Source organism: Vigna unguiculata, chromosome 7 (genome assembly GCF_004118075.2).
Source record: "Vigna unguiculata cultivar IT97K-499-35 chromosome 7, ASM411807v1, whole genome shotgun sequence".
Classification (NCBI taxonomy): domain Eukaryota; kingdom Viridiplantae; phylum Streptophyta; class Magnoliopsida; order Fabales; family Fabaceae; genus Vigna; species Vigna unguiculata.
In genome coordinates, this window is record NC_040285.1 from 8,451,705 (window position 1) to 8,523,793 (window position 72,089).

A 72,089-nucleotide genomic window follows, 5' to 3' on the forward strand; every position below is an offset into this window, starting at 1 on the left:
TTCAATGGTGTAATTTAAAATATATTTTTAAATTAAAAATTTTGAAAATGCATTTGTTATTATGAAGTACGGAAATATTCTTCATTACATAATTTAAAAATATATTTCAAATTATGTAATCCAAAAATGTAGTATAGAATACATAATTTAAAAATAAATTTGAAATTATACAATATAAAAGTACGGAAACACACTTCAAATAATTATATAATCTAAAATATATTTTTAATTAAGCAATTTAGTAATACGAAATACATTTCCAAACCTCAGAATATGGTTTTGAATTTTATAGTCCAAAAATATAATGCAGGAAGATTTTAAACCTTTCCAACGTCCCATGAAAGTGCAAGAAATCATGAGATGCAAAATGTAATTTCGAAAACCATGCTTTCCATTGGCCCAATTATATCAAGTGTTCCAAAATCTATTCCTTCAGTGGGCTTGCTTCAATTATAATCCAAATATTAACTAACCACCAACTTCAACAAACGCATTCGATAGGGGCAATTACTTCCTCAAATTTCTTCTGCACCACACAATATAAGAAAAAAAAAATACTCAAATTAACTGAATAATATAAGGAAATATTATTCTAGAAATTCTGAAATTTTTTTTTTGAAAATTCTGTTCAAAAATTAATAATTCGAAAATTATTTTCCAAGACTGAAATGGTCATTTTTTTTTAAATGCGGAGGTGCAGGAAGCAATTGCCTTCAAGAGGTTGTGATCTATTGTTGTTAACAAGAGAAGTAGGGATGGTAACGGGGCGGGGCGGGGACGGGTTTCACTATCCCATACCCATCCCCGTAAAAAAAATTCATCCCCATCCCCATACCCAAACCCAACGGGTATCAAACTTTTGTCTCATCCTCATCCCCACCGGGTAACGGGTATAATCTTGTACCCATACCCGTACCCGTTTACTCACTACTTTAATATTAATTTTAACTAATTTTTATAAAATAATAAAAATTACGGTAAAGGAAACATAAGATTATCAAATATTCAATATTAGGAGTATGGTTGTTTCTTTGATATCAAATACTTTGAAATAAATTATAATTGTTTACATTCTAGATTAGAATACCAAATAAAATTTAATGAGAACACAAACATTTATTAAATTTGCAAACATTAATGAAACCTAGTTGATAAACTTTAAAAATATTTTTTAAAAAAACTATAAAAGGAACAAATATTTTTAAAAAAATATAAAAGGAAAAAAATATTTAAATTAAAATATATTTTAAATGTTTGTTTACTTCAATTTTTTAAATTATAATGAATCTATATTTTATACGCTAATAAAAGTTATAATACATTAGTTGATCAAAATGATGCAAAGAACAAATAAGAAACATAATAATTAAATTTTAACATTATCTTTTGAACCACAATATATGTTGGATGGTGGTAAAAAAATATTCATGGCAATTACATTAAATTTTTATATTATAGTAAATAAAAATTATTTATACAATTATATTGAAAAAATTAAAGTATGATTGTAATGAGTTAAAAAATAAAAAATAATTAGATAAAATTTATCAAAATAGTATTCTACATGATGAAAATAAACAAAAAATAAAAATATTAAGAAATTATCAAATGTGTGTCTTATAAACAATTTGGAGACTATTGGAAGTAATCACACAAAAAGAAACAAATATATAATTAAGGGTATGATAAGATGAAAAATATTTTAGAGATCTAAGAAAACTTTTCAAATATCAACATATATACTCAATGGTTGATAAAGAAATGACGCAAAGAACAAATAATAAACATAATAAAATTTTATCATAGATCTTGTATATTTTAAACTCTAATATATGTTGGATGGTAATAAAAAATATTCATGACAATTACATTAATTTTTTATATTGTAGTAAATAAAAATTATTTATACAATTATAGTGAAAAACTTAAAGTATGATTGTAATGAGTTAGAAAATAAAAAATAATTAGATAAAATTTATCGAAATAGTATTCTACATGATGAAAATAAACAAAAAAAAATATTAAAAAATTAACAAATGTGTGTCTTATAAACAATTTGGATACTATTGGAAGGAATCACACAAAAGAAAACAAATATATAATTAAGGGTATGATAAGATGAAAAATATCTTAAAGATCAAGAAAACTTTTCAAATATCAACATATATACTCAATGGTTGATAAAAAAAATGACGCAAAGAACAAATAATAAACATAATAAAATTTTATCATAGATATTGTATATTTTAAACTCCAATATATGTTGGATGATGATAAAAAAATATTCATGACAATTACATTAAATTTTTATATTGTAGTAAACAAAAATTATTTATACAATTATAGTGAAAAAATTAAAGTATGATTGTAATGAGTTAGAAAATAAAAAATAATTAGATAAAAATTATCGAAATAGTATTCTACATGATGAAAATAAACAAAAATAAAAATATTAAAAAATTAACAAATGTGTGTCTTATAAACAATTTGGAGACTATTGGAAAGAATTGCACAAAGAAAAAACAAATGTATAATTTAGGGTATGATAAGACGAAAAATATCTTAGAGATCTAAGAAAACTTTTCAAATATCAACATATATACTCAATGGTTGAAAAATAACAAAAATTGTTTTAGCGAAATAAAAGAGTTATTGAAATGAAATAAAAATTAATAATAATAAGAAAAGATTTTTTTATATTACCAAGTAAATGAAATGTTTATGCTATTAAACACTTAAATTAAGAGTATTAAACATTCTCATGTGAAAGGAAAATATACAATAAATAAAAATATTAAAAAATAATAGAAATATTCAAATGTCAGACATAATTTTTTTTTAATTGACATACATCATTTTAACATAATTACATAAAAATTATGATAAGATAAAAAATATATTGGAGATAAGAATGAGTTTCATGACAAACCAAATATTTAGAAGAAATAAAAAATAAAAAGAATATATAGGGTTACTTAATTAATTGTGAATATTTTAATAATTTAAATGATTATAGAAATATGGCGGGGACGGGTATTATGGCGGGGATATATTCATCCCCATCCCCATACCCATACCCAATTGAAAAAATCGGGGATTCCCCATACCCATACCCAGTCAATGCGGGGATTCCCCGTCAAAACGGGGACGGGTTCGGACAATACCCACGGGGACGGGTTTATTTGCCATCTCTAAAGAGAAGGAGTATTCTCTACTGTTCCGATCTTGGGTTTGTAATTTCAGGATTGTTATTTTCTTAGCTTTGACTTACCTTGTGTGATATAATATTGTTGAATCCTTTTTATCCACAAATATTAGGTATTCATATGTTAATTTTTGTTCATAGAAAACTCAGCCACAACTTTCATGTATATGGAGCCCCTAGATTCAATTCACCATCCATTTCACTCTTCAGTGTTCTCAAATACGATTGCTTACATGCTGATGCCTCTATTTATTTGAAATATGGCATGAGTCAAATTACACTACTTTTAATTTAAAATTTCAAAACATTCAATTTAAGGATTTTTTTTATATGTATTTAAGTTTATCATCTCTATCTAACTTAAGACTTATACTCACACTCGAATTATTACAAATTCAGATATATCTCGTTTCTTCCATAAAAGCATTTGATAGAAGGAATAGAAGTGGCACTTCCACAAAACATGCCCACTCTCTCGTGATGTGCCACCCAATTAAAAGTTCATTTTTCAACCATTTCACGTATTGCCTTTCAATTCATATTAAAAGAATGTAGCACCACTTCCTTTCACCCACGTTCATGAAAAGGACTCCATTTCCCTTACAATCTACACATTTTAAATTTCACAATTATGTTAATCTTGTTTGGCAAATAAACATGCTAGTTCCTGAAAATACTCTGTAATTTAGTTTTTATTTAGTTCTCAAATATGTAAATATGTTTTACTTTACAACTTAACCACACATTTGTCTCTAAACTTCATAGTTTAATCATGTTAAACTGATTCAAATACAAATTTGTGTCAGATTGGTTCTTAGTATTATATCAGTAATAACATGGTCTCATATAATAACAAGATATTATCAGGAATTTTATAAAGATTTTGTTCTTTCAAAGACTACGGTATCATTGGTTTCTCACTTTTAAGAACCAAAATGATAATTTGCGTACATTTGGTTTGTCTTTTTGCTGTTGTCTGTCAAATCTACAACAACATTGCAGCAAAAAGAATGGCTACGAATTCAGTAAAAGATGAGAGTATTTTTGTCACTTTCTGGGGATTCTATGGAAGTCTAAATCATATACTGTATAAATTGGAATGTGAAACTTCAACCATTATTGTAGCACAAAATCAACCATTCTTCAACTTTGCATCAAGCAATTATTGTACAAGTATTGCTGTGTTTTTATGAGAGATGGAACAATGGATGCCAATCATGCCATACATGATACATGTCTATTCCTGTATGTATCATGGCATCAGAAAACAAAAACAAGAGTCCAGCGTGTCCAAACTTGTCTATACAATATGCACATTATATACAACCAGATACTTTCAGCGAATAGCTTAAACATATTTTTGGTCCTGAAAATACAACCTCTGTTGTTCCAAAAGTAAACACTGTTTCATTGATTTTTTTTTGTTTAAAAAATGTGCTTTTAATACTTGATGGAGCTTGTAAGGGAGTAGAAACGTATTACTCGTATTAAATATAGTGACCAAAAATAATTAAAATTTAAATGGAGATTAAAATAGAAAAAAGGTCATATTTTAGAGACCAAAATATGTTTAAGCCAATATTCTGTCTCAACTCCTCTGTTGAGGAGACTCTCCCAGATTGCTCTCAGTTTGTTCAGAAGCAGTCTGAACTTGATGAGCAACTGTAGAAGATTGATCTGGTGGCACTGCATCTTGGGAACCTTGCTGTTGATTTGACTGAGCAAGGGATCTCCTCCTCCACTTTAAAATCTCCATAAGAATAGAAGCTCCACACATTACAACTCCAAAGCCAGTGAGTGTAGCTAGTAGGATAGCAAGAACAGCTTGCATATGAATCTGCCATCTCAAATGTATGAAAATACATCACATTAGAAATATTTTTAATATGCAAATTTTAATTAGTGTTCTATCATTAAAACTGAAGGCTAACATGTTGAAATTATAAACATTTGGCTCACTGATCATGGCTCTAACAAATTTTGGTCACTACAATTCTTTTTTATAACATGATTTTTATTTGAATGCATATGTAAAAAATAGCATAACACAAAAATGTCCTGTAACTATGGTTTCAAAAGGAATTTCTTACCAATGAAAAGAAAAGATGCCCAGCAAGAACCACCAGACAAAACTGAACAGTTGCATAAATCCAAACATGATTTCTCCTCACTAAGAAAATTTTGGAGGAATTAGTTCTATACTATATAATAACAAAGGAGGAGTTCAAGTACACAGAGTTGTCTAAAAGTAGAAAAAGCTCTACCCATTGTTGTTGCTGTCATGCTTGCAAGAAGACCCAATATACAAGAAAATGGGAGAGACATGGCAATAGAACCGGATCCCATATTAGACACCTGTCCATTGATAACATCAGGAATTTACATTGGCTAAAGGGAATATATTATCTAACAGTAGTTGAACTTACAAGAAGCTGCTCCAGAAAACAAAAGTAAGCCAGCATGTTGATAACAACAAGAACGGGAGCATCCTGCCAAACCCTATAAAAAATTTGCGTTATGTTGGAAAACATACTGAAAGAAAGCCAGAGAAAGGGCTAAAAGAAGTTAAGCTTCCTCTAAATCACGAGAAAGTTATGATACCACTAAAATTGATGTCAAGTTATGATGATACCTATAATGAGAAGCGTCTGACCCCAGTATGTTATGGGCCTGACCGTTTTGAACTCGTAAAAGAGTGACAGGTAGATTCTGAACCTCTTCCTTGCACACATCACATGTTCTATTACCTTTAATGGTAAACCATTTGACTGCACACTCTTTGTGTGCCAATGAAAGCTCACCTTTGCAGCTACACTCCAATTTAAAAGTATCAGCACCTTCTCCAAGTTCAACCATACAAATTCTACAAACAGCTTCTTCTTCCGGAATATCTTCACCACCATCCTCATTGTGAACTGAAACAAAATACTCTAGTAAATAAAATTGCCATCGAAGGAACTTAATCTAGAGGTTCAAGCCAAGAACGGATTTCTTTGGATTTGGAAATTAGCAACATTGTCAAAGCCACCACTTAGCCCTGGAAAATAAGTTTGTGCAGCCAAAGAGAACATATAGCAACTCAGAATTCAGAAAGAACACAATATATGTGTATGCGTATGCATATGAATATGTGTATGCATGTATGTATATGATAATACATAGGTATATATAATATATATACACACACATACATACATACACACACATGTAACTGGAAAGGTTAAGACAGCTGAAGCAGGAGATTGAGTAGGATGACAATGGAAACATGTAACAGTTCCTAACAGTTGAGTCAGCAAAATAACTTCAGTTTATAAATCTATTTTGTAGAATAACCAAACCCAAAATATTAAGTGTCATATACACAAAGCAGATTGTATTTTGCATTTAAATCAGTGATTCAAAGATACTAAATAATAAAACAGAAATGCTAGCAATACAGTCTATCACTGGGGGAATTTTGTGAGTCCCACCGAACACATAGGCCTGCTCTCTTTCTGGTGGGATCCACATGAAATTTAACAAATAATATAGTAGTTTTGTAAATAAAATGTTGTTAGCCCTTCTCATCTTTGAAATACTTGGAACTGAGACAGCCATTTGCAGTTGTCAGTTGATAGTTATAATGAGTATAACAAACAAACATCTCTCCATCTCCGTCTGGCATATAGTTTAGTTTAATCGAGATTCGTAACACATTGTTGAGGATTCTAAGGTTAACATATCTTTCATAAAGCAATTTTGAAAAGAAATGTTACCAGTATCATGAATTGGAGATGTCATAGGTGTTGCGGCGATTTTATCATCCACTCGTAATGTGGTCGGAACTATACGAAACATACCAGGTACGGGTGAGCTACCTTCTTTGTTAAGCATAGGTACTGAACGAGAACGATGAATTGGTAATTTCATTTCAATCTCCTGTAAAATGAAGTAAAAAACAGACATAATCATGTAAGTGAGGACCAAATTATCAGAGATAAAAAATGTCCTATGATGATTTGGAACATAATGTAGAATTTTTATTTTATAGCTTTAACATATCAAACTGTAGTGTTGCAGACTTCAGAGTAACATGAAGGAGATATGTAGCACTGATGAACACGTAGTCAATTGAAGGGGATGTAGCACTGATAAACACTTTAAAAGATACATCTTTTGAAGAAAGCTACATAGTCAATTGGATTGTATGATTTATGTTAATTTGATCCAAGTGACACCGATACTAATAATGAAGATTTTTAGGCGTTGCTTCGTCAATCATGATTTCTTCACTAAACGACTATAGGAAGCAAAACAAATCAGCTCAGTCAACTGTAGCACAAGAAAAATGAAACGAAACCATCATTCAAAATGTTAATTAAAAGAGTAGCACGTGTTACTGCTTATTGCTGTGCGTGAAAAATCTGTGAGGTGTACAAATAGGTTTAATGGATACTAAATATTTTTTTATGATGATGCCAAGATATAAGTGACAGATTCAAATATAAGGGTTAGTTGAATAAATCTGAAATACCATGTTAAACAAAATTGAAAGGATAACTTAAAGCAAAACCATCCGGAAAGAACAATCTTTAATGATGCACGCTAACATCTGTTTGGCATTTTCAAGTTTAGTCCATTGAACAACAAAGAAGAAAACTGACAGTTTAGAGTAAACACACATACAATCATGTCAGAAAACCTGGTTTCATGAAAACAAAGCATCACTACAAATATCCAAGGAAGAACGGGTTCTTTTCACAATTATTTTGACCATTTATTTTTTCAATATGCTAATTACCTATATAAAATAATTACAATGTAACATGTTGCGTTAATTGTCAAGCTACTCACAACTGTTTCTGCATAAGCCATGTTCCCGCCATGTACAGACCCAGGATTTGAATGAGCAATTGGGGTTACGGGTAAAGATGACGTTTTCTTCCCTCTAGGAGTGACAAGAGATAATGTCCTTGAAAGAAAAGGCCTTTTTGGTGCCACTGTTGCTGATCCTCCAAGTGCTAGGAAAGCAGCCTTTTCAATCTCCGAACTTGTGTTACGAAATTTAAAACTGAGTTTAGGAAGAAAGGCTTTAATATTTGATCTACTTTTTGATGAAGAGGGACCTGGGGATTCTTTGCTTCTTGGGTAAACAGGACTTGGGCAAGGGGAAAAAATCACTCTTCTTGGAGGTGGAGTTAGAGGCATGTTTATCCTCACATAATCTTCTTTCTGTTCCTCCTGAGATACTGCAGGTATATCCACGATCAGGTTTTGCCTTGTCCCATGTTGATCTCTTGGAAATTCCTCTGTTATTTCAGATGATGCTGGACCCTGTGTACAAACAAGCAGAAGAAAACTTTAGTAAGAGTAGAAAAGGAAAAGATTTCCTCATTGAGCTGCAATGTAATAAACCGTAGTGATACACAAATATATCAGAAATTTAGCCGGAGGATAGTTTAGTTAAAAGCCGGGTTTCAATTTAACTAATTTTCAAACAATATCATGGTGTTGAAAATTTTTCCCTTCTTAGAAGGAAGTGCTTAAGCATATGGTGCATTAGTTAGCATAGGGGAGATACAGAGAAGAATGAAATCAAAGTAAACTGAATTCTTATAATCTTAATACTTGATTAACTTTACAAGAGGGCTTTGTAAGACCAACGACCATACAATTCATCAAACAATTGGCATTCATGAAAAAGTGTAGCAGCTTTCACAAATCTGAAAAGATGAACAAATCATAGTAGTCACAAGAACTATACTACTTGAAATTCCACATTGCATAAATCCGGAGACAAAGATCCAGAAAGAAAATTCGAGGATCATACAATTTTCAGTGTCAAAGATCTGCCCCCAATTTGTAAGAAATAATTCATTTTTGAGCAGGAAAATACAAGTTACTCAATTGAATAGCTTGAAACATATGAGCATGTTAACAAAAATTATGAAGGGCAACATAGCTTGTAGTATCTTGTCTGCTGTATTCAAAATTCAAATTCAAAGCTTATTTTAAAGCTCTAAAGACTAAATTTTCAAAACCAAATTTTCAACCTTTACCTGAACCCAAATGCCCCTCTCTTCAATAAATTCATATTTCAGCTTTACGTGTACAACACACAAGTATGTTGGCTTACCAACAACAACTAAAGATAAAAAGACTGCAAAACCAATTGGCCATGCATGAACAGCCTCAACCTATGACCAATGATAGATAAACAAAAGGCAAGAACGTATATTAAGGCAGAAACAGAACACCCACAACCACAACCTTCAATTGAAGTCAAGAAAACAAACAGAAAAGGTTAGTACAAAGCAAGAAAAGAATAGAAACATGAGAACAAGTGAAGGAAGGACCTTTTGAATTGGGGTATCAGTTCTACTTCCAGTGGTGCCATGGCCTTGGTTATTTTTGTGGTTGGAAGAGTCTGTAGCTTCAGTTGCCATGTTCAGTGGGGAACCCACCAAACCAAAGAGACAAAAAAACAACACAGGTTTGTGCAGAACAGTTGAAATTGAAACAAATGTTGGTTTTGCAGGAAAGATAGGTGAAACCTTCCCTGGATCATGGAAGAAGAAAATTGGCAGAAGAAAAGCTCAGAGAGAATATAGTAAAGAGTGGAGAAGAGAAGCACCATGGAGCCAGGTTGTGGTGTAAGCTTGAAGCAGACATGTTTCATATTTTCCCAATTTAATACATAATACATGTCATACATATTATAATACAAAAAACAATCATTTTATCATGTTTTATTTATTCATTTATTTATTACTTACTTGATCATGTTATTTCACATTAAAAATTATTTTCTATTTTTGATTATTTTTATCTTTCATCTTAAGGTGATCAGATATCATTTTCATAATATATGGACGGCTAAAACATTATTTTTATTATTTTTTTTGTTTGAAGTTCGAAGTCAAATAAGAAACACTTTTTTGTTGTTGGAACAAATAGAAAATAGATTAATAGAGTTCTTCGCTTATTAACATTAATTATACATATTAAGATTTTAACAAAACAAACCAACCCCAACATTTTTTAAGTGTATTGGTCACTGTCTTCTATTTTATTTTATTTTAATATTATACCCAGCTACATTCCAACAAGAAATGTAACCTCCCAACATTGTTTTTAGAGGAGGAAGAATATAATTTTGTATATATTTGAGAAGTTAATTTTTTCGATTCTCAGTTCTGAGATATTTTTTTATTACCGAGAGTGAGTAATATGTAAATTGTAAAACGATTTTTTCCGTATTTTGTATAATTTACCTAATAATTTAATATTGGTATTCATAAAAATTGATACTATTATTGAGTACGTTCTATTCTATAGGTGTATTTTTGTTTTGATTAACCGTTAGAGGAAGCCAAATTCTAATAATAATAAAAATAATAATATTAATAATAATAAAATATGAATGGTAGTTTTAAAGTGGAAAACTAAAAAGTCAATGTGGTGATGGTGCTGTTTTATTATCTGTGGTCGAAGAGAAGCATACCACATATATTCACTCAAGTGGAGACATTTTAATTAGTGCAAGTAGACTTACCGCAATAACAACATCATAACAATACTTTTTAGAAATCTTATGCTACTCCTATTTAATATTATATCCTTAAAACATTAAATATATTTATTTTTAACTAATATTTACTTTATAAAATTCTTAAAATTTGATGAAATGTGGTTCAACATTCTAAAATATTCTAAAACTTAATAAAAAATAATTTTACTAAACATATTCGGTAAATTTTGTACTTGAAGGTTTTTTCGTTTTAAACTTTGCAATTATTTGAAGTATATATATATATATATATATATATATATATATATATATATATATATATATATATATATATATATATATATATATATATATATATGAATTTGCTAATTATAAACTTGATTTATTTGCAAAGAAATAATTTTTTTTAAAATATACTTCCTGTAAGGCCCATTAATTTCTGGTCCCTTTTTTCTGCCCTACAGCAGTTGGGTCTAGAGGCTGACCCATTGGATAAATACCAAATTCGTGTTGTCCTAATCCACATTTGTCTAATTTTCATAAACAGACATAAAACTGTGCCGTCACACTCCACTGCCGTAAGGAGCTCTGCTAGGGTTACGTTTTCCCGATCGAACAGCGCTCAACTCCGTTTCCATATCCTACGTAAGTCTCCTTCCAACCTCGCTCATAGTTCTGTTACAGTTTCACTGGATAACCCATTTTTCCCCCTGTCTCTCGTCTTTTTTCCAGCACTTAGAGTCGCTCTTGGTATTGCCGTTCACCGCTGTTTAAGATTGAGGTCTCGTGCTAGTCTTTTCCCAGGTAAGGGAAGCTAGGACCTTCTGTTATTTTTGTTTTCCGCTGTTTTGGACGTCTTTTCGGGTTTGTATGGGTTGATGGGTGCTGTGTCCGTTTTGGGTCGATTTAAAACATGTTTTGGATTGTGGTCTTGACTGCTGTATGGGAAAACAGTGGTGAGTACTGGTTTTCTAGCCCAAGCGAGCTAGTCTCGCCTAGGCAAGATTATCAAGGGCTCGCCCAGTCTTTTATTGCGCGATATGTCGCCTAGGCGACGCGCGTTCTTTTTGATCGAGGAATGCTCTCGCCTAGGCGAGAAGGGACTCGCCTGAGCGAGACCTCGCAGGATTCTCTGTTCCCCTCGTCGCACCCTCGCCTAGGCGAGATGGGACTCGCCTGAGCGGGAGGGTCCTCTCGCCTGAGCGAACCTTGTTGGTTTGAGCAAGGCAGCGAGCGAGTTTGATGTTGTTGTTGAATGGCTCACTGATGTGTGGCTTACTTGCATGATCTAAAATGCTTTACTAAAGGGGTTACTTGATGATGGCATGATTAATATATGAGTTTGAGATGGAGATGATATGTTATTTTATTATGTATGAATTGAAAGGCATGAGTTGCATGATTTGTTGCTTATGCATGATATTAATGTTATGAAAGTTCTTGATTGGTGGGTGAGGCATGTATAAAGTATGAGTAGGGCATAATTCCAAGACTCTCGTAGTGAGAGATCTTGGTGGCGCCTCATCTGCTGGACGTAATTCCACGGACCCTCTTAAGGGGAGTCCCTGGTGGTGCCTCGACAAAAGGACGTAATTCCACGGGGGTCGTGGTGGTGCCTCAGGGCCAGGGCGTAATTCCACGAAGGCCACGTGGTGGTGCCTCCTGTAAGGGTATAATTCCACGAAGGCCTCGCGGTGACGCCTCATTTCTAGGACATAATTCCACTGTCACGTGGTGGTGCCTCATTAAGCGTATCCGGATAGTCAAGTCTTGGAGTCTCATATATTTTGATAGCTTTGGTATGATGCTTGTTATTTATGCTTGGCGTGGAAATTTCTTGTGAACTGTTATAAAATGAGATTCCTTTACACTAGCTTACCCTTTGTTTGCTTGTATGTTGTGCGTGGTTTTCTCTATTGCGATGATCATCAACCTTGTTGATGTGAGCAGATGTGAGAACCCCTAACAGTGGTAATGTTGATAGGGATGCTGCAACTTGATGGTTTGGACAGGGTCGAACCCATTGTGGGGCCCACTACTGAAAGATTTTATATTATTTATACTCTTATTGTTGAACAAGGCCTCGCGCTTTTATTTGTTTTCTTTCCGTACTTTTCTAGTTGGGCCATATGGGGCCCCTTTTGTTGTAATCTGGGTATGGCCAATGTATCGTATACTTTCATACCTAATGAAGTTTCATTTATCGAGGTTATTCAGTTTTTGGGACGTTACCCTTCCGCTATAATTACATTTTTTTAAACATACTTAAGATATAACTATTAACTTGTTTCTTGTGACTAACAAGTGGTTATAAATAACTTATGTATTTGAGATTTGTTATGTACGTATAAATTAATAAAGGTTTAATTAAATTTTAAGTATTTCATAAATTTAGATATTTTAATTGAAGTTTTTTTTAATGGTTGGAATTGTCTCTTTCTTTTTTTAGTTTTTAATTTATTGATCCACTTGTTTATTTTTTTTTAATCCTTTTCAATTTGTTGATTAAGTCATTCTTAAAAGAAAAAAATGAGTAGATCAGTAACTTAGAAAGGATAAGAAAAAAAAAATTATTTGAGTTGGAGACAAAGACAACAAAATTCAAACACAAATATACATAAATAAATAAAATTAATAAAACCGAGACTTTTAAGAGAAAATCAATTGAAAATAACCTAAATTATAAAACCTTTAAAACTTAAGTAAATCATTAATAAAAGTGTTTGAGGTTGCTAACTTGTATTAGTCCATGGTTCTAAAGAAGTAACTAACTAAGATATAATTATCATTTTTTTTGTTTGTCTTTTTAAATATAATATATATTTATTGCTTACTTACTCTTCCTGAAAAGAAAACTATTAGATATAAAGTTAATTAATCTTATATATATATATATATACATATATATATATATATATATATATAGTTTTTTCTAAATTTAATTAATGTCTTTTAATTGATTTTTTTTCCAAAATTAATCATTAGATTTAAAGTCATTTTCACATAAAGTATACACACAAAAGTTTATATTAATCTAAAATTATTGATCCTTCATTTATATCGATCAATTAACATGATATATTTTTATAAAAATATACTAAAATATAAATCATTTAATCACCATAATATTATTGTTTGATATTACATTAAAGTTTGATGTTAGTTTACTTTGAGCTTTTGTTTGTTAGGTTAGTCAATTAATTTTTCATAGTGTTAGGTCATTACAAGAAAATTTCGTTTTGGTAGTATTTTTTTTGTATAAATTAAGTATGTTTTTAATCTTGAACTTTGATTTTAAATTGAATTTCGTTTCTATATAAAATTTTGATATATTTTGGTTTTATAATTTTAAAAATGAATGGATATAGTCTTTTTAACCAATTAAGTTAATTTTTTTTATGAGTCAAATGTATTTCCTAGCGGATATTAATGCATTGGAAATCCTCCTTATCTCAAACGTTTTTGGTCCCCTAAAAATGAATGATACAAATTCCATACTCAATAATGTTTGTAAGCATTATTAATCTTTCTTGTATCAAGTGTTATCGGTCACGGATCTTCAGTCAATATTTTTGGGTGTCAAAATTTTGGTTGAATTACTCTTTTGATTCATTTTTTTGTCCAAAAATGGCAAATTGCTCCTCTAGTTTTTTTAAGCTTCAATTTGGTCCCGATTTTTTAAGAATTTACGTACTTTGATCTTTTTCGTTAAATTCTATAACAAATTGTAGAAAAAATGCCACGAAATATTAAAAATTCTAGCAGTGAAAAAACATGATTTGAAGGAGTGACACTCTCAAACATATGAGGTTATTCTACATAGGCTTCTTCTTCAATTAAACCACTCAAAAATGTGTCTTTTACATTTATTTGATATATCTTCATTTTATTAAAGTTAGCAAATTGAAAGTAAAATTCGTATTGAATTTATTTTAGACTATAGCATAAGTTTCAACATAGTTTATACCTTAACCTTTGGCCATAAGTATAACTTTGTTCATCCAAATCTTACCTTTTTCATTGAGCTTGTTCTTAAAGACCCGTTTAACTCCTACCAATGACTTGTCTTTTGGTGTACAAAGAAGCTTTCATATATCATTTATTTAGAATTAGTCCAATTATTCTTGTATAGCACCATCTCTCGTCATCTAATGCTTTGTTAACATTTTTCAATTTTATGTTGGAGATGGAATGATGATCTTCTTCTTGTACCTTATGTGGGATCACTTATGATTACTTATGTTGGATGATACTTTATCATGTGTGAGTTTCATTTAATTAGTTCTCTTTGGTGCTCATAGACATTTTTGGTTGATCTTTTCGCACTTTCTTATCTCATGTGTTATTCAATGAATTCATATAGCAAAAGATTCATCAAATTCAAATAATTACACATCAGGCTTATAATTATTAAACTTTTCATGTTTTGTTTGGTGTTCAAGATAAAAAATTTGTAATAAAAAAGGATGGAAATAATATATGTTAACATAATTCATAAGGAGTCATTCCAATTGATGGTCTAAAATAAATTACATTTTGCAAATAACATACAATATTTACTACTTCAACTCAAAAGTGATAAGAAGTAGTGTGGATGAAGATTCATTTTTTCCCTCCATAACACCATTTTATTGACGTGTTTTTAGAATTGAAAAATTATGGTTGATACCATGGTTTTCAAAAGAAAAAATTGAAAGTTTTTATTTTAAATTCTCATCCATGATGGCTTCTTATTGAAACAACAAATAATCCTTCTTTGTTTTTAACATATTTGCTGAATTTATAAAAAGACTTTCAAAGACACATCCTTGAAGGTTAAGAAAAAATTTCACCCTTGTTCATATAATATAAGTATATACTATGATTAGACCATTATCTTTTACCATTGATAAACATAATTCTTATCGAACTCAATAAAACCAAGTATAACAACTTTATAAGTCTTTGTGTGAAAATCTTATTTGTACTTTTGAAGAAATTTTTAACTTATTTGCCTTTTACATGCGCTTCATGGAGAAGTGATTTTGAAAAATATGATTGGAGAAACTCTTACAAGATTGTGCTTTTGCAATTTTGAGATTAACCTCAAGCTTATATGACTTCACGTTTTATGTCAAATCTAATTATCTTCTTTGATAGACATATGGCACGAGACCTTTTGAATTGATATTTCATCTAATTCAATCTTGTATAAATTACCTTTTTGTTGGAAATAAATATCATAATCTTATCATACAGTACAAGAAAATCATTAAATAGTAATCAATTTTAGAGACCAAAATAATTAGTCAATATTGACTAAGTTAGATATCACTTTATAAACTAAAAATTATCGGTATCTAAGACAATTTTTATTATGAATAAAATCTTATCATTGGTTTGTAAATTAAAGTCTAAATTGGTCTCTAACATTAGTTACAAAAGTTTAACCACTTGTTATTATTGATTCTAATATTATTCTCCAATTTTAAATTAGAGACCAAGGTTTAGCTACCAAGGTATGTGAATTTCCTTGATGTTTTTTTTTTAAAGTATTACAAATGTCAATATATTTATAAATATCCTACTAAAATACTTACAAGTCAATATTATTTAATATAAAAATTGCAAATTTATAATGAAAAACCAAATTAGTATATTTATTAAATATTAAATAACAAAAAGACTAATTTTTTTATAAATACAAATTTTAGCTTGTGTTTATTTTTTAAGATGGATTTGGAGAGTAGATTTTAATGGATTTGAGGGGAAAGAGGGATCAAAATGAGGTCTATGGATTAAGAAAAAGATTATGAGAAATGGAGAGGAATAAGAGGAAAACTTATGAAATAATTGGGTGATGTCATGGATTTGATATAATAAAAAAATGTTTTATTTGATAAAATTGGATGACCATCATTTTACCCTTGTTCATACAAGTAATTTAAAATAAAAGGTAATTGTGTAAATCATGTTAAAATGAAATGTGAGTTATTATTTAACATAAAAAAAAGTTAAAATTGATGATTTTATATTGAGATAAAATAGGATGGTTAAAATTTGAGTTAAAATAAATTGGTAGAAATTTAGTTGAAATAAATTATGGGTAATTAATTTAAAATAAATTAAGTGATAGTTTCTATATCTGGTTGTTGTTGTTATTATTATTATTATTGGTGATCCTTCCATGCCAATAGTCCATATTGCTCATGAGTCGATGTCCAAGGAACTTTAAATAAATTTTCTCCCTTCACCCTCTAGGGTACTTTTTAAGAACCAAACTATAACGGAGCACATGCTCTAAAATGGACAATATCTCGGATGAGGGGTGATTGACTCTAACGATGTCACTTAACGGACTTGGGATTGAAACATTGGCGCCCACCATGGGGTAAGAAACAATGTTCTAGAAGAATATTCAATTCTCTTAAGCCCTCCATTTGGGATGAACCCTTACTCCCCTTACATCTTGATTAGGGGACTTATGTTCCTACCACACCCAATAGTTCCATATCGCTTAAGAGTTGAGGCCTAAGCCAATTTAAATATTTTTTCCACCTTTCGATACGTCTTTTAAGGACAAAACCATGTCGAAACACAGACTCCAAAGCGGATAATACCTAGATGGGAAGTGATTAACCTTAACGATGTCACACGACGAACTTGAGATCAGAACAATTGGCTTTTCTTTCACTAGTAACTCCTTCAGAGACCCACCCCCACCACCCATACTAGTGAGTGAGGCCAACACTTCCACCAGCAACACCAACTACAATTACCACCAACACAACACCAAATAGACCTAAGGCCATCAAAACCACCAGCATGCACCACTTCCACCACAAAAACGCATAACACTTTGAACTGCGACCACCACAATAACACAAAGCGTAGCCATCAATGGGGCACCTCCACCACCATGATCAAGCACTAACCCCACACAACCAACAAGCATCAAATCACTAATGAAATCACCATAGCCAAGAAAAATACAAGAATTGATTCTTCTTAAAATGTAGAGAGAGGAGAATCGAATATCCATTCCAATACATGAATTCAAGACCGATGATAATTGATTCTCCAATGTGCATGACTTGATTATATGAGGGTAATTAGGTCAAAACTATCACTTTCTTCACAGATCTCTTCACCGCACAAAGGAGCTCTCACCTCACCTATCTTGCATTTCTATTCTCACATTTGTATAAATACATTGATATAAACACATGTAATACTCGCTTTTCCATATGTAAAAACAGTAAATTATCTTAAACAAATACATGCTTTTGTAACAATAATTTTTTAAGGAATAATTAATTATTAAATACCTTAATAATTATATGCCAAAGTATAAATATATTACATAAGAATTATAACTCAATTTAAAGGTGTGAATTAAAAAAAAACGTTTATAAAGAAACCAATAATAAATATATGCATAATTTTGTAATTATATAATTTCATAATTTTAATCTACTTATAAATATTTTTTTTCTTACTTTTATGTCAAGTTCTTCTTAAATGAATTGTTATAATATCTACTCCTATTAAAAAAAATTTATTTTCCTTTTGTTTTGAACCGAACTTAAATGGAAGCAGCTAAAGGGGAGTGTGGGTTTGCTAATGTTCAATCATAGCACCTATTTATTAAGTTAGTTCAATGTTCACTATCAGCCGCGTGAGTTTTAGAAAAAAATCCTTCAAAACCCCTTTGCATCCTCTTTTATCCCTTTTTAGTCCCATAATAAAGTTTCCAATATAGATGACATTTTACTTTCAAATTTAAGCATCTTAAAAAAAAAAATTTACTTGTAGAAAGAAAATTTTAAAAATTATTTATTTATTATTGTACAAGTAAATAAAGAAATATATCACGAAAAAAGTATATATAAAAGAAAAAGATTAAGTAGATTTGTACTTGTAAAAGGTTTATGTAATTGGAGAAATCAGTCCAGCCTTTGACTAGCACAACTTCAGTTACTCGAACTTATACTGTTAGGTTTAAATGTTCAATCGAGTATTTTTTTTTCTTTTCTATTATAGACCGGGGACCACTCTTTCCATTTTGTAATTATTAGGAATTAGTTTGTAATCTTAAATGGTCAAACAATTAATAATTTGTGATAAAAGATAATCGGTTGAAAAAGAGTAACCTTATGTTTGAAACGAGGGATTTACACAATTTTAGGAAATTAAGGAAATTAAAACATTTAATAATTAAATTACTAATTGAATTCTCCTCATTTCTTAAATAATTAGGATAAATGATTGAAATATCTTAAATTATCTTATTTGAATCAAACAAATTAATTTTTATTTTAGGGTGAACTTAACTTTACCTTTGAGTATAACTTATATTTGATGACTTTGGTGGAATTTCGGTTCAACTTGACCTTTGATGTTAGTTGGACTAGCTCGACCTTCAACAAGACAATAAATTTATCTTCCATTTTTATTCTAACAATCTTGTTTTAATAATCTTCATTATAGAAATTAATTTTTCTATTACATATGTAGTTCTTTGAAATTTAAGAAATAGCTTCTATAGTTAAACAATTGAATCATTAGTATCATGATTCAGAATATATTTGAAGGAGTTGAACATGTCGTGATTTCATCCTCACAGATAGTTTCCTTTTTATCACTTTTAAAATATGAATTTGTTTTTTTATTCTTCACCGATATACATTTTTTTCTAGTTTAGAACTAAAAAATAATTTATCATAATCTAATAAAAAATTGAGAGATAAATATTAAAAGAAAAATTCATGATAATCAAGCCATAATTAAAAATCAATTATAAAAAACACAGTACAATATATTTTTTTCTATATTCATAAAAAAATTAATATACAAAAGGCTCATGAGATAAAAAGATAATATTGATTATTAAACTAATATTTCTTTATCAAGTGAAACAGAAGAGATGTACTTCATTTTTTTTTTTCAAAAATGACTTTAAAAATAAAAAAGTAAAGATAAAAGTTAAAGATGAGAATAAGAAACTTAAAAGACAAACAAAAAATATTTTAATAAATTTTTTATTCTTTATTGTATTGTGATTTCAGATTTTATTATTAATTCATTAAATATTATGATTTATAAAAGAAATAAAAATATTTAATTTAATTCTCAAAAAATTTTAAAATGCTATACATAATTTAAAAAAAAATCATAACTGTTAACTACATAAATTAAAAAAAAAATTAAAACTTTTGGAGGGCCTCCTCCTGTCCCTTATGCTCCGCCCTGCTCAAATCCTTTTGATTTATTTACTGGTTTTTATATTTTTTAAATATTTAATTAATATTTTGAATGGTAAAAAAGGTCTGGAAGCATATATGAGTATATCCGTGGAGATAAAACAAAAATATCATATCTATTATTAGATATGAAGATAAAAATGAAGATAAATTTTTTTTCTTTGAAAATAAGGATGGATAGTCAAATCCATGTTCACTACTCCACATTAACTATCTCGGTAATCAAACAAAAGCATTAGTAATACAAAGAAAAATGTTTTTCTAACCTATTTGCATTAGTTGACAACTTAAAGTATTTTAATTAAATGAAAAAAATAATTCTTGTATTTATAGGAAAAGAAAAAATAAAAAATTTGAAGAGTAAAAAGTGGATGTAAAATTGTGTAAAAATTTGATGGGTAATAATAGCACCCTAATACAAAATATGGAATTAACAATAAATAGTGTGTCCTGTGGGAGCAAATAATCCGATGATAGAGTAGGACAAGAGATTATGATAGAATCTCAAGTCCTTAAAAAAGGCGACAGTGTTCACTTTAAAACAGATTAAGAAAATGCAAACGACTAACTTTAGGCACGCATCTTCAAATCCATTCTTTCATATCATCGGTTATTTACTCACATACACTATTTTTCAACAACTAAACCTCTTTAAGAATCTTCGAGCTGTAAATCCTTCACTAAAACAAAAGCTGTTAGTGATCTTAAAGCACAAGTTAAAGGACAAAAAAAGGAATCTCTATTTAAATAGTATCAAATAAACACTACTGCTACATTATTACAATTTATATCAATATTTTTATTTTTGATGTTCGGCGTGAGAACAAGAGAATAAGGAAGTTAGTTCCGTATGGTGCCACGTAAATCTAGATACAAGGTTCCCACATCGTGAAGTGAGTGCCACTGCTGTGTTGTGTCCCACCTTATTCTATGTGTTGGTTCCTCACCACTTTAACCCTTCCTTCAACATCTTCTTCCGAACAACCACAAACTTCCTTAACTCTTAACTGGGTCATGAAGTTACATCACATAAAGCAAAAATGTTCCTTAACTGGCTACTAGGCTCATCAAATTATCTCATGCGAAAAACCAGACAAGAGTGTCTTTGCATGCCTCAAATCATCCTTTTTTCCAGGTTTTACACTTTGTCTTGAATAGTTCATTGTCTTGTGACAAGATTCTGTGTCACTGTCACTTTCTGCAACTCCCTCTCATCTGTGACAACAGTTCCATGGATTCAAAGTCCTCCAAATTCCACTCTCTCACCGGTTCCTTAGCCCGTCACGTCTTCTTCCGCGCTTTGTTTCTCGCTTCTGCTGTTTCCCTTGTTTCCCTCGTTCGCTTCCTACCCACCCTCGAGTTGGGATCTTTGACCCCAAAGACCTACGTTGACTGCGTCGATCACTCAGATTCGCCTTCCCAAAACACCACTTTGACCGCTGGTTCCTACTTGTTCCAGAGCCGCATCCTCAACACCTTCTGGGGTTCCTTTGACTCCATCAAATGTCACAACCACACCGCTTTAACTTCCACCGTCATCGCCATTCTCAAGGCTAAACGCCTCCTGAACTATGGCGCCAAAACCCTCTGCATTGGACAAGGCTCTAACATCCTTGTCTCCACAATGCGACGGTTCGGATTCTCCACTGTTGTCGGTCTCAACACCAGTAAGAACTTTGCGTCCCACTTTGAGTACCAAGACTCGTCCTTTGACTTCGTCTTCTCCAAGGATGTGAACAACGTATCTGTCCCTGCGTTGCTGGTCCTTGAGGTCGAGCGCATTCTTAAGCCTGGTGGAATCGGGGTCTTGCTTGTTGGTTCCTCTTCTTCATCCTCGGTCTCTTCATTGATCACATCTTCCACTGTGGTGCATGTGGGTTTTGTTAATGAACTCGGCCTCGTGGTTTTCAAGAAAAGATCTGAAAACACAAACTCGACCTCCCTTTTCTATAACCGTGTACTTCCTGAAGATTGCGGTAGCGTTGCATTCACCAAGCCTTTGGTGGAGTTGATGGAGCCTCTCGCGGAGGAAAGAGCGAGAAAAGATGTCAAGTATGAGAGAAGTGTTTCCTATTTGCCAAACTTAGTGGATACTTCTAGTAGGAAGAAGCTGGTGTACATTGATATTGGGGTGAGGGAGTTGGTTAATGCAGATATCAATGTCAGTGATTGGTTCCCACCTTCTTATCCCATTCAGCTTAAGGCTTTCAGTGTGTATTTTGTTCATTACAATGCTTCTGTGTTGTCCTATGTGAAACGGCCTCGTGTCACCTTTGTTTATCATCCGGGGTTGGCTGGGAGGGTTGCTGCACACAATGTTGATATGGATCCGTTTTTGGGAGAGGAGGAGTTTGATTTCCTTAAGTGGTTTAAAGAAACAGTTCAGTATGCTGATTTTGTGGTTCTGAAGATGAGTGTTGGAGATGTTGAAATGAAGTTCCTTGCAGACATATTTGAGAGTGGAACCATATGCTTTGTTCATGAGTTGTTTCTTGGATGCTCAGAGAGTGAAGAAGGTAAAAAGGGAACTGTGAACAGCAGGGAACAGTGCATGGATATTTACAAGGGTCTTAGAAGCAATGGTGTTTATGTTCATCAATGGTGGGATACCAAATCGCATCAAGGGCCTCAAATGTCGTATATACAGTGATTGTTGCGTGAGAAATTGTATCTGCTTTGTGTGTTTAAAGTTCCAAAAATGCTTTATAAATGACCTTACTTTACTATTCTCCTCTGCAAATAAAGTGTGTGCTGCTTGGTTTTTCTTTTTATGAGTTTTATGGAACTTTCATTGAAGCATTGCATACTTGATTCATCAGAGGTTGTAAACATCCTCGTAATATGTAATTCTGTGTTTCTGTTTGGCTTTTGATCGGTAATGTGGCATAGTAATGTTATATTCTGATAGGAGTACCGTTTTCTATTTTAAACAAATAAGATCAGTGAGAAAAAGTTACAGAAACATTTAAAACTATTCATCTGACAAGTCATGTGCATATGCTTATTGTTGGGTTATGCAACGCATGCAAAGTAGTTTAAGTAATTTATGGAGTGCTTAACCAATTGTTAAGGAAACATGTGCTGAGTTACCTCATAAATCCTCAAGAGACATTAAAAAATTTGTATCCAGAGGTGAATGGTGGGTTTGAGGATGAAAGCTATTGAATAATAATTTTCTTAACAAAGGTATTGATTGAAAGTGGCCAATAAACCCTTTGGCTGAAACTAGAAAAATCCTACAGGAAAAGAAAAAAGTGATTGAGAAAGTTAAACACCATTATTGTGCCAACCCGAAAACATGGCCAGATACATGGGAATGCATTTCAATTTTTAATGTCATTAATTTACATTTCATCTCTATAATCTAGAGGTTGTTTCATGGATTTTCGCCGAACTGTGTCTGATTTGCGTTTTATTTCCTTGTCACTTTTGTTGGGAGCTGATATCTCTTTCCTTTGAGTTATTAAAACCCTTCTCTTTCTGATGTGAACAGTAAAATTGTAAGCAATTTCAAAATCAGATGAAAAAGTTGTTGATGATGATGCTGGGAGCATCATTTGGTGTTTCTCCATTGATTAAAAAGTTACTACAGACCAATTAGCACTAGCTAGGAAGCTATGTAGCAAAAAAGTGATTTGTTGTATGTGTATATACACACCTAAATTGGAAAAAAGTGACGACAATGCATGCATTTTTAGAAGGAAAAAATGAGGGCGACATTCAAGTCAATATTGAACTTGACTGCAAAGAAATACATGTATATGGCAGCAGCACTAGATAAATTAATTGATAAATAGAAGTCAAATGTGGAATCCATTTCCTACTGAATGACCCATCGAGTCAGATTGAGAAAGACCTAGTCAAAATAGTTCGAGAAACTGTTATACGTGGTTAGTTTGTTCTTGTTAGTATTTTGAAGCGGATAAGGAATAGTTGATAGGATAAATAAAATTGAGGAAATAATAGAATGTGTTGTGTGTTTTCCTTTAATAGTAGTGTACATGAATATATATATATATATATATATATATATATATATATATATATATATATATATATATATATATATATCTATATATATACCTCATATTTACTCATATGATTATCGTAAAAAAGGCTAGTTAAATTTGTGTAGAATGTTTCTAGATTTTTTTTACTTATATAAAATGTTATAGATTTTTACTTCCTATCTTGAACTTTTCTATAAAATTTTAGAATTTGCATTACATTTTAATAGTCATGTATTAGTGTTATCAAAAATCGGTTAAGGTGAAAATTGGTAGCGGTTTTATAGCTTGTCGCCACAACATGGTGGTGGTAGTGATGTAGATTTCTCATTAGTCCATAGTTAACTAGTGCATAACATAGATGGTAAAAAAGATTGTATTGTTAACACAACAAGTAATATTTTATGTGAAATTTTGTACTTGAATTTGGTTCTTGAATACTGAAAGATCATACAATAACATAATAAAATGAAAAAATATATATATCAGCCAACTAATTTTACGAGTAAACATGGGTTGATAACTGGTTAGATCATAAGCTAAATTTCTGCTCCACAGGCTTACTAAAAAAAACATAACAACTTTCCACTTAAAAGAAATTCAAAAAACCAATATCTACTAACATTCCCTCCCTTAAACTAAATGCTAAGAAAGACATTTAGTTTATTTTTTATGCTTCAATCACGTCTAGCATGCTCTCCAATTTGAGTGGTTTGGTCATTATATCAATTACTTGATTTTGTGTGTTGTAGTAGCTCACCTCAATGCTTTCATCTTAACAAGATCTTTTAAGAAATAAAATCTCACATATATGTGTTTTCTCATTCCTTGAAAAACTGGATTTTGGACAATTGAATAACAAAATTATTGACACATAAAGTCATAATGTTATTTTGATTTTTGAAATCAAGAGTCTCCATTATCCTTTTAATCCATATCCATATACATTGACAAACACAAGACACAACATCTATATATTCAGCTTTTGTTGTAGATAATGTCACCATTTGTTTTTCAGAAGGTCGTGAAACTGCTCCAAACCTTAAGAAAAACACAAATCCAGAAGTACTCTTCCTATCATTTATGTCTCCAGAAAAATCACTATCTGTATAAGCCATTATGTTTGTGCTCTCCTCTTTCTTATAGTATATGCCAAGCTCGGTAGCGTCTTTTAAGTATCTCAATATCCTTTTAGCTACAGGCGGTGATCCTTTGTTAGGTTGGTCATGAATATGCTAATTAGGGTAACTCCATCCATCAAGTATGAAGGAGAAGTAGTCAAGTACATGAGACTTCTAACTACTTATTTGAATAGAGTAACATCCATTTTGGCCTTGTACCATTCCTTGATAGTTTTATGCCAGAAACAATTGAATTTTGGACAACATTGCAAACCTTCATGTGAAACTGAGACAATACATCTTGAGCATACTTCTTTTGACACATAAAAGTTCCATGTGTATTATGCAAAATTTCAACTCCAAGAAAATACCACATCCTCCTCGATCAGACATGTCAATTCTAACATCATAAAACTTCTAAAATCATCACAATATGCTCCTATTATTTTCAGTGTATATTAAATCACCCAGATATAAACTCAATTAAAAGTTTACCTCCTTTTGTTGATTTTCTAAATAGCGTGTGTTCACAAAAACACCTTTCAAAACCATTACGTAGGGAATATGTTTCTATCTTGTTGTACTAGGCTCTTGGTTCTTGTTTGATCCCATACAATGCCTTATTTAGCTTGTATACCTTTTCTTTTCACCTATCTTTTCAAAACCAGTTGGTTGTTGCACATATATTCCTTCCTTCAGTTCTTCATTAAGAAAGGTGTTCTTCATGTCTTTGTTAAAAAAATTTACAGCCATGTTGAGTTGCTATAGAGAGAGTATTGTACGTATGGTATTGAGTTTTTCAATTGGTGCAAACACTTCAGTGTAGTTCACTCCATATTATTGTGTGTATCCCTTTGCTACCAACCTTGCTTTGAATTTGTCAATTTCTCCATTCTCTTTGAGTTTGGTTTTGAATATCCATTTAAATCCAATTGGCTTTATTCTTGTCGACAAATAAGACGATTCCCTTGTTTTATTCTTTTCTATTGTCTCCATCTCATTCTATGTTGCATCTCTCCACGTCTTGCTTTTAGCAACTTTTACAAATGTCACTAGATCATCTTCTGATGCCATCATTGCATTTATGTTGTCATAATCAATTATCCAAATAGGTTCTCTTCTACATACCTTTTAGCACTCCCTTCAACATGAATATTATGGGTTGGGATAGGAAACTCATTATATACTTGACCAGAGTTAGTTCTGGTATTTCCTGCACTCGGTATTTTTGCTACTTTTTTTTTTCTTGAGATTTTTTGCTTCATTCTACTCAAGTTGTTCCTATGTGTCACTCATATAAGCTTCATTTTCTCCCGAGTCCAAAGCGTCTTACTAATTTTTTGTTTCATTCTACTTCTAGTTCCAACTATTTTGTTCTTCAAAAATTACATGTTTGTTGATGATGATCCTTGTATTGATTGGATCGAATCATTTGTATTCCTTTGATTCATCACAAACTTCAAGCAAAACACGTCTTTTACTTTTGTCATCTAATCTGATCCGTTGTTGATCTGGTGTATGCACATGATCTAAGCATCCAAACACTCGAAAGTACTCAACAAATGGCTTCACTCATCTCCATGCTTCTTTGGAGATCTTGTCCTGCACTATTGTTCTGGGACTTCTATTGAGAATGTGAACACACCATCTTGTTGTCTTTGGCCAAAATATTTTTGGAGCATATGTTGTCAACTAGCTTTGTATGCCATGCTTTTTATAACTTCTTCAAAAGCATTCGAAGTAAATCTCCCCTCTATCTATCCGTAAAAATATGATGCTTTCTCCAGCCTTTTTTTTCATCAATAATTTGAAACTCTTAAAGAAAAAAAAAAGTTTCTGACTTCTCACTAAATGAATATACCCCCACATAGGTCAAATTAGGGATGTCAATGGGCCAATTATGGTATGGGTAGTAACTCTCTCGTATCCTACCCGTTGGATAAATATTCGTCTCGTACTCGTCCCCATATTTGTGTAGGTATCCGTTATGTGGGTACTTGCCTATTTTTTTAATATCCTTGAATATTCGTAAGTACTCGCAAGTATTTAATTTTTTGTTTTTAAATATTTAATAACATATTTTAACCATAAATTCAAATAAAATATAATACATAACATTTATAAATTTCAATCAAAGTTCAAATAACTCATTTAAATCGTGAATGATAGTTTATAAAGAAAAGTGAGATTGTATTTTAAAACCAATTAATAAAATATAACTAACTCATTCAAAATCAATGTGTTAATATTTTAGTCATGTTTATTTTTTAAATTTAATTTAAATTAGAATATAGTGGGTACATATTCTAAATTCCTACCCGTTGCGGGTTTTATCCGTAGGTATCCGTGTGTACAAATTTTTTTGACATCCCTAGTCAACATGAACAACCTATAATTTCTCTATTGCTCTCTATATGCTTTTCCTTGACATTGGATTTTTCCATCTAGGCAATGTGTGCACAAATCTTAGGGACTCGTTCACCATTTGTTTAAAAACTAATGTTTTTAAGACATCATAACTTAAATGTCCTAATCGGTTGTGCCATAGTTGAGAATGACTTTCCAGCTCCACATGGAAACATGTTGTGTTTGTTGTTGCCATAGTGGCTGTCAGTATAAACATTTTGCTGCTATTCATATTCACTTCAATAATCAGCCCCCTTTCAGAATGAACAACATTACATTTGTTGTTCTAAATTGTTATAGTCAAGCCTTACTATTGAAGTTGTCCTATACTCAATAGGTTATTCCTAAGTTTGGGAACATAGTACACATGATAAATTACATGTGTGATACCATTCATAACCCTTCGAACATTGCATTTCCCCATCCCAACAATATGTGCATCATTCCTTAGCTTTACTTTGTGGAAAAAAATTCTCATCTAGTTATGAGAACCATTATTTATTACCATTTGATAAGTGTCTAGAATATATTAATTTCCACATTTGACATTTATCATGCTTTAATTTATCATATTTTGTAAGTAAACAACCCATTTTTTAGCTTATAGTTAAGTTACTAAGAAGTAGAAGAATAGGGAATTGATGAATTTATGATGATTTGCAGCAATTTCCCAAAGAATTAGAGTATGATGCAACTGAGTCTCAAAATCCATCGTTGAGCACTAATAAGGTGGCCAAGGAAAGATCTAAAATGTGAATTTTGCAATTGAGCCACAAGAACATAGCGTTGAGCGCTAGTAAGGCGGTTATGAAAGATTTAGAATGCGACTTTTGCAACTGAGCCATAAGAAAATAGTGTTGAGCACTAAAGGTGGTTAATCAAAGGCAGTGCACAACTTAAGCAACAAGAAAATAAAGTTGAGCACTTAATGCAACAAAGAAAGAAGAAAACCTTTGTAGAAGGAAACCTCTATGGTTGAGCGCTATAAGTTAGAGCTAAGAGTCGGTGAAAATTTCTATAAATGAAGACCTCATATCTTGGTTCTATGCATTGAGTGAAAGATTAAATATGTAGTAGTAGAGAAGAAATATAGTTGGAGGCTCGAGGGAGAGGCTTTTATTGTAAATCCTGTCTAGATGTTGTTGGGATTGCATTGCTATATTCTGTAAGTAGTTGAACTCTCTCATGTTGAGGTTGGATGTAATTAATTTTAATTCTTTATACATCTACTTCTTGAATATTTATTTATGCTTTCATTCAATAGTTTGTGATTTGATTTATGCTTAATGCCTTGATAAATTGACAATTCATCTTATTTCACTAGTTTGGACTTAGTTTAAAGGTTGGTCTCAAATACTGTGGTCCAATCAAATCATCTCATTTTTGGTAGAGGCTTCCACATGATTCAGAGGGTGGGATGATAAAAGAATAACGCACTTAAGGAAATAATTCATTCTATAATAGTGGAGGAATCACATTGGGTTTGAAACATTTTTTTAAAAGTACCCTTATTATTAAAAGTAATATAAAACAATTTTTTGGATTAGTTTAAATTATTTTTTTAAGAAAGATGGTCTTGAATAGTTTTGAAAAAAAAATTAATAACCGTAATAAATAAAGAATACAATGTATTTGATATATTTAGATAAAAAGAAAACTTCATATGAGAATATATATATATATATATATATATATATATATATATATATATATATATATTCAAGCATAATATATTAACATTTCAAATTGCTTTCTATAATAATTTAAAGAGCTTAACACCCATTTGTAAACTTTATTTACATTTAAACATAAAATTTTATTAAGGCCTATGAATGATTTATCGGTGCAGTCCATTGCTATAAACAATTGATTCCTTCTAAATAAATGTAGAATCAATTTGCAATGAAAGAAATGAGGTGTCAACACACAAGGATGGCTACAAATAATATAATACATGCAGGTACATCTCCAAAATATAAATTAATAATATATAATTTTAATTTTTTTTGTGAATAATGAATACTCACATGTACACATAGTATAATATTTGTACATGATCCGTTTATAAACGAGTATCAAAATACCATGTACTTGCTACCCGCGGGTATCAATTATTTGTCATAGATTTTATTTGTGGATACCTGCGGATATGAGTATTTTTGTTATTCTTAAATACACATAATAAAATCAACAATTAAACAAACAATAGACAAACATGAGAATCGGTTCTATTATCGATTTCTCATCTGCTACTAGAACCTCGTAATATTTGCATACCACCATCCACTTGTCTCCTAGAAGTTAACATCTCCAAAAACCTTCCACCATTAGAGGTTCTGAACCTCATCATTCAAGACCCTGACACAATCACACACTCACATATGATAATCGTTTCTATAACTGATTCCCTCACTCACACATACATGAAAATTAGTTCTATAACTAATTTTTCACTCACACATGAGAGAGACACTATTGTAGAAAGCTAGTTATCACCCACAAATCTCCTCTTGTTAGCAAGATGGGATGAGGACATTATCTTGCAAATCGATGAACACCCTCTTATAACTATCACTCGCAAACCACTCTCTACACTACATTTGTGATGCAAACACTGTATTAAAGCCCTTCAACTAAAGGAGTTAGATCGGGGAACTGACATTGTTGTTTTCACACCCAATCCGCTCAAAGATATACTTGAAATGAAGAAAATTGACTTTAAGCATGTTTCACAACTTGAGCTCGATGAGGTTGACAGAATGTTGGACATGGGTTTTGAGCCTCAAATCCGAAAGATAGGGGTGAGCAAAAAATCTAATTTTCTTGATCTGGTCCACTTTTGCTCCAATCCAATTCATTCCAGATCCATTTTATTAAAAATCCAATCCATTTAAAATTCATTTTATTCGATCTAGATTTCAATTTGATTTACATTTTATATATTTTATGGATTGCATATCCAATCTCTAAATCCAGATTTTCAAATATGGTAATCAAAAAAATCCAATCCAAATTTTCAATCGAAACTTTTAGTTAGGCTAGGCTGAAGGTCAAGATAGACTAGCTCAAATTTGGTCATATTCGACTGAGTCGACACGACTGAATTTGACCATATTCGACGGAATCGGCCATGTACGAAATTCGACCGTATTTGACCAAACTTAGTCGAGTCAACCTTGGTCGTCCGTGTAAATAAAATATATTTTTAAAAATTTTAAAAATAGAAAAAAAGTAATAATGTATAAACAAAAATGGTTGAAATAAAGTTTGTAAAAAGAAGATTTTTAAAATTAATTAATTAGTTAAGTTAAAATCATAGAAACCCATTTTTTTTATACAACACACCCTATTTTTTCAATTCATACCACCCTATTGCTTTTCTAAAAACAAACCCATCACTCACTTTTCTAACATCCACCCACCCACCCCTCCAACACCACTCACTATTCAATGATTCACTCACCTCACGCACCAATTCACACTCCCTTCACTGACGCACACACTCGCTAAATTCACGCTCACAACGCACACCACTCAAACTCACAACCACTCACGCTCACAGCGCACACACTCACGGTTTCAAATTTACTTCACTCACCTTTTTCACGGCCCCAACTCCACAGACACGATTTTTCCCCAACCTTCGAATTTCCCATCGATACCGCTTCATCCTCTCCGCAACTAACACTGAACCACTTCCCAATTTCTGATTCTGCCGTGTCAAACTCTCTTCGAATTGGGGTTTCGATTTGCTCTTGAGCCGCCACACTTTTCTATCTCCGGCAAGCTTCGCTGTCGTTCACAGCCTCTAGCATCCACCGCCATTCCTCACCGAACTGGTCCGACAGCGTGAGCCGCTGCACATCCGGCCTTAGCCATTCCCGGTGAACCTCCGTTGCCAGCGACATCAACGAGGACCGTCGCGCAACAGTCGAGTCCACTGGCTTCCCCCACCAACGCTCTACGAAGCTGGTACCCTCTGTTTCAGCCATTGCGCGAGTGGATAATTGGAGGAAAGGATTTCTATTCAGAGTAACCATCTTATTTCTCTTTCTCTTATTTCTGTTTCATTCCTCCTTATTTGGATTCACCGCTGTGATGGTTGGGGTTTTTGATTTAGGATTGAAATTTGAATGGAGATGTGATGTTATGAACCCTGATGCCACCACATTGTTGTGCCAGGCCTGAAATTATTGGGTTATTTGCTAAGGGGTTTATTTGATGTTGTGATTGTTCGAGTATTAATTTTCTGTGTTTGTTTCGAATTCATGGATGGTTGTGTTCTTGCGTTTTCGAGTGTTTTTTTTTTTTTTTTTTGCATGTGGTGCATACCGGGTTCTCGATTATATTCACTGTTTAAGTGCTAGTTGCATTTGATGGGGGTACGTACAATTACTCTTTGATGCTACACTCATGCCTTTTTGTTTGGATAGATATAGGAGATTGGGTGTCTATAGTCGTGTTTTCCTGTTGGTGGTGATATAGGTTTGTTTGATTCATTTGGAATTTAGTATTGGTAGATCCATTTTGTATAACATTTCTATTGCAATGAGAGTTGATTTTGGCCTAATTGGATTTAAAGGTAAAGGTTAAGTGCATGAAATATTTAGACCTAAAGAATTCACTCTTTTGCTATTTTATATTACATACTTGTATTCGATTGTGAGTTTTCTTTACGGCCAAGTTAAGCCAGTTTTGGTTTTAGGCCTGTTTGCATGATACTACAATTTAGTTTAATGGTGCATTAAGTTTTGATTTATTTAATTGTGTGATGATTCGTTTTGAATGATATTGTGGTAGTTTGGCATATACCTTCTTTCTAAAAAAAAATAAAAACATAATGATTCAAATAGGACTTGATTGTTTGGCAGGGTGCCTTTTTTAGGCCAATTAGCCGCATGACCTTTTTCTGTCAAATATAATAAGAATGGTGCATGGGTGGGTCCCACTTTCCTTTATATAACAGGAAAATTATATTATGAATTTTATTTTTTTATTTTTTTATTTTCATTTTTTATTTTTTGATGTCTCTTTGATTTTTTGTGTGACTTAGTGTGATTTATTAAATCCTTCAAAAGAAAAGATAATGTTATATTAATTAATGATCCATACTAAATTATTATCTATATAGCATGATTTTAAATGTGTGTATTTTCTTGATGAAGTATTGGTATGTCAGGATTGATTCACGAATAGCTCTTTTAGAAGCACGATTCAAGGATTTTTTTTCCTATTATTTTTGGATTTAATCACGACACCGATTTTGGTCCTTTTCATTTCAAGTACAATTACTTTAACATGACTCAATTTATTGTATTAACAAAATAAATAAAAGTAAAATTTAACTTCACAATTTTAAAATAATTTTGGATACTTGTATGGTCGATTTCATTGTTTGGTATCTAATTATTTTATCCAAATATTTTTAACAATACATTCTTGGAATGTTTGTATGACCGTTTGTCATATATATCCTTGATAAATGTTTTTTGATATTTGTATGGTCGACATCGTTTGGTATCCAACTATTTTATTAAAATATTTTTAACGATACGCTTTTGGAATGTTTGTATGATTGTCTGTCCTTTAACATCCTCATAATAAAATTTTGAGTACTTGTGTAATTGTCTATATCGTCCTAATACTTTGTACTTTTCATTCTATTCAAAATTCTAAAATATATAAAATTTTTAAAATTAAAAAATATCAAACACTTATTCATTCAAGCCCAGTTCACATTCACCCTCTCTTTTGTTCAAGCCCAACTCTCGCTAGCATATTTTCACTTAAGGTTTTTAAAAGAACTATGTAACACTGATTCTCTATTATGAATAGAGATACGTAGGAGTGAGGAATTATCCTTGTCGTATTTGGCCAAGTCAATCTTGACCCAAATTTGACTACATTGTGTTGAATTGACCCAAATGAAATTTAGATGTATTTGGCCGAGTTAGTCGCGACCAAAATTTGGTTGTATTCAGTCTAGTCGGCTCTGATCGAAATTCGGTTGAATTTAGGCAAGTCGACCACGATAAAAATTTGGCCGAGTCGGCCTTGGTCCAATTTGGTAATATTTAGTCAAGATGGCCTAAATTTGGCCTTATTTAGCCTAGTCGGTTTCGATTGGCCATGACAGAAATTTCGTTGAGTCAACTCTAGCTCAAATTAGGCTAAGTCGGCCTTGCCGAAATTCGGCTGAAACCAATCAAGTCAATCTTAACAAAAATTTTGTCGAGTCGGCCCTGACTCAAATTTGGTCGTATTCAATCACGTCATCCCCGTCCAAAATTCGTTTGTATGCGACCAAATTTGGCCGAATCGATCCTAATTGACATTTGGACATATTCGACTGAGTCAACCCGACTGAAATTCATTTGAATTTGGCCAAGTCAATCTTACTCAAAATTTGGCCAAATTTGACCAAGTCGCCCTTGACCGAAATTCGGCCGAATTGCCCACAACCGAAATTTCGCTGAGTCAATCCTATGCTGAAATTTGACCGAGTTGACCTTGACCAAAATTTTGCTAAATTCGATCGTATTAATCCCAAGGACACAAGTTTTAGAAAATTCAAAATTAAATTTATTTTATAAAACATAAATAAGTTAAAAAAAATCAATTTAAATTTATTTTATAAAAAATAAACCGTAGATTTTAAACTTGATCTAAATATTTGGATTTAGATTTAAATCTTGATCCAAATATTTAAATTTAAATTTTTTCGAACTAGTTTTAATAAAATAATGTATTTAGATAAAAATCTAATACAATTATTTAAATCTAAAATAGAAATAGATTAAATTTTTAAAACTCATCAGAAAATTATGGATGAGATTCCTCCGCCTACCACACGAGAGGAACAAACATGCTAAAGGAGCACTTTAAGCCCTTCAAGAATACCATTTCTATTTCCACTTGGCATTACATTTTGAAAAGGATCACTGCCGATCCTCATATCCTGCAATAATGTTTCACATGATCATAAAATGAAAATATTTAATTACGACAAAGAAAAAACATTGATGATAATGATGACTAATCAACTTAAAAATTAAAGGATTCAAAATTGACAATAGACAACTGAAGCTTTAACAAATGCATTATCAACACAAGGTGATTTAAAGGCCCCTTTAAAAACACAAAGATTTAAAACCATGATGGACACAGCAAAATTGAAGAATCTAGAATGATCCAAGAATCCTGAATATCACCAATATCCAGTATTTGATCGCAAACACAAAGATTAACACTAAAGAACCAATACCATAGTTGTTCCTTTTCAACCTCTCTCCATTCTCCCTCTGCACGTTCTCTGTGTTCGCTGTTACCTTTCAACATTCAAACCCTAATCTAATTACTTTCCTACCATTTGCCACGTGTTAGATTGTTTCGTAACACATCAATTTCATTTTGCCAATACATCTACGCCAAGTCACATAAACTTGCCAGCTAAGTGTATGTACACGTACTGGTGTACATGTATGGCCACTCTATTCTGATACACACCAACGACCCTCCTCCTTCTTCTTCTTCAGTGCCACTGCCGAGTCGCTGCTTACCGCCGCCGACGCTTCCGCCGCCGTTCCCCCGGATCTTGTCACTGCCGCCGCAGCATCCCGCCACTGTAAGTCTTATTCTCTTTTTTCAAAATTATATAAGTGCCAGCTGCGTTCCTTATTTTCTATTTCTTCTTTTCCACCTCCACTATCAAATCGTGCGATCTACGCGCGATTTTAACAACATTGGAAGGATAATCATAGAAGATACATATGTTAGTAATTCTAAGTTGGTATTTAGTTTTGGGTGGGAGAACCTAGGGACATATTGAATAGAATTAGTATTTGTTGTCACTTGGAAAATTGGCAATAGGTAATGGTGAATGAACATTCATAGCGTGAATTTGAGATTCTACAGCTAGCGTAGAGATTTCAATTGAGTGGATAGGTGAGAGTAAATTACTTTTCTTGCTTTGATATTTATGTAAAAAGGTTTGCGGGATGTAACATGGTCGGTTAATGTTACTGGCTTCTATGAATAATTTAAAATTTATCAAACACAGGATGGATATCAAGAAGGTTATGATACCACATGTAGGTAATAAAGATAAATATAGGGATTTCTTGACTGCCAAGAGGCCTAACAATCAGTAACACACTCTGTAACTACCAAGAGCCACAGTGATGAGATTAAAGCCAAGGACTTGGGGTGTGGAGGGGATTTTCAACCATTGTTTTTCTACATTTCTTCCTCCTATTTTTATTGATTTGATGTACCAAACACCAGACTTGACCTAAGAATTTATTTTTCACATATTTATTCTTTTTTAAATGAATTTATATTATTGAAGCTGTCCTGTCAGGAAGCTTAAATGAAATAAATGGAAATTAATAAAGTGTCGGGGTACTTAACTATTCATTTCCCACTTACCAGAAAGCGAAAGCAGACATACATGGCACCATATACACAAAGCATGCTGGTTTAGGAGGGCGTTGCTTTTCATGTATAGAGCTGACATATATTTAAGTTTGTTTAGAGTTTTCGTCATAGACTATTTGATTTTTTTTTCTGGCACTTGAATTTGATTGTTACTAAGTATAAGTCAAAGGAGAAGTTAATAACTTGATACATTAGTGAACCAACTTCGGTTCTGTTTGCTAACATTAGTACACAACTCCTTCCACAATTTTCTTCAAAAGTCCAACCTTGCATATTGGAGATGAAGATACCTCTATAAAAATCCTAGAAAGGTGTAGTGTTGTTAGGATATGTGAATTAAGCATCTTTTTCTGTAATATAGGAATTTTCAGAAAGTGCTCGATTGGGGGGTGGGAATTTTTTTTGAATCCCAGAGAAAGTCAAGTGGAGGTTGAAAAATTGTAGTTTTACAATAAATGTAGGTATATAGTAGAAGAAAATTAGCCAAAGTTCATGTGATTTAAGGATCAGCACTACTTCTTGGTTGTTATATTGAGTAGCAATAGGTAGAAAACTTAAAAATCTTTTGAAAGAGTTGGAGTCCGAATGTTTGATGCCACATCTTCCACTGGTATGTCTTATTCATAGACCTAGTTTTTAGAAATAATGGTCTGTTTGCTTTTACATTTCCATTCAGTTACCTATGTATGGAATTATTTGTTTATTTGTCTTGGTGAAACTTTGGGCGGGTTGTACCACCTTTTGAATTTTTCTATTAACTTTATTTTATGATTTTGTTAAGGATAAGGAAGCTAAAATCATTGACCGGAAGTTTTACACTTCTTTGGTGAATATGGTTTGAGATTTCCTAGGAAACCTATTTGCCCTTTTGATCTATTTGTTGGACAGGATTATTTTATTTTTGCCTCTATAAAAATTCATGTGTGCTCATGAATTTTTATGGAGGCATCTTCATCTCCAATATGCAGAGAACTATAAGTATTCATCGGCCTTGTTACTAGAGAGTCTTGAGTTTTGTTGTTATTTCTGTTTCTAAATTAGTTTTTCTGGTATGGAGGATTTGTTATCCTTCCTACCAATTCTTTGCTTTTCTTCTCTCTAATAATAGTCCTTATTTTCTGAAAGAATAAACACTTGGCATGGATTGTATATTTGTTTCCATGTCTACTTCAATTGTTTTACCTTCTATATATGCTACAAAATCTAATAATCAGTCTGTACCTGTTACTAATAGATATGTCCATGACAAAGTTGAGTAAAGCTTCCTAACAGATTTGTGCAAATACTCTTTGTTCATCTTTCAATCATATTGGCAATCAACGGTACTCCCATAAGTTTTCTCAGTGACCATGCTTACTTTCATGCAGGAAGTTCTAAAGGGCGCAATTTCCATTAGCAGTCTCCGTGTTGGGTTGAAAACCGAGCAAGTTCTATCTGAGTAGTCAAAAACAGCACTGTTCGGTTTCTGCATTAAATACAACGTCTATATTCCTCTTACCATTTAGCACTCCCAACTTCTGGCATGGGAAAAGAGAAACTAAGCTTCAAAGAAGTTCATCATTCTCATAGCCCCAAAACAACTCTCTGGTGGTTCTTTCTTGTAGCTACCTGCATTAAAGTTCTACTTTTCCCATCCTACCGTAGTACAGATTTTGAGGTGCATCGCAACTGGCTGGCTGTGACCCACTCCCTCCCTCTTTCCCAGTGGTACTTTGATGAGACAAGTCCATGGACTCTTGATTATCCACCATTCTTTGCCTATTTTGAACGCTTTCTATCTATTTTTGCTCAACTCATTGATCCCCAAATTGTGCATCTTCAAGAGGGCCTGAATTATAGCTCAAACACGGTGGTTTATTTCCAAAGAGTTACTGCAATACTTTCTGATTTGTCTCTTCTTTATGGGGTTTACAGACTTACTCGAAATCTGGATTCAAAAAAGCAGAAGTTGATCTGGTCATTGATTATTTGGTCACCAGTGCTTTTTATAGTGGACCATGTGCATTTTCAGTACAATGGATTTCTCATTGGGATTCTGTTGATCTCACTTTCATATTTGGAGGAAGGAAGGGATTTGTTAGGTGGGTGTATCTTTGCTGTTCTCTTGTGCTTTAAACATTTATTTGCAGTGGCAGCACCAGTCTATTTTATTTATTTGTTGAGACACTATGTTTGGGGTGGAATGATAAGAGGCTTCAGTCGACTTTTGATTATGGGAGGAGTGGTTACAGCAGTGTTTGCATCTGCTTTCGGACCATTTTTCTACCTTGGACAGGTAAATATAATTTTAAAATATTGAACTCATATATTGTCATTATCTTGACCATATGTCATTCTGTTTTCCCCTTGCTTCTGATAAATAATTGTGTTTAACTAATTTGAAATTGATTACTATTTGTTCAACAAGTTTAGGAATTTTATGTGTTTGTTAATTTTTCAGAAATATGTAATGATAAATTGATATTTTTTTGCTTTGCACTTATTAAATGGAGCAAAAATTGGGTGCTTGGTATAGCCATGAAAATTATATTTAAAGGATAGTTTTTTTTTTTTATATATATTTAGGTTGTGGTGTGCTGCATACCTTCTAACTCATGTTCTGAGTTTTGATCAGGTTGTATAAAGAGCATTTTTTTTTTTTCATTTTTATAATCTTTTCATGCTACCAATTATGCGACTACTACATGAATAAAATAATGTTACCAATTACGAATGTCCAACTTTGCATGCCGAAGAGAGTGGGAACATGTTTAGTTGCCTTCTGTTAAATTCCTGTATTACTTCATTTTCCCGTGTAAAAGTGAAGATATTTCATTTGCACCCTTTGCATTTTGATGTACTTATTGTTTGTTCAAATTATAAATTGTAGATAGAACAAGTCATTCGACGATTGTTTCCATTTGGCAGGGGGCTTTGCCATGCATACTGGGCCCCAAATTTTTGGGTATTCTATATTATGTCAGATAAAGGGCTTGCTTTCATATTAAGAAAACTTGGGTTCAATATCCAGATGCCAGCAGCTTCATTCACGGCTGGTCTAGTAGGGGATTCCTCACCATTTTCTGTACTACCTCAGGTAAGACTTTTGTGAGTTTTTATTGCTGTAAGCATTTCATTAGTACAAAGAGAGGGATGATAGTGTCTTATCATTTCTTGAAACCTGTAATCATGCAGTGTGACCTAATCACTGATAGATTAGAAATTCACTTTGAATCTTTGTTGAATATCTCACATCGACTAACCATATCATAATGAGTGATTGCAAACCTCATTTTGTAAACCAGTTTTGTAGGGTTGATTAGATCTAAATCCACTTTCTAAGATGGTGCCAGAGCCTATCCTGAAGAAGTATGTTGGGATATCATGTCATCCGACTCAATTATTTATTCTCATGCTTGATATGTTCACGGTTAAGTTAGGCCTAAATTCACTTTCTAAGAATCTTGTTGAAAATATATTATAGATTCACTGCTTGGTTCTTATCCATTATCTAAGAATAAAAATATAGAATCTGAATACATTGTTCTAATGGAAAATTGGCAACCACAAGTTGATAACCTAAAATCAGCACCTGTTTGCCATCAGGAAATGATATTTGTGAAAATTTATAATTGATGAGATAATGCATACTATTAGCTTTACATTTGTCTCCTTCTAGTCTGGCTAATTCAATTTCGCAGGCTCTGTTGTTCAATTGAATCTGCAACTTAGCCTGGTAATTGGTCATTTGAAATTTACGACTATGATATGATACAACATTATACTGCTTTATTATTCAAAAATTTCGTCAAAGCATTCATTTTTTCTATTTATTAATATGCAGATCAAACCATATGTGACCTTTGTAATGGTTCTTCTTGCCTTATCTCCTTGCCTTTTCAAGGCTTGGAAGAATCCACAGCCACAGATGATTAGTAGGTGGATAGCCTATGCTTATACCTGTGGTTTTCTTTTTGGATGGCATGTGCATGAGAAGGCATCTCTCCATTTTGTAATTCCACTTGCCATTGTTGCACCTCAAACTCCGGAGGATGCAAGGCATTACTTTTTGCTGTCAATAGGTATGCTTTTAATGCTCATTTGTTTGTTCACCTGCATCCAATGCTTTTATATTTTTCTTTCCTTTGTTTAGATAATAGGAGAAATTGGAAATGAGATATAAGTACAATGAAATAAAATTTATGAAAAGTGTGCGCATTGTGTGTATCACATGTACGATTTATATAACTAGTGGAAAGCATAAGTGATGCTTGTGCCCCCTTAAAGACAATACTTCACTAATTTTTTTCACAATAGTTGGACAGCTGCTAATAATCTTGCAAATATTGTCGTTTTCTATTCTATTGGCATATGTTTCTGTCAATAATGCTCCATCTATTATTATCTGTGCCCTAAGCATGTATAGATTTGTCAGATTCTAGTTGTTTATACTTCTGACATTTATATTTTCGTGACCCAACTACATCTAAGATTAAGTATAATCATGCAACTATTCCACCCTTGCACAACATGAACCAAGCAGAATAAAAGATCAAAGCAAATCTATATAAACAGTAATACTGTCTTGTTCCTTCTTTAACGTGGCAATATATGTTTGCCAAAATTGTAATGACTGAATGCTTTTAGATGCCAAGTTGCATCACGTTTTTCAGTACTGCTCTTTTCGTATTTTTGCTTTGAAATTTCACACATTAATTGTACGTGCAGTATCTTGCTATTCAAATTTCCCGCTACTATTCGAGGCACAAGAGTATCCGATCAAAGTTTTGTTGCTGCTTCTACACTCCATTTTGATGTGGTCAGGCTTTTCAGCACAATTTTATGTTGGGGCTGAAACAGCGAGAGCGCCAATTACTAATTCAAAGAAAAAGGCTGATGAATTTGGATCTGAAGATAGTTTGGGTGAAACTGTGAAGAAAGGTTTTGTCATTGGGTGGAGTGAGAGGATTTATCTGATAGGTCTTGTAGTTGTGGAGATATGGGGCCAAATTTTACACCCTTTAATTTTGGGTGATAAATTTGCATTTGCACCACTCATGTTGATCTCCATATACTGTGCTTTTGGGGTGATGTACTCTTGGATTTGGCAGTTGATATCCATAGTTAAATCTCTTTAAATTTAGGACTGTGCACTGGATACTGGATTTTATTATGAATTTTATTCACAGAATTTTACGAGTCAACATTTGTTTTAATTTTTTAATTAAATGAAGTGACTGTTTGACACGAGTATTATTGAACCATAGTTAAGCAATTACTATTTGATCTTGACAGTGATCCCATTAGCAGAATGTAGATTATACAGTCTTAGAGTGAATTCTATACTGCGTATTTTTTATTTTATTTTTTTGAAAAAGACAGTCGGACAACGATCGAGGAATAAACTAAAATTGCATCAAGAGCCTCAAATGCCATATGTACAGTGATTGTAGCGTGAGAAATTGTATCTGTTTTGTGTTTAAAGTTGCAAAATGCTTTATAAATTACCATACTTTACCATTCTCCTCTGTAAATAAAGTGTGTGCTGCTTGGTTTTCCCGTTTATAAGTTTAAAGGATCAGAGGTTGTAAACATCCTCGTAATTTGTAATTCTGTGTTTCTGTTTGGCTTTTTATCGCTAACGTGGCAATATAAAGTTTATTCTCCTGCAGATTTGGTTTAATATATTTTTATAAAGAAAATATTACATAGGAGTATCATTTTCTAATTAAACAAGATCAGTAAGAAAAAGTTACAGAAACATTTAAAACTATTCATCTGACAAGTGATGCGCATATGGTTAATGTTGGGTGATGCAACGCATGCAAAGTAGTTTAAGTAATTTAAGGAGTCCTTAACCAATTGTTAAGGAAACATGTGCGGACTTACCCTCATAAATCCTTAGAGACATTAAAAAATTGGTGACCAGAGACGTTATCCAACACTTTGCATAAAAGTAATTGAGGAGAATGGTGGGTTTGATAATAAAAGCTATTCAATAATTATTTTACTAACAAAGGTATTGATAAAAAGTGGCTCATAAAACCTTCGGCCAATAATGTGGTTGAGAAAGTCAAATACCAATAATGTGCCAACCTGAAAACATGGCCAGATACATAGACAACGCAACATAAACCTAAATTTCCTCGTGTCCTTGTGAAAACCGAAATGAACCACCATTCTTCAACTACTGGCCAAATGGTCCAATTGCACAAAAGCAGTATTCAAAACACAGCAACTCAAACTGCTTCATCTCATCACATCACACATACCCTTATCCTTAGAACTTTTTTTACGTGTACAAAGTTCAGATTGACACTAATTGATAAATCTAGGGTATCGAGTTGCTGAGTTATTGTTAACCTCAAGAGCAATTTTGACCAAAACAAGAATGATGTAATCGAAAGAGAGGAGGAGGATCCAATTAAGTTCAGAAGAAAAAACCACTTAAGAATTAGGAGTAAAACCAAACAAGCATGGTGGAGGCATTGTCTTATGCAATAATACAAGTCAGGTTCAATGCCAGCCTGTTGTACATGTCAAACATAATGTCATGCATAAATTCCAATTTCTATATTTTTGGGATTATTAGAAAACCCTGATAAAATAAGTTAAAAGTATTAACTATAACATTTGGACTGTACAGGAAGCTTTTGTCACTAACATTGTATCTTTTCATTCCTCAGTTTCAGGCCCCACTTTGATCTCCAAAAGCCTCTCAACTGGTTGTCTGCAGATTGGACATCTATTTGTTTGGAACCTCAAAACCTTTGCACATCCGCTACACATACACTACAAGGAAATAAATCCAAAACCAATCAACACTTAAAATCCAGAAAAATAATAATCAGTTAGCTAAGAGTGATGATAACTTATCAGTGACACATCAATGAAAGAATCTTCTCATCAATGAAAGCCAGAAGCATATATAATTAATGACTTTCTGGTACATTAATACTCACGGTGTTAATGGCTACCATCAGAGAATCATTCAGTGAACCAATTAAACATAAATTTTAAGAAAAAAGGGAAAATGACAAATACCATGTGGCGACACGGAAGGACTGTTGTGTCACGAGGTTCTGACAAACATATAACACACTCTTTTCCTGGGTCATTCCCATCCAAGTCACTTTCCACTGAATTACCAATACCATATATCTCCTGCAGTTCATACCTCATTTCATTTACCCATAAAATCTGCTTAACAACCTTCACCTGAAACTCTCCTTTCTCCTTCTCAAACACTGCTTGAGTTATCTGAGAGTTTGTGTTACCAGATGATGGAGTTTCGTTTGATTTTGATTCATCAGGGTCACCAGAGGATGCATCTGCTTTAATTGCAACAGGATAGATATCGTCGTCCCCCACATTCAATAACTCGGTCTCCTCAAATATCGAAAAATCAATACCAGTTCCAGCTGGTTGTTTAAACCTCTGGCCAAGACCTTGCTGGAAATTTACAATAACGGGTGGAAGAACATTTTCCTTCATTGGGGTTAGGATGCAACCTTCCCCTTCTTTCGCAAAGAAAAGTATTGTGATGCTGTTATGGAGGTAAAAAGGAAACAAAGCATTTAGATCAAGCAAATAAAAGAACTGTCCCACAAATATTCACATTCATAGTCTTTAACCAACACGCACACAATTTTAATCATATGAATAAGCTACTTAAGCATAACATTTCAGTAAAAGTAAAAGATTACCATGTTAGATATACAAAACCTTAAGCTGTTTGCTGCTAAGAGTTCCAAAGTCCAAAAACCAGTTATTCTTTTAACATTCTCACTATATTACACCGTTTAGCATCACACAAGTATTTCAAAGACTATTTTAATGACATTTAAAACAACACTCCTAATGCCTTGCAGACACCGAGTCAATCAATCACCTTTCATGTATTGGTATTGCTTACAAAAATTATATATAAAATGGGGAAGCAACAAGAACTTACAATACTGAGTAATTTATTGCCTTCAAAAGTGCTAAAAATTTAATTTTGTTATGCAGCTTTGGAAAATTGAAATTGCACAAGTAAAGCATGCATTGAACCAACCATTCAGAACATAGGTAATAGAAAAGTAGGTACAATATCCATATATCTTGCCGTTTTTTGTAAATTGATTCCAACTTTGACCGTGAAATAGACGAAAATAGCACCAGACTCCAGTTTCTATATTCTACTTCCCAAAATATAAGGTTAGATATCTAAATCAGAGTAGATAAAATAGATTAATTCTACTTAAAAAAGACCTTGACTTTCCTATATGAGAGGGTCATGCACACAAGGAGAATGACTACTGATGATACAGAAATAACTGAACATTTAATTCTACAAAATTCAATGTCATTTCACTATGAACTTAATCAATCCCCCACAAAACAAAATAAAAAATGCACCACAACATCCAACAAATTAATTGAAATAGCAACCTCAAAGTGTCCTTTCATTCCACATATAACCAACAGAAAACCTCAAACGGTGAAACTATTAGAGTTACCACTTTCTTCTCTAATATGCTCCCCTTCCATTATTAGCAATCAGTTATTGTGAATAAAACTACAGTTAAGCTGAAAATTAAAGGCCACTCCAGAAATGGTGACATGAAAGTAATAACAACTTTTAGCACAAGCGCATCAGGAAACTAAAAATAATCTACAAGGAACAAATAACATCAGCTTTCAAACTGACTGATGTGTACTGAGCTAACTACTTCATTTACCATTAATGTGTACAGAGAAACTTCACTTTGGATTGCTAAAATGTAACATCACCCCACATAAAATAGAATAAGTCATTTCTACACCCCTCTAAAAAAGGAATAGGATAAAAAAAGGAACTTGAAAATCTCCATAGGCATTCCCAAATAATGCAAACTTGGTGTGTGACCAGATCAACATCCAGAACATACCAAACGGGGGAAATATCATGTTGATTATCAAATGATAAACGAACATAATCTGACAAGCTTGAAATCTTTAGCAGCAATTGACTTTTCTTTCAATCAGGCTCCCCAGATTGTAAAGGAAATTTAACCATATCACAGAGATGCTTATCAGTTATTCAAAAAACAGACACAGCGCAATAATTATAGCTATTCTGCCACTGGTAAAGTAAACTATAAACTATCAACTTAGTTCGCATATAAATCTGCTTATAACTATACTTCTCATCTGCACAATATTATTTATCTGCAGCTTTGCACTCCCTTAAGTCATGCACCCCTGTGACACCGTTATAAGCTAGTTAGAGTAGAGCATGTTTTGCCCCTTTACTTATCAGAATCCAATTAAGCAAATTGAGCAAAGCAATTAAACCCAGAATACAGCAACAAGCTTTATCAACACCCCCCATCATAAAAAAAGCGAGCACAGGATCACAACAACAACCACCTTAAAACCTTGCATCTGACACATAATCACCATTCACACGACACCACACGCCAATTAAATAACCACACAAACACAATCACGTCATTACAACACAAGCATTAAATAAAAGGAAAAACGGCGGTACCTCCCCGAAACAGTGGCATCAAACGTAAACGTCACGAGGAAACGGCCAGGGTTCTCTTCGTCTGGCTCAATCCTAAGCGTCTCCTTCTTGATGTTGACATCGTTTTTTATAGTAACAGCCTTCTGGTGCTCCACATACGGCGTCGGCGCCGGCGCAGCCGGGTACCTCCCCCACATCGGGTCCACCGACGGACGATGGTGGTGGTCGTAAGGAGCCGGCAACGGCGCCGGCATGGTGGTCGGCGGCGGGTAGTACCCGGGGTAGTTGTGATACGGCGTAGCGGCGGGAGGGTACACGAATCGGTTCGCCGTTACTTCCGGCGGAGGAATCACCGGCGGATGAGGAGGCGGCGGGTGAATCCGCCTCCCGCTGCCGCCACCGCCGTGTCTCCGACGGCTGTTGGAGCCGCTGCTTCCTATGTTACCCATGAGATGAAAAAAGTTACCAGATTAACCCAGAAAATGATTTCTTCAAATATTTGTATTATATTTTCTGGGGCGCTGATATTTTTCTGAAAAGGCGAGAAAAATCGAAACTTGGACGATTTAGCGAGAAGAAAAGTGGAGTTGAGAACATGGGGTTGTTATTTTAGTTGCGGTGGTTCAAAGAGTACTGGGAGACAGTGACAGAGAAAACCGGTGATGAATGGGTAGTGATTAGAGAATGCAATGAAAAAAAAAAGAAAAGACATATAATAATAATAATGGAGAATAGAAGAAAATGGAAAGAAAGAGAGTGTAATGGGATTGCGTAAAGCTCCACCGAGCAAGAGGAACACCATTGATGACGGGATGGGATGTGAAGGTTTTGTTGCTAAAGTGACCCACTTTTTTTTTCTCCTTTTGTTTCGTTTGTCATTTTTCAAATATAATAATATATAATGGAAGGGTATGGTTTGTGAGTTTTCAGAAATTTTTTTTAGATTTGGGAATTGATTATTTCGGCTTTAACAGAAATCATGTTCAGATTTCCAGAATCTCATTGCCATGTTAAACACGCCATTAGTCTACGGCCTAACAAATCATTATAGTTTACATGAAAATTTTCGAATTTCCTACAAAACTTAAATAACTAGTATCTATTATTTCATTTTATTTATTTTTAAATAATATTTTCTAGCAATATATCTATCCTATGTATATTTCTTATTACAGTTCGGGTAAATACAAAATATTATATTATGCGAACATTTGGTGAGGAATCGTTGAGCATATGAAATGGGTTCACGAGAAAGTGGAAATGGGAAAAGGAAAAGCAGTTTGAATGGTGTAGAATGATTTGCTATCCCAGCAGGTCCAATCAACGGACCTAAACGCGCTGAGTTTTGGACATAACATTACATTACAATTTACATTAGGTAACAAAAAATCAACAACAGAACAGAGAATGCATGTGTTTGTATTATTAGGCGTTTGCAACCTATTTTTTCTGTTTTTTTTTTGTTGTTAATTTATATGATTTTGTTATGATAAAAGAGACAAAGTGCCTATGAGAATAACTCTGTCTTTATTTGAGATTTTCCTCCTTCAGAAAAACTCATCTGTCAACTTTGAAATAGCATCATACATCGGTGCTTGTAAAAATGTAATATTGGACACTAGCACTTTACAACAGGGCAATCTTTAGGAAACATTTTAAGATTTTATTTATGTTGTTCAAAAATATACATAATTTGAGAATATTAATATTTATGAAGTATTTTTATTTATATATTAATTTGTATATATAAAAGAAATTTGGAAAACTAGGTCATCCTCACACGTAAAGAAGCTCGCCATTGAATGTGGACGTTAGTTGTGACCTTTTTTTAACAATAAAAATAGTGCAAAGCGTGAATATAAGTAGGTTGAGATGGGGTAAAAATGAAAAGAAAAATATATAGATAATATATATGGAAGGAGTTTTGCAAATGAGATGATAAATTTTTCTGTGTGAATTAAATTTTATTGGTATTTTCTTTTTCAGGAAATCATTTTGTGAAAAAACCCATTAAAAAATATGAAAGAATTTTGTTAATTGGTTTATTTAACTTAGTTTTCAATTAATAAATAAAAGAAGATTACGTTGGAGATCCAAGTACTAGTAAATAAGGTCAAATTGAAGATAATTTTGTTATCATAAGTCACTTTTGATATGGAATAGTAATTCATCTTAAAAAAAGTTGATTGAATTTATTTTATTATTAACTAACGTAAATACAATGCTATCGTGCCTGTGTGTACACATTTTTTTAAATATGCATGATATTATATTAGTAGTTGATGATATTGTAATATTATTAAGTTAATAAATAAAAATAAAATTATATTTATCAAAAATGAAGTGAAATGTATGGATAAAATATAATAAAATAACTGTTGATGAATAAAAGAAAAAAAAATAAATAATTTTATAAAAACTTGTAAAAATAATCGTTAATTTTTAAAAATTTAACAAATAATTATATTATAAAGAATAAAGTTAGAATTATAAAATTAATTATAGAGTTATTATTAGACTATTCACAAGTAAAATGTACATATCAAAACGAGAATGTGTGTTGAAAAAATCTAATATAAAACTCTTATATTACAAATCGACGGTGGATTATATTTGAATACAATTTCTAATATAATATCATAATTTATTAAATTTATTATATCCCTCTCAAATATTTAATATGATGTATTGTCTCATTTGTCGCTCAAGTTGAACTTGTTTTCTTAAAATATTATAAATATATTGATGATAACTTCGAATACAAAACCAAACTTCTTTATTTTATTGACTTGATGTCGATAGCATATTCAGTTTTGTTTCCCCAAAACTGGTACATCCTGCACACACGTCTTTACCAGTGAAAAAAAAAAATATTATAATTAAGGTCGTAGCAGCGTAGCATAAGAATCAAAGTTTTATAGAATGATTCAAAAAATTAATAGATATTTTTTCAACTCTTAATGAATGTCTTGGTAATTTATTCTGGTGTCACATACATGATTTATAATGAGGTCTGTAAAAATGTGTAGTTATTTTAATTTTACAAGCACACACAAAACGGTGCAGTACTTTACCATTCCAATTATATTTTAAAGTGGTTTGAGTTATTGGCAAAAGATTGTGTAAATCAGATTGTGGTGCTCTTTATTGTTAAATTTTGCATTACTTTTTGGTTTTTTATTGTGAAAAAATATGGAAGGAGAAGATCGGAGGCAAGTGGCATACACGTGTCTTCCACTACAAAGAACAACAGGCATAAGATATGTTATAAGAATCAAGTAGTTGTGTTGTGCACCAAATCATTTGTAAGTGTCATATTCTTTAACTTTTTCATTTTTTTTTCATGTAATCTCCTTCCAAATTAGCATATTTTTTCTTGTTTAATATTTTTATTTTAAAAAAAATCTCTAAATGGACTCATTGTAAGATTATTTTTCTAAATGAACCGGATTTTTCATTGATTTTGAATGCATTTATCATAGCAATATAATTTTCAATTAATATTTTTCATCTTGGTGTTGGAAGCTTGATATTTGACTCCACTGAATTTTAACATTTATGGGAAAAGGTGAGAAAAATAATAAGAAAATAAAATAAAATTCATATTTGAGAATAATAATTTTAAATAAATAAAAAATTAACATAATTAGTTAAAAAGTTCGAGATTTAATTTTAATTATTTGAGAAAAAAAATTACGAATTAATGAATTTTAGTTTTGTAATATAATTGAAATTAATTAAAGATGATAAAACATATCTAGTTTGATTGGCCAGCCTACCAATCAAATTTGGCGGATGGTTGAAATTTTTAACCTTCTCCGCTCAATTTCATTATGTTTGACTCACCAATTTTAGCAAACCAGAGACAAAATAGAATTGCCTAGATAGAAAACTCATTTTCTTTAAATAGAAATTAAAATAAAAAATTCATTTTAAAATTCATTTTTGTGTATTATATTATTTGAATTATACAAATATATAATAATCTTATAATTTAAATTATTAATACTTACATATTAAATTCTAATTAATAATAATATTAATTTAACATGTAAAAGATAAAAATTATTTTAATTTATTTGATTAGAGATATTCACTACAAAAAAGATTGATATTCATGAATACAAATTTTAGTAGTTAAAAACCATCACAAATAAAATTTTCAACGGTTAAAATAATCGTCATAATTATACATATAAAAAACGGTTTGTGATAAAAGTATTTTAACCGCTATTATTGTTGTTAGAAAAGAAAAAATAATAGAGGTTAAAAACTATTACAAAATGTATTCTAATTTGATAATATTTAACATATTTTGACAGTTGAAAACTATTATAAAATATATCATATTTTGATGGTTGAAAACCGTCACAAAATATATCATAGCTCGACGGTTAAAAATCACTACAAAATATATCATATTTTGACGGTTAAAAACTGCCATAAAATATATCATATTTCCACAATTAAAAGTGCCAAAAATTATTTCAAATAATTTTTTAAAATTCCAAAAAATATTTATTAATTGAGCTTGTTGGAGGAGGATACCTTGAGCCTGATGCATCTAATCTAGGACCAATGGGCATCGAAAGGCCTGACCCTTGAAGCAAACCAAGCATAATTTTAAAAATCTCTTATTCATTTGAATTATGGCAAATCTAAAAACCACATAGGAAAAACAAACTTATATATTGCATCAGCATACAACAACTGACTCATATTCTATACACACGTGTCAAGAATATTCTTAAGTCTAAGTTCCTTATATAATATAATTCCAAGTACAAAATCAATGAAAAATTCCTTCCCAACACGTCGAGGAACAAAAAGTAAACAAGTGTCAAGGAAAAATGAACTTGAGGTGTAAGACATAAGGAACATGGAAAAATTTCTTTTGTGAACTTATACAACAAACAAACCTTGTTTTAGACACTTCCATTTGAATAGTTCCTACTTAAAATGTGGACTAATTAGACTACTGAAAGCAAACTTACCAAAGCATTCAAATTGAAATTGTCAATTAAAAAGAATACTTCTGCCCAGGTTCAATGCTTGGTTTAATGATTGGTTTAATTAATTGGTCAAATTTATTTGTCAAATTTGTCAAATTAATTGGTATTTACCGAAGCATTGGTCAAATTTCATATTCACATCAAATACCACAAGTCAATTTATTGGTCAAATTTAGAAAGTCCATGCTTCAATGCTTGGTTTAATTAATTATAATCTGCCTTGGAATGAACTTTTATGATTAAGGATTGTCAAATTAGCAAGGACAGACCTGGAATCTCCTTGGTGAGGCCTTTTAGGGTTGACAAATTGGACAATTAGTGGTTGCTCACAACCCTATGCATAAAGTACAAGATTAACTCGAATGCATTCGTAAGAGTTATTGAAATGAGAAAAATATTTTTTTTCCATACTCTCATTATGTTGAGTCCATCAAGTGTATTAATTGATGCTAGAGCCATATCTTTGTTTGAGTATTTGACAAAACCACATCCTTCAAACAATATGGAAAAATATTATTTTTTAAGTACTGCATCAAATTAAACACGAACATACAAAGACACAAAAACTAATCCAAAAAAATAAAATAGAATGTTATCAGATATAGATGAGAACAATAAAAACTACTCATTGCACCAACCAAATCATACTTCCCATAAGAATTATGAAACATAGAAGCACAAAAACCAACCCCTTGCCTTTATGGATCCACGCCCATCCCCTAGCTAGTTTACAACTAATATCAGATATTGGTAGGAAACATACCACGATTTTGTTTTTTTTCATCATGCATAAGATAAGCATCTTCAACTTGACCATATTTTGAGAAAATTTGGTGCCATATATGAATATAAATAATATTGATAAAGCAGAGAAAAGAAAATACAACCCATATTAAATGCTCCAACAAAGGATTCCCATATATGAATAATATTTTAATATACATTTAGAAATGTCATATTTGTTAAAGGATTCCCGTAATAGGTTTGTGAATGAAGCACAAAACACAAAATGTGACACACAATGATTATCGAGAAATGGAAACCAACCTTTTTCTTTCTTTCCTCTTGTGCTGAATTAGCAAACCTTAGAATGGGAAATATATTTATTGATTATTAGGCATGAAGAGTCATTTGAACAAACCCCTTTAAATGGTGCAAGGAGAAGAATAACGATAAAGAGGGAGACATGAGGAAAATGAAGTGGATCCATGGCCTTGAAATGTTTTTGACGAGTAACAAAAAAAAAACATAAGCAACACAGTCAATGAATGAGGTGCCATGTAACATCTCATCTAGATATTACGGTTTTAAATAAAATAAACTAGAAATAATACGTCAGCGTCATTTATTAAATCTCATTTCCCAAAACGCGGGAAATTTAAAACTTCATTACATAGTCAAAAATAAACCAAAATCTATAAGTATAAATAAGATTGTAATTATCCAAAAGTCCAGAATATTCATAATTACAATTTATTTGAAGTCATAAAAACTTCATAAAAGTTATGATAAAAATCTCCAAAGTCTAGCCCCGCTCCAACTCTACGCCTCACCAGATCCACCTGCACATCATCATCTGCTCCCGTGTACCGCGTACACGATCATCGCCAAACAAAAGCAGATAGGGTGAGCTAACAAATTACACACACACACATACACACACACACACACACACACACATATATATATATATATATATATATATATATGGCACAGTTATATATATCACACAATCACACCAAAGGAATTCCTTCCTTTGATTCCATCCCACATGGCCACAACCATGATAATCGTGTTCTATGTCTTCTAACGATTACCTAAAGATGTCTTGCTGCCATACCTATCGGCCACAACCGATAGAGCACGTGCAGGAAACCATGCTACGGATTACACACTGTAACACCAGGTGGAATTCCCAAATACGAACATAGTTTGTAACGTCCCAAGACTACCAAACTCGTCAACTAATTACTGAGGAGGGCAATCCATCTGGACCCATCTGTACTGGCCACAACCAGCACACTCACACCAGCAACACTCGCCAACCCGAGCCACAACTCAAGAGTTCCTCGTGTTCATCTGTCATCCCGACCCATAACTCAAGAGATGCTATTCTGAGCCACAACTCAAGGAATACCACGTGCTTAACCCTTATCCCGAGCCATAACTCAAGAGATACGTTCCGAGCCACAACTCAACGAACACCAACAAGTCAACTTTTGAGATATCCTAGAAGCATTGTAGACTACACACCTCAACATAAGCACACCCAAATTTGTTGTAGCAAAAATCGCTGGGCGCTGCTCACAAGGCACCAGGCGCGACTCACTTGCAGACTGCCTAGTGGGGGACGCGTACCGCCAGGCGCAAAGCGCCTTAGAAAAATGACAATGCTGCAGACACCGCCTGGTAGACACCTCACGTCGCTAGGCGTCATACGCTTTCCAGAGCCTCTACCATATCTTTTCTGCCTGGCGGGATCACATTTTTGCTAGGCGCCATGCGTTCCAAGCTTCTGTGGTTTTCCTTTATCACTTGGCAGCACACCCTAAGCCGCCAGGCAACACATCCCAAGCCGCTAGGCGCCACACAATAGCATCACTACTACTGGTTTTTGGCACTTTGAAGCAATTTCTAAAAAACCCCAAACACTATACATACAATCCATAACATGAAATATGCTTATTCAATCATAATCACATGACTGGATAATAGTCCAACACAATGTTGAACAACCAAACAATATACAAAAGCAAGAAGAATACATAACTATTGCCCCAAAATATCGCACGGGTAATAAAACAATAATAATGATAATAATAAAACTAACAACAATAATAATAATAATAATAATAATAATAATAATAAAATAAAACAATAATACTAATAAGTTAAAACAATAATAGCAAAGTAATAATAATAATAAAAAAATAAAGCAATAATAATAAAACAATAATAATGATAATAAAATCATAAAATAATAATAATAATAATAATAATAATAATAATAATAATCACTATAATAATAATAACAGTAAAAATAATAATAAAATAAATAATAATAATAATAAAATATTAATAATAATAGTAAATAAAATAATAATAATAATAATAGTAATAATAATAAAAAATAATAATAACTAGTAATAATAAATATAAATAATAATAATAATAGCAAAAAAAATAATTATAATAATAATAACTAGTAATAATAATATATAAATAATAATAATATTGATAATAGTAAAAATAATAATATTAATAATAATAATAATAATAATAAAATAATATTAATAATAATAGTAAGAAAAAAATAATAATAATAGTAATAATAATAAAAGTAAAAATAATAATAATAATAACTAATAATAATATATAAATAATAATAATAATAATTATTATTATTATAATTATAATAATAATAGTAGTAAAATTATAATAATAATAATAATAATAATAATAACTAATAATAATATATAAATAATAATAATAATTATTATTATTATAATAATAATAGTAGTAAAATAATAATAATAATAATAATAATGTATGAAATAATAGTAATAATAGTAATAAAAATAATAAGAATAATAATAACTAGTAATAATAATATATAAATAATAATAATAATAATGAAAAAAATAAAAATAATAATTATAATAATAATAACTAGTAATAACTATATATAATTAATAATAAAAATAAAAATAATAATTATAATAATAATAACTAGTAATAACAATATATAATTAATAATAAAAAATAAAATAAAATAATAATTATAATAATAAATAATAATTATAATAATAATAAAATTAATAATAATAATAATAATAGTAATAATAATAATAATATGATAACAATAATAAATAATAATAAATAAATAATAATAATAATAATAAAAATAATAATTATAATAATTGTGCCGCATTTAGGAGAAAAACTCTAAACATCTCGGCAAGTCATAAAAAAAGAAAAAGAATCATAATAATCATAGTAGTGATGGAGTCACATAGAGTACTCAATATAATTGAAACCACAAGCATACATATATCCTCTCTAAAATCACATACAGTAAACATCAAGAGGTTAAACGATAAAAGAATTTTGGTTTAGGAGAAGGCTTTCATGCATCAATATATAATGCAATTGCATACAATATCATTAAAAAAGGAAATGACAGCTTCTCTAACCTGGTTTCCTTAGCTTATTTTTGGACTTGTTGTGGGTTCTCTCTTGATCATCAATGATCTTCCTTTGACTCTATCTCAATGCAGCTCCTTGCTTCCCTCAATCCTCACCTTACACTCTCAATTTTCGTATACCATGGCTATGCAACAATAATAGTTCCTAAACCACTCTTTCTTTCTCTTAATTGGTCACTAATTGTGGTCTTAATGAGAGGTAAATGGTATAAAACGAAAATACTATTAAACTTTGAGTTTAATTGTCATTCATTAGCAATTCTATGATGGTTTTCCAGCCCCCTTGGCTACCAGGGTTTCCTTGCCCTTTCACCTTCATGCCAAAACTAAAATTGACAAAAAGAAAGCCTATTCATGTTTCATGATGACTAATATAATTCTATGATTATATTATCACTCAACGTGATCAAGCATATTGTCAAAATAATAATAAATTAAATAACACACAAAATGGCATACTTAGGACTTGAACAAAAGTCCACTAACACAAACAAAGTACTCTCAACCACTTGAGCTACTACTTTTTCACATCATATCAATAAATATTAAATGTCATAAAGGCTCCCACTACTCGCATTTATTAATTAATTAATTAAATTTCACGGGTCTTACATGCCCTCCAGTATCACAAACTTTGAAGATTCTAGCTGAAGAACCTTACACATGCAACAAGGTAAATTTTCCTTATTTCATTTTTACATAGCCCAAGAAACACCACATTGTGAGTTAAATGATAAAGTAGATAAACAAACAAAAATCTTACTTACCACATTCTGTCTCTTATGTTTGCAGGGTAAAACAATCTTTGCTTGTGGAAGCCTATTTAATCATGTTGAATATGAAGGAAAACATTTTGTTCTTGAACAACTTTAGGTTAAAACTCGTTAAGCATTTTCTTATTCAACTATCACACATTACCAAAGTTAGTGGTTGACCTTTTTATTAGAGGAAACTACAAGATCTTACATAGTTCCATTCATCAATTTAAGGGTCAATTTTTTATGGCATATAATTTATCCTTTTATGACTAGGATTTTATGCAATGACATAAGAATCAACACTTTGCCATGGCAAGGCCATATCAGTTCAAAGATTTCAAATGAAGAATAAAAATATCATTGAATTCCTTGAAAAACTTACTATTGATCATTGATAAAACTCAATTAATTGACCTGCTAACTGAAAATGAAGACTAAGTGGTTCACACATTGTCAAGAAGATTAGAGGATTCAAGAGTTATAACTTGTATTATCAATGAGCGCACTATATAGTCAGTATATAGTCAGTATTAGACTGCTAGAGTCTAAACCATTAAGAAATCACTGCATGAATACATATTAAACAGGGATGTACACTTCACCTTCAAATCATCCTCGAGATTACAAGATTAGTAATTTTGCAATTACGATCCTCGAAAGAATGGAAAAATTTCCAATCAATCAAGGGTATTGTGCCAACAAAAACAAAAATCAAACAAGCGCAACCCAAAACCCAAACAATTAAGTAGTAAAGAAAGGAAAGTTTCAGCTATTAATAAATGGCAGAGAACAATTTAAGATCAACCATAAATATCAAAATGTATATTAAATTAAATCCTACCTACAATGCAAAAGTAATATCACCCTCATTTACTTCAGTCGACAATCTTCTTAATTTATCGTCTCGAGATTGTCCTAGTTTATAAGACCCTACAATTACAATATTTCATCATTTTCCCTTACCGATGCAACACTTGAATATGAAAATTCTTTAGTCGTAGGATCTAAAAAAACAAAATCGAATCAAATTATTTGAAATACCAAGTCAATTAGCACTTTGCACATGTTTGAATATTCTAAGATTCCTATTGGATTAATTAAAGATGATCTGCATATCCCCACATATGATTTATACAATTGCAACATTCCATCATTATTTTTAAATATTTTAAACCAATATATGGATTAGAATGGACCAAAAACTTGTGTGTGTGAAAGCATACCTCTCTGAGGATTGTATCTTTCTTGGCTCCACGAAAGTGATTCATAGAAGAGCATAATATAATCTATAAATAGTGCATACCTATAAAATGTTATGATGACTAGATGAAAGTAAATAATGGTTTATTGCTTATACCTATGATGATTGATAAGTCAAATTAGACTAAAACTAATGTATTGATTTCTTGACAACACCTGAGAGTAACCAAAACCTAAAAATCTTGAACACAACTTGACAAAATATACTTAAACATATTAATGAATGAAATGAGGAACGAATTATTGAACACTTACAATTTCAAATTTGTTAAAAACAGACTTGTCTAATAGCTCAACCCAGAAAGGGATCTGAATTGATTAATGAGTCTTTCACTTGTTTAAGTTGAATCTTAAAAGAGTCTTTAAGTTTTATAACCCAATTAATCAATTTCGCAGTTCTGTGTTAATGGACTGTTTAAGGCAATTAAGAAAGATTGTAAGAGAAGAGAAAAACCAAGACACAACAGTTTATACTGGTTCGATTCAAAAAGAATCTACGTCCAGTCTTTTCCTAAGTAAACCCACTTAGGAGGATTCCACTAATACAATTAGGATCCAAGAATTACAAGAACACCTATATAATTCTAGAACCTAAAACCCAAGAACTTGATCTACCAATCAAGAACTCCCCCTAGGAGCAATGCATCCATGCAATTGCACCTAGGCCTACACTTCACACAATGAAGCAACTGTAATCAGAAATACAATAAAAAAGAATCAAGAAACGAATACACCTATTATTGTGCAGATTTGTCAATTTGCTCCTAGATTCAAGCTAGACCCATCAAGGTAGAATCAACCATCAATCTCCTTGAATCTTCACTTGAATGATCTTCAAGAATGCTTAAGAACTCTGTGAATCTCAGAGGGTTGTTTCTCAGAATGTTTTTCAGTGATTTGTAATTTTTTCCCATACTGAAACAGATTTCAGAAAACAGCTTTTATACAGAGTTCTCTGCTGTCATTAATGGATTAGGAATTTACCTATCGATTATCGTGAGTGTATTTTCACTGCCTTAGTGCAGTACTCACAGCTAATCCATTAGTTAAACAGCTAATCAATTCATGATTGCATAAGCAAGAGTGTGATGGTTAATTACAACTTAATGCAGGCTTGATTTACATCTGATAATTTCATACTAACAACCTAATGCACAACCTAACTAAAACATGACTAATTCTAAACTGGTAATGCACATGAAGTGTAGCCTTGGACATCATCAAAATCATCTTCATATGAGTTGAAGTAGCTCCCCCTTTCAACAAAATTCACGTTTTTTCATAAAATTAGGAGTTGCGGGAAAATTTTGTTTGGAGAATATATATATCTTCCAATGAAGTGTTCAAATTGCAAGTAAATTCTCTAATTTCTTTTTCAAGCATCTCAATTGCACTCCCGTAAAGAGAAAAATCACTATTAAAGTTGTTCTATTGCTTGATTTTTCTCTAGCTAAATTGGTAAAGAAAATTGAGACATAACAATTTGAGCTTCCTCAATCCCTTGCTACGTATAAGAAAGATACAAGAAAACAAAATTGATGAAGAATGTAATCAAAATGTAATACTTCAAGTACTAGAGAGCACAAAAATTTACCTAAAACCTCAATTTAATCACATAACCCTAACTAGTGACGTAAACATCACAGTGACAGTGGAAAAAATTGATGGCTTGCGGTTCTGCATCGAACCTTAATTGTTGAATACCTTTGAAGCACTTCTTATACACAATGACTCACGATTCAAGATTACTCTTCGTGAGTGAAAAAATATTTATGAACCATGGAGGAAAACGAAAGAGAAAGAAGAGAAATACGAATCTAAGACTCGTTCGATGATGAAGAAGGAAAATAATCTGGCATCTTCGTTATTTCAGTCTCTTATTCAAGAAAGATAAAAACACTTAAACAAATTGAAAAAAAAATAACAATTCAATTACAAAACTAACATTCAAGTTTAAAATAACATAAAATAATTTGTAGCGATTAACCAAAAAATAACACAATGAAAACATTTCTAACAATTTGTATAACCACTACAAAATTATTGCTAAAAAAGAACACTTTTTTTAGTGATTAATTAATTAATTAAAATTTAAAAAATATTCACAATATACTTTTAATATATATATATATAATTAAAAAAAATTAAAAAAATATTGGCGAGCTAGTAGGCTGACTCACGCTTTTGGCAGGACAATTATAATTTCCATTTTATTTTCGTGTGACCGTCAATCTTATCCGACCTGCTTTCGCATGGCCATCGGGGCAAAACGGGTTGACCCCTAAAATTAACTTAGTTATTATTGGTTTGTTGAAAAATATAAAACAAAAGAATATTTTATAATAGAAAATATAATTTTAATTTTAGACTTTTAAATTAAAAATAAACATAATCGTTTAAATTAAATAAATATTATTTTGGGTGTTGTAAAAAGTGTGAGATAAATGTTTCTTAATTTTAATTTTTTTTTATGTGCATGATGTTGATAGTAAATTTTTTTCATAATAAAGAAATTAAAATTCAAACATGTTCAATTATATATTGGAAAGGTAAGATTATTTGAAATGATGAGTAAAAAATATATTATATGGTATAAATTTGATAATAAAAGTTGAGATGATTTATATAACTCTAAGTTTAAAATAAAAATTTTAAAATGTGAAATTAGAAAATGATTTATAATTTGAATGAAACAATTTCTTAAAACAAAAATTATTTTATATATTTCCTAAAGTATAATAATAGATTTAAGTAATAATATTTAAGAAAATTGATACAAAGAAAGCAAATATTTGTGGTATTTATTTAATAATTAAATGTAAAATGAGAGAAAAATATATGATACCATTTGGTTAGGTATGGATCTTCTTGTTAGTTAGGTATGGATCTTGTGTGCTGAGATGGTATTATTTTGTAATTTTTGAAGTAAACTTTTGGTTGGACAAAATTTTTAATGTCAGTTAATGGTTATTTATGTTGTATATTGAGGTGAAGAAGTTGAGTACTTTTTAATGGTTGATCATTTGTGCAATGTTAACATCATTTTGTTTTTGTATCGAATCATGTTCAAGTTTTTTATTAACCACTTTAACTCAACATTGGTAATTGATTTCCATAGCTTGCTTCTTGTCTCCATATTATAGTAACCCAAATATGTTGTCAAATAGTTTATTGAAATGCCATGAGATTCTATTTTTTTTATGGTTGCAATATTTGAAAAGTGTTCATGATACTATGTGTGTCAAATTTGAATTTGTGTATGATGTTCTTCATGAGATGCAATCTCTCAAAAGTACTTCTTTAAAATATGTTTGTCAAATATAAAATTCGTTGATTTGCACTATTTAAATAAAAAATCAAAATAAAAAAATAAAAATATAGAGATAGGTTGTATTTATAGATAAAAGAAAGTAAATAATAGTAAACATTAATAAATCCGACTAAAATAAAATAATAAATAGTAACAATTCTTATTAAAACAAAATAAATGTAATAAGGTTAAAAAACATGTTTATCCATAAAACACAATATTAGAGTATGTTTGGCTTTGTTATTCAAGTACACCGAATCAATCTTGTCTTGCATTCAACATTTCCCTTGATCTTTGATAATATTTCCTCTAGTATGATTGTCCATAATGTATGGACATTATGTAAATATGTCTCCTATTTGTTCAATAAGGGTAGTTTTCCCTTAGGAATGTTGGTATTCTTTGGACAACCAAAAATTGTGATGTTCCAACCAATATACCTCATGGTCTTTCTTCCAACTAGTACATCTATCAGAGTTATTTTTCCATAACCAGTGGAACCCATTAATGTTGTGAGAACTCCTAGTCTGAAAGCACCACTAACGCCCTTCAAAACCTCTAACTTATCCTCAAGAACACCCTGGTTATTCATTTCCTACAAATTTAGAACATAGACTAAAAATTCTTAATAATTCTTAGAAATCCTAGTAATGCTCGAAAGTTTAATACAAGTGTTTTTTATTTCCATTTACTTATTTATCTACATTACCCATGACATTAACAAAATATGTTACATCTTCAAAGTGATGGAATAGGATTCAAATGGAAGGAAAAATATTATTCATGAGTGTTTCTTTCCTCTCTCCCCATTGAAGGAAAAAATCAAAGAACAATTAAGGGTATGAGTAAGCAATTTGTTCGTGGAACAAGCACTAACAACCAAATTCAAACAAATTAACCCTAGATTATATACACAAAAAGGAAAATTACCTAAATCAAACAATAAATCCAAATTCAAATAAATTAACCTAACCAAAAGCAAAACCCTAAGTTCCCTAGATGGAAGAATGTTATATATTAACCGAGTGAAGGGAGAAATGAACGGAATGGGAGACGAATGGAGAGAGAGACCTTCATAGGGAGAGATAATCTAAGGGACAAACGAGCAAAGGGAAAGACCATGAGAGGGACAAACCACAAGAGGGATAAGTAAGTGGAGGGAGGGTGAGCGACAACGTTTACAAAAGGAAAGATTGAAATTTTTCTAAATTTTTGTACTAATGGAATGAGGTAATAAAAAAGCTTTTCCACAAAGATTTTTTTATATGTATTTGAAGCCACACTTTTCTAGTTTATCTCACATTCTGAAACCATAATTGTGATATAAAGTATCAATATTTTTTGAATCGTTGTCTTTTAAGTCCTTAACTCGTGCATATAAAATAGTTTTCTATACTATATTTAGGCAACATTTTTGTACCCGTGGTCTAGTTTAACATTGCTTAAAATAAAAAATGGTGTAGTATGAACTTTTTTAGGGATTCTTCATCAACAATGAATATCTTTCCATACCAATCATCTGTTGAGTCTTTCTTCTAATCATTAGGGGTGGGCATGGATTGGATTTTTAATAATCCAATCCACATCCATTTTATATCTAAATAATTGGATTAGATTTTTGACCCAAATCCATTTCTTCAGCAAAAGTAGTTTGGATTTTTTTAAAATCCAGATCCAAATATTTGGATCAAGATTTAAATCCAATCCAAATATTTAGATCAAGTTCAAAATCCAAAATCCATTTTTTATAAAAGAAATTTAAATTGAATTTTTTAAAACTTGTGTCATTAAGGCCCGGATGACCCGGATGAGACCGACGACCCAGACGGGCCGGACAACCCGAACGGGCCTGACAACACGAACAAGCTCGACGACGTGAACGGGCCGGACAACCCGAATGGGCCAAAAGACCGGGACAGACCCGTCCAAACAGTCGGGCCCAATCGGGTAGTCATACATGTTCGAGTCGTGGGGCTCGTATAGGTCGTCGGGTATGTCAACGTCGTTAGGCCCGTCCGAGTTGTCAGGCCCATCCAGATCGTCGATCATGTCCGGGTCATCAAGCCCGTTTGGGTCGTCGGGCCCGTCCAGGACGTCGAGCCCGTCTGGGTCGTAGGACCCATCCGGGTCGACGCGCCGTTCGTGTCGTCGTGCCATTTGGGTCGTAAGGCCCGTGTAGGTCGTCAAGCTCGTCTGGGTCGTCGGGCCCATCTGGGTCGTTTGAGTCGTCAAGTCCGTCCGGATCACCCGGATCGTTCGGCCTATCCAGGTCGTCCGGCCCGTTTGTGTCGTTGTGCCCATCTGGGTCGTAAGGCCCATATAGGTCGATAGACCCGTCTGGGTCGTCGAGCCCGTCCGGGTCGTCGGGCCCGTCCAGGTCGTCCGCCCCATCCAGGTCTTCGGGCTCGTTCGGGTCGTCGGGCCCGTCCGGGTCATCAGGCTCATCCGGGTCTTTGGGCCTTCCTGACCCGTTCTGGTCTTTGGGTAGCCTGACCTGTTTTCGTCATTGGTCCTACCTGGTCCGTTCGGGTCTTCGGGTCCGCGTGACCCTTTCGGTCTTCGTGTCCGCCTAACCCGTTCTGGTCTTCGGGCCCGCCTTACCCGTTCGATTCTTCGAGCCTGCCTGACTCGTTCGGGTCATCGGGCCCGCCTGACCTGTTCGAGTCTTCGGGTCTTCGGGCCTACCTGACCCGTTTGGTTCTTCGAGCTCGCTTGAGCCATTGAGGTCATCGGGCCCGCTTGGCCCGTTCGGGTCTTCCAGCCCGCTTGGCCCGTTCGGATTTTCAGGCCTACCTGCCTTGTTCGGTTCATCGGGCTCACTCAAATTTTTCGGATCGTTGGGCCCGATCCGTATAGGTCGTCCAACCTCTTATGGTCGTCGGGCCTGCCCAATCCGTATAGGTCGTCGAGCAAGGCTCGTCTTAGTCTGAATTTAGCATAGTCCATCTCAACCTTTAGTCTAACCCAACTAAAAATTTAAATTGAAAATTTGGATTGGATTTTTTGGATTATCCATATTTAAAAATCTTGATTTATAAAATGGATATCCAATCCATAAAATATATAAAATGTGATTAGATTGAAATCCAGATCCATTAAATGGATTTTAAATGGATTGGATTGGAGCAAAAGTGGATTGGATCAAGAAAATTAGATTTTTTGCCCACTCCTACTAATCATTGTATTGTGGCTAAAAAACAAGGTGAAACTTGACGAATAAATTACAAAAAAAAAAGTGATAGAAATAAGAAAGATATTTATTGTCCTAATTTTCTTATAGCATATATTCTAAGACGTTAATTATTAATGTCGTACATTGTTGTTAAGTTTGTTTTACTAGAAAAATTAATAAATAACTTTTAGTCTTTTCTTAAATGATAAATAACCTTTATTTTTAAAACATTACTAAGAAAATAAAAACTATACTTTAATTGCAAATAAATATCACTACGACTTAAAAGTAGCATAAACAAAGTATTTTGAAATAAAAGTCCATTGAAAGAATAAATGTGTTGAAAACTCTATTTAAAGAAAAAAAAATTATCTTCATAATCGATACTGGAAAAATGATCTGAAAAATAAATATCAGTACAACATGAATGTTGATCATTGAATAAAATATCAACACATGTTGCATTATACTGTATATATTCTTTTAAAAAATGAATATATATATATATATATATATATATATATATATATATATATATATATATATATATATATATATATATATATATATATATGATAGTCTTTGATTCAATAAAAAAATGATTTACATAATCAATCAATAATTGTAAGAAGTTGTCATCAACATATCTTGAAAAAGAAATATTTGATCAAATAAATTTTAATGAACAAATTAATACAAACCCACTCGTAATGTTATAAAGCGTGGACAAATTTTCAAGCTTAAAATATAACATACCACATTTTTGTGTACTTTGTAATTATATTTAAATTATCTTTTGACTTTATATGCATATAAAAATTATATTTATTATGAAACAGTAATTATTTCTTAAGCATAAAAAGTCTTCATGCTAGTACTTTTTCGTTGTTAGTATGGTTTTTTTAATGCAAAATTGCAGATAAACTTTTCTTAAATGTGTTAATCAAGTTATTTTGAAAACTATATATTTTAAAAGTCTAAAACTTTTAGACGAAAATAGAATAAATAAAATATAGAAGTTTGATTATAAAAACACTATGTATCAATTAAAGTGGAAGATTCGTTAGATAGTATCTACTTGGACAAGTTGGTGTATGTAGTAAATCAGGGAGTGTGGAAAGCAAAAACTATTTTCAATTATTCAAATCTCATCTAGAATTTGACTCCAAGACCAAATCCAAAACAAAACTTAGCCTTTTGAATGAAGCCTCGTTTTAACAAGGCCTAAAACTTACGTTTCTTCTATTTACAGTTACTTTGATTACTAAACACAATTCTTTTAATTTTGTGATAATCATACTTTTAACTTACGTTTTAGATGGCTACTTCACTTTCTTCCATAATGACATATATGTTGTTTTATCATTTATTCATATACTTAATAATAAAAGATAGTTAATCGAAAGATACCTTTTAAGGATATTATGTATCCTTCAATTGAAAATTTTACGTATCTTGCATAAAATTTTATAATTAGGTTGAAACAAGCCTTTAAATATAAATATGTATATTTTGTTTGATATTGAAAAATTTAAATTTCTACATCGATAAGTTGTAATAAATATTGACATACATACATAAATAATGGTAGAATATATATATATATATATATATATATATATATAACTAAAAAATACATATTTTTACTAATTTTTCTTTTGAAAATTTTTGCTTAGAAAACACTTGCAAATTTTGTTAAGAATAATGGTTCGCAAGACTTTGTTACCAATTTTTTAGAGAATATTTTGCACAAAACATTATTCGTGTAAACTTTTGTAGAAAATACTTGCGAGTTTTATAATTTTGTAGGAAATAATTATCCATGAAGGAATTACATGTCAATTAAAATTTGTAGAAAAATAACAAAAAAAATATTTTCTTACAAAATTTCATAACAAATTTACAAGAAAAATCTCATGAAATATGAATTTTTTTACCAATGATAGATATAATTATAGTATTTATAATTCACTACTACAAATATTAACTATAATAACAATTAAAAAATGTTGCTAAAACCTAAAAAAATGTTACCATTTGCAAAGGTAACATTTATACACATGTTATCTATAGTGTATGTTACCAAAAGGTTTTAGCAACATTTTTAAGTATTATTGGTATCATTTTTAAAAATGTTACCAATTAGCATTTTTACTAACATTTAAAAAATGTTGCAAATTTAACTTTTTAGTAACATTTGAAAAATGTTATCTATACATTTTCTAACATTTAAAGAAAATGTTACCTTTATATTTTCTAATATTTAAATAAATGTTATCAATTATCTTATTTTGTAACAATTAAGAAATGTTGCAATTAAGAAATGTTGCGAATTGTCTTTATGTAACGTTTTAAAATTGTTACTAATTTATCTATCTAAAAATTGCAACAATACACTTTTTGGTAAAATTGAAAAATTCCTAGGACATGATTTAGGTAAAAATCAATTCTATTGTCCCATAAAATGCTACAAACAATTCTAGAATTGTCCCATAAAATGCTACAAACAATTCTATTGTCCCATAAAATGCTACAAACAAATACCTAATTGCATTCCATAAAATGCTTTTGTTGGCATCTTCTTGTGGAAAACCTGATATAAATACAGTGGTTAAATCAGATCTCTGATTACAAGTATTTATCAAGTAATTACGAATTACATACTCCAAGGACAAGTGGGAGTAAAGAACTACTAACCTTGTGCCAGGGGTGAGATTTTATCTGAGGAAACTTAAATTCAGTGTAATTTGGATTCATGGACTTTATTTCTTTTATGGTTGGTGTTCCCAAGATCTGCAGTACACATAGTTACACTCAGATTAAGAACCAAAGCCAATAGATGCAACACTCAAGACAAAAACATATATTCAAGCAAACATGATAAAGAACATGAGAACTTTTACCTTAATGATCTCAACCAACTGATCAACCCCACTTTCTCTAGGAAACATTGGCTGCAAAGCAAAACACAATCACATGTAAGCATCACTTTGAGAACGTGTCATTTATTCAATACTAGTGCTTGTTGGGATCAAGTTATTGTTGCACTAGAAAAACATTGGACAACCGGTATTAAGTTCATTATATGCTACTTCTTGCGGTATTTGAGTACCAAAAGACAAAACAAGAGAACATTTTCGGATAAACAAGTATCCATCAAAATACAATATATTATTACAAGTAAATAACATATAGGATAGCTATATTTTAAAAACGTTTGCCCCATGAAAAATTTAAATGAGTTTAGCATGCAAACTTTTTATCAATTGATTCGATTAATGGTATTAAGCATGATACTTGTAATGATTTTATCTTGTACTTGCAAGAAATATATATATATATATATAATACATAACAAACAAGAAATTTTAAAGAAAAAAAATTTCTTACCAATAAATTTTGGGGTTTGATGTCCCCATGACAAACTCCAATCACATGATGCAAATAATTTAAACCCCGACATATCTATAAGATTTTTAGCATGATCATTCAATAAAAGCACAAAGGTAATAAGGTTAAAGCAAATAACTGAATACTACAATCAAGGAAATTCATAACCAAAATTTAATGGAAAAGATCAATGAATAAATTCACAATTACCTAGTCAAACAGAGTTGCACATAAATGATAGACATATGTTGGTGCATTCGAATATAGTGCTTGGAAACTCTGTAGACCATTTCAGGCACATAATCCAAAACAAGGTTAAAGTACCTGTAGCACTCAAGCAATGAAATAAATTTAGATATTCAAAATTTGAGCTACACTATATCACTATTTCTTCACTTACCTAATCAATTATCTTAACATTCATAATTTATATTAGCTACATTTTGTCTGTATGCATTAAACCTAGCTAGGCTGTGAGGTAATATCAATCTTTAGGCACAAAAAATGGGGAGAATTATATACAAACATGCCCCGGAAGAGAAATAGAGTAAAATACAATAACAGAGATGAAAATGTTTTGTTAACTAAGCATGATATCATGGAAGGATGGAAGAGTTGTTTCTACAGTTCATTCAATGATGAATATACAAGAATAATGGACTTTAAGGAGTTTTAACACTAGAAAGGATAACCAAAATTAAACCTACCACAATATCAGAGAACTTTGGGTAAGGGACGTGGTAAAGAAGATGAAAAGTAAATTTGCTAGATCATATACCTATCGAACAATTAAAGGATGGAAAGTAAGATGTTGCATAAAAAAATTCCTTTACTAGTAATAAGGATTCTATACAATATTAGAAGAGATTTTGAGGAATCCATGCAATGATGAAGATAAGACCTGGGGCAACGTTTGGCATAGCAGTTCCCATTGTTGTTGAAGTTAGATCGAGTCCTTTGAGGAATAAATCCTGGAACAGTCTGCATAACAATGCCAATGTAAGGAAAAACAAATATATTTCATCTCAAATTTTAGAAATCGAAAGGAAATTAAATTACATTTGCTTACCCTCCGAACGATAGACACAATAGTTGTTTAATCAACTTGAAATCACAATTCTTCAGCCACTTACTCCTGCAATAGATGCAACATCCAAACTGAATATATGAAGCAGAAAAGCAGAAGCGTTTTTATGATTTATTTAGAAGTGGAAGTAGAGAGAAAGAACCTTTCAAAGAAAAATGAAACAGGGAACAAAATAAGGAATGTAGCCAAAGAAGTCAAAAAGATAGTTTCTAGTCTTTGGCCGGTCAATTTCGTCATCCACATATCTCTCTTTTTCTCTCTGCAGACTTCTTAACTTTTTTTTAGTCCTCTTGCCTTTTCCTTCACCTAAATTTCTTTCTTTGTTCAATTTTTCCTTAATGTGTTTTACAATTTGCTACTACTTCTGTTGTCATCATCACCTTCTACTCTCTACAAATATTCAACTATTATGAACTTCTCTCAGAACAATAGATATATTAAGAAAAACAAAGTCAGGTTATTGAGTACTGAGATTATATCTTCCTTTTTTTTCAATATGGTAGTTGATTGCATAGAGGATTCTATCGGTGAGCACTCCATTCATAGTAGCAGTCCCAAAGATCTTGCAGAGTGAAGTATTCAACCTTCTCCTTGCCAAGAGGTTGCCACAGTTGATTTAGATCATTAAAGCAACTCTGCAAATTACATGATAAAAGCAAAGAAACTTAAGATACCAATCACCTTGTTTTATGTTATATCCCATCAACTAGATTGCAAACATACATAACAAAGATGCAGGGGTGTGTAGATTGTTGGATCACAAAAAGAAACCCTCAGAATATCCATACAAATTAAGCTAATATGGATGACGAAATTTAGCATTATATATTGAGTTACTATAAGAAAAAACATGTCAGAGTTGAACTCATTTTGAATCATAAATTGTGTGTTTGCAATCAGCACAACTTAAAACTCGAATTCAACTTCAATTTCATTATTTAAAAGCAAGTATAAAATTAAAATAAAATTATCTCTGAATCCCTCACTCGTATTGTATTTTTATTAAGTTTTATACATAATTAGTTATTATTTTGGCTTTTAACGTGAAATTAGAATTAATTATGAAATATTTAGTCTAACCTAAACATAGACACAAGAAGAAAAAGAAAAGAAGCGAGAAAGAATGTTTAGGAAAAAATAGTAAAATAGGAAAGTACAGACTCCACATATAAACAAACACACAGAATGAAATACAATCAGTGTGGATTCCAAAAAGCACAAAAAAGAGCATTATTCATATCAACAGATATATCTCACCTTCATTGCCTTCAACAATTTGCCATAATAATCAGTAATTTGTTAGTAATAAAGAGATATATTGAAATTAAAAGGAAGAAATCTGAGAGAAATTTGGGAAGAAGCATTACGTCTTTCAAAACTAAGAAAGATGTATCAGAAGAAGATTTTTACGAGAATAATGTTACCTAAAGATGACAATGGCGACAATACGAAGTGAATGACGTTCAAGCAATTCTGAAAAAATATTCAATGGCGACAGAAGGAAGGCACCTCGCGAGACTTGAAGAAAAAGGAAAACCCTGAATTGTAGAGTTTGAAAAGAGAAAACATGTTGGAGAGTTTGAGGATAACAGGATTTGGGTTGGAACGTTGGGTTAAAGACCCTAAAATTCTGAAAACATGTTTAATGTTTGTTGTTAAAACAGATAACATATTGTTAATTTAAATTTATTTGTAAATAAATTAAATATTACTTTAAATATATTTTTAAATAAATTAAAATATTATGTTAAATATAAATTTTAAACTAATAGTAATTATTTTAATGTTATAATAAAATTAATTAATTACAGATTTATTTTTCTAATTTTAAAAATTTACAATTAAGATAAAAAATGAAAATTTATTTATCTATAGTAACACTTATTTAAAAATGTTACAATATCATGGTTAACATTATTTATGGTAACATTTTTCATTACTTATGATAACATTTTCAAAAAATATCACTATAGTTATTCATAAGGTAACATTTACAAATAAGTGTAACAAAAAAATGTTACTAAATCTAATAAATCCTGTAGTGATTATTATATATATATATATATATATATATATATATATATATATATATATATATATATATATATATATATATATATATATATATATATATATATAACACTAATGAAACAACCTATTATGACTTAATAGGTTTAAAAGTAAACATTTTTAGGAATTGTTAGCCTCACTTTTCTTTCTTTTTCTTTTTATAATTTTTTAATATATTCACTACAAAAATTCTAAATTTTAATTGGGGTTTATTAGGAGGGGTTAAAATAACCTCAAGTAAATTACACTCGTAACAGGAGTTTTCAAACCCTTGAAAAGTAACAGAGGTTTTAAAATAACCTCAAGTAAATTACACTCGTAACAGGGGTTTTTCAAACCCTTGAAAAGTAACAGAGGAGGTTTTTTAAATGACCTTCACATTGAAAAGTAACCCTTGAAAAATTGTATTTCTCTCTCACATTTTCACAGTACCACCTTTTTCAACTTTTCGAATAGCTTTTCGTCTTGCTTCTGTGACCTATTCATTCTCTTCTCTTGCCTGTGTGAACTAACAGGGTCCCCATTACTTCATCTCTCAATCTCAGTTAACAACCTTGTGTTTGCCCTCTCTAAATCTCAATAAAAGTTCTTTCATTTTGCCCTCTCGCAATTCTAGCTTCCAATCCCTCTAGATTTCTCTTTACAAATCTTCATCAGTGAATCGCAACTTCAAATTGGTAATGACTTTCGATTTTTTTTCTCTCATTTTTCCTCTTTCATCCAAATTTGTTATGCTTTGTGTGATTGCAGGTTCAGTGGCTCTGGTTTGTGCGTCGCAGGTTTGGTCGTTCGTGTTGTCTCTCAGCTACTTCACGTGTTCACAATTGCTTCGCAGGTTTGCTACTTGACCTAACCTAAAGTTATTACCAAAATTGAACAATAGTTGTGTGCGTAGATGATATGTTTGTGATTTCCTTAGGTTTGTCTTGTCATGGAGTGTTATGTTGTATTTGGATTTTGGATATAATTAGAGTGTATGAAATGGGAGAAGAGGAGTGAGAGAATGACCAACTAAACAGACACAAAAACAGAAACAAAAGAAGTTGGGGGAAGCAAAGTATTGCTGCACTTTTCAAATAATATTTTTTTTTAAATTAAGTCTAGGAATTAAAATAATACTCCTCTAAGTTGGATTTGGATGCACCTTCAGCCTGTGTACTCCTTAACACATATAAACCTAGCTCCACTTGCTAATTCTTCTATTGCTTCATCAACAGTCACCTACACCTCATTCTAATTAAATTAAATTTGATTGATAAGTATCGAGTTTGTGAATTAGCTGTTAGTGACTGGTTGGTCTCTACTTTCTCTTTTGTTTTTCTAGCTTAAAACTCCATCTCTTCACGTTTAGCTGAATAAAAACACATTGTATTCTATTTAAAGCTTGAAACTGGAATTTCAAGTTCACTAAATCAAGAAAAAAAACTAGATGTTAGCATTTATATTTCAGAAATGATGTTAGCATTCATATTTCATACATGATGTTACTTTTTCAAACATTAAAACATTATTATTCCATCAATGCATTTAGTATATGTATAATCTCATATATATATATATATATATATATATATATATATATATATATATATATATATATATATATATATATATATATAAACTAACGAAAAGGACTTATTGTATCAAATTTCTCAAAATAAGAACCAAATTGAGATGAAAAAAAAATAGAAGTACCAAATTAATATTTTACTACGAAAATGGAGACAAAATATATAATTTAATCTTTTTTAATTTTGTAAATATTTGTGGCAAATATAAAAGTGATATAATTTATGATTATTATTATATTTTTGCTTCAAAAAACTTATATTTGTTGTAGTGGACTTACGCCACTTTATATATATATATATATATATATATATATATATATATATATATATATATATATATATATATATATATATATATTAATTTGAATATGTCTCTAATTTGACATTAATTGATATTGAAGCACATGACATTTATATTTTGTTATCGCAACTTAATATGTTAATTAATAATATTATTGAATGTAGCATATAATTTTATATAAACAAAAAATATCTCGAAAGGAAGATGGTGGTAGCATTGTTGAAGAGGGAAGTGTTATGAGATTGTTTTGTGCAGCATGTTGAATGTTTGCCATTTGCGCCCACATTACAGTTTATAATTAATTGAAACTTGAAAAACAATGTTTTCGCACGTTAATTATAGATTTTAGATCTTGATTAGAATGTGTCAAGTCCTTTTCCTCGTACAGAGTTCGCCATATTTTGAACAAGTAGTTCAAACATATCTTACTATCACCGTGTTCTAATTTTGACCATCTTGTAACATTCTTTTTATGGTATTTTTCCCATGATGTCCACAAGGTTGGCTTAAAGATTCTCAGTTCTAACTAAGAGAGATTATTGCAGTTTAAT

The 72,089-nt window shown here is 31.5% G+C and overlaps 4 protein-coding genes across 6 annotated transcripts; 2 read left to right on the forward strand and 2 right to left on the reverse strand.

Moving 5' to 3' along the window:
• Positions 1–4,297: 4,297 nt before the first annotated feature.
• LOC114192312 lies at positions 4,298–9,854 on the reverse strand. Its single transcript, XM_028082001.1, has 8 exons — positions 9,541–9,854; positions 8,039–8,518; positions 6,961–7,123; positions 5,838–6,120; positions 5,632–5,704; positions 5,470–5,560; positions 5,296–5,375; positions 4,298–5,042 (listed from the first exon to the last, which is right to left on the reverse strand). The coding sequence occupies exons 1-8, from the start codon at positions 9,628–9,630 to the stop codon at positions 4,794–4,796; spliced, it is 1,509 nt and encodes a 502-aa protein (XP_027937802.1). The 5' UTR covers positions 9,631–9,854; the 3' UTR covers positions 4,298–4,793.
• Positions 9,855–20,812: 10,958 nt separating this feature from the next.
• On the forward strand, positions 20,813–22,829 carry LOC114190252. The gene has a single exon (XM_028079062.1). The coding sequence runs from the start codon at positions 21,189–21,191 to the stop codon at positions 22,605–22,607; it is 1,419 nt and encodes a 472-aa protein (XP_027934863.1). The 5' UTR covers positions 20,813–21,188; the 3' UTR covers positions 22,608–22,829.
• An 8,093-nt stretch (positions 22,830–30,922) lies between these two features.
• LOC114191096 (probable dolichyl pyrophosphate Glc1Man9GlcNAc2 alpha-1,3-glucosyltransferase) lies at positions 30,923–41,156 on the forward strand. Of its 3 annotated transcripts, XM_028080264.1 has the most exons (6): positions 30,923–31,523; positions 35,027–35,115; positions 37,295–38,202; positions 38,797–39,003; positions 39,751–39,988; positions 40,635–41,156. In XM_028080264.1, exons 3-6 carry the CDS (start codon positions 37,450–37,452, stop codon positions 41,042–41,044), a joined length of 1,608 nt encoding a protein of 535 aa, XP_027936065.1. In that variant the 5' UTR covers positions 30,923–31,523; positions 35,027–35,115; positions 37,295–37,449; the 3' UTR covers positions 41,045–41,156. The 3 variants fall into 3 exon arrangements, with proteins under 3 accessions (XP_027936065.1, XP_027936067.1, XP_027936066.1); XM_028080266.1 differs by lacking the exon at positions 35,027–35,115; XM_028080265.1 differs by lacking the exon at positions 30,923–31,523 and having other exon boundaries at positions 34,303–35,115.
• A 1,174-nt stretch (positions 41,157–42,330) lies between these two features.
• Positions 42,331–46,244, reverse strand: LOC114191033 (probable E3 ubiquitin-protein ligase LOG2). The gene is made up of 3 exons (XM_028080177.1): positions 45,424–46,244; positions 42,951–43,452; positions 42,331–42,698 (listed from the first exon to the last, which is right to left on the reverse strand). The coding sequence occupies exons 1-3, from the start codon at positions 45,849–45,851 to the stop codon at positions 42,582–42,584; spliced, it is 1,047 nt and encodes a 348-aa protein (XP_027935978.1). The 5' UTR covers positions 45,852–46,244; the 3' UTR covers positions 42,331–42,581.
• Positions 46,245–72,089: the final 25,845 nt, after the last annotated feature.

Bases quoted from the DNA above. Each gene is read 5' to 3' on its own strand.
- LOC114192312 (XM_028082001.1), bottom strand. From the start codon at position 9,630: ATGGCAACTGAAGCTACAGACTCTTCCAACCACAAAAATAACCAAGGC. The intron at 8,519-9,540 runs GTCCTTCCTTCA...GTTTGTACACAG, and splicing joins CTGATACCCCAATTCAAAAG to GGTCCAGCATCATCTGAAAT. The intron at 5,376-5,469 runs GTAGAGCTTTTT...AAATTTTCTTAG, and splicing joins CATGACAGCAACAACAATGG to TGAGGAGAAATCATGTTTGG.
- LOC114190252 (XM_028079062.1), top strand. From the start codon at position 21,189: ATGGATTCAAAGTCCTCCAAATTCCACTCTCTCACCGGTTCCTTAGCC.
- LOC114191096 (XM_028080264.1), top strand. From the start codon at position 37,450: ATGGGAAAAGAGAAACTAAGCTTCAAAGAAGTTCATCATTCTCATAGC. The intron at 39,004-39,750 runs GTAAGACTTTTG...ATTAATATGCAG, and splicing joins CATTTTCTGTACTACCTCAG to ATCAAACCATATGTGACCTT. The intron at 39,989-40,634 runs GTATGCTTTTAA...TTGTACGTGCAG, and splicing joins TTACTTTTTGCTGTCAATAG to TATCTTGCTATTCAAATTTC.
- LOC114191033 (XM_028080177.1), bottom strand. From the start codon at position 45,851: ATGGGTAACATAGGAAGCAGCGGCTCCAACAGCCGTCGGAGACACGGC. The intron at 43,453-45,423 runs GTACCGCCGTTT...CCTCCATAACAG, and splicing joins GATGCCACTGTTTCGGGGAG to CATCACAATACTTTTCTTTG. The intron at 42,699-42,950 runs GTATTTGTCATT...ATTTCCTTGTAG, and splicing joins TCCTTCCGTGTCGCCACATG to TGTATGTGTAGCGGATGTGC.